The sequence below is a fragment of the Netta rufina genome (genome assembly GCF_964035555.1).
Source record: "Netta rufina genome assembly, chromosome: 2".
NCBI classification, from domain to species: Eukaryota; Metazoa; Chordata; class Aves; order Anseriformes; family Anatidae; genus Netta; species Netta rufina.
Window position 1 is genome coordinate 25,007,786 of NC_140124.1, and position 61,835 is coordinate 25,069,620.

At 38.8% G+C, this 61,835-nt stretch overlaps 2 protein-coding genes across 2 annotated transcripts; both read right to left on the reverse strand.

Moving 5' to 3' along the window:
- Positions 1-17,972: 17,972 nt before the first annotated feature.
- On the reverse strand, positions 17,973-25,283 carry LOC311206541 (sterile alpha motif domain-containing protein 9-like). Its single transcript, XM_084281914.1, has 2 exons — positions 25,196-25,283; positions 17,973-23,228 (listed from the first exon to the last, which is right to left on the reverse strand). The coding sequence occupies exon 2, from the start codon at positions 23,225-23,227 to the stop codon at positions 18,458-18,460; it is 4,770 nt and encodes a 1,589-aa protein (XP_084138040.1). The 5' UTR covers position 23,228; positions 25,196-25,283; the 3' UTR covers positions 17,973-18,457.
- A 12,397-nt stretch (positions 25,284-37,680) lies between these two features.
- On the reverse strand, positions 37,681-58,959 carry HEPACAM2 (HEPACAM family member 2; the record flags this gene model as incomplete). Its single annotated transcript, XM_084281910.1, has 9 exons — positions 37,681-37,806; positions 40,546-40,619; positions 41,258-41,295; positions 41,419-41,443; positions 41,530-41,655; positions 46,368-46,664; positions 52,126-52,410; positions 53,291-53,641; positions 58,890-58,959. 9 exons carry the CDS (start codon positions 58,957-58,959, stop codon positions 37,681-37,683), a joined length of 1,392 nt encoding a protein of 463 aa, XP_084138036.1.
- Between the last annotated feature and the right edge of the window lie 2,876 nt (positions 58,960-61,835).

The window sequence follows — 61,835 nt, forward strand, 5'->3', positions numbered from 1 at the left end:
AATCTTTTTCTAAAATATGCATTTGATGAAAGAGATAGCCAGAAAATGCCTCCAAAGCAACTTACATTGGCCTCCTTCTTTCACCTTTTTTTCTTAGCCATCAGTGTTCAGCCATCAGCATTTTACTAGTTTGAGTAAGCCAACTTTTGGTTCATTCTGTTCCCCTTCAGACCATGCTAGTCTCCTTCGCAGCTATGCCATTTAGAGTTTTTCTTTATGTGCATGACCATGGCTGTACTCAGCATCTCCAATACTAAAAGGTTGCCAAATGGAGACCCAATTGTGGATACTATAGAGCTCACTAGGTAGGGTGGATGCTGGACACTATGCAAATGCCCTAAGCAAGAGAAGTTTTTCTTCAAAGAGCTGATGATAAACAATACAGCTGAGATGGACAAAAGATATGATGTGATATGGAAGATCTTCACTAGGGTGAGGAAAGGAGCTGAGGGCTAATATTCAAAACCACTGCAGGGTCTCAAGTAGATTTGTTGTAAGAATTTCAAACATGCTGAAGCTGACCAGGCACTTAAATTTTCTGATACTCTAGAAGCTGGGTTTCTCATCCGCCAATTGCCAATACACAGCTTCTGATTAGAAGCAACCCAGAAAGTCTCTGAGGAGGCAGTATGAGGAGATGGGTTCCTCACAGTTTCTACTAGCTGCTTTGTTCAACTAGCGTGGGGACAACAGTGCTACACATTATAAACTAAAGATAAGTGTAATGCCACCTGAATTGACTCCTTAAAACACTAGCTCCTCTGCCAGGGAAACCATCTCCTGAAAGTCACTATGTCCTGTTGTGATGGTGTAAATAGGTGGCAAACAGCTAGGTTCCAGGCTAGCTAGTTTATTTCCTAGGCATGTTTCTCTAGAGAGATATCAACATTCCCTCTTTTGATAGGGCCAGCAGCTATTAGCTCTAGTATTGTTAGTTTTAAAAACTTGTACAAAACATCACTAGCTCACCAGGGCCAGGGTACTGATCCTGAATTTTCAGGAAAAATTGCTGTGATATCTGTCATTTCCATTCCCACCTTCAGCTGGATATATATATGGAGTAGCTAAAGCATCTTGAAAGGTGGTGGTGTTGGTGGAGATATGACACTCCATACAGTGCTAAGAATGTTAAAATGAGTGAGCCTGCCAATTGTTAATGCAAAATTAGCAAATCTCTTTGCAGGTTTTATCCAAGCTGTAGCCTCATCCAACTAGTGAAAATGCTGTAACCTCCCATACAAACATGCCCCTCTAACCCTTACTAATTCCTACATTTTTCTCATTCCGCTGCTGCAATGTTAGTTTGCTTACTAAAGTGTGGGTACCTAACTTGAGGTCCAGCTGCTACTGCTTGTGAGCCAATCCATAGGACTGTGCATATTTTTGAAACACTGAGGCTGCTGTTTCCTCATAGAAAGTAAATGTGTTACCCTGATAATGAACGACCAGCTGGCTGACCAGTTTTTGCATATATACAGTCAATGTCTATTGTTCTTCATTTTGCACTGCTCTGAAAGATTCACCACTGATTATTGTCCTGAAGGAAAACTTGCCACCTCTCAATCCAGAACTCCCAGGAACTCAGATTCTTCATTCTCATTGGATCTTAAAAGAAAACAATAGCAAAGGATGTACTACCATCTGACCTAAAGGAATTTATTAGATACTTTATGCAGGATTTAGCTGTTTAGAAAGCAAGACAAACTTTAAAACCAGTAGCTTTTTACGTTACTACATATAGCTACAGATATGCACATAATCAAAAATCAATGCAGTGAACTATGTCATGAAATACGCTACCTTTTGTTTAAGCTGGGTTTTAATGTCTTAAAAAGACATTTATGTTGTGGTATGTTTCCTGGACTGAATATCTATGTTATGTAAAGGCCACTGAAGTGCTCCCTTCCCCCTTCCATTTATAGCGTCTTTAAGTTTACATCGGTTGTCATCCATCTAAACACAAAAAGCTACTTCTGATATTTTTCACTCAGTGTTTTCTCTATCTGCATAAGTCAATAAAAGAAACGAAAAAGTATAAAAAGAAGTCTATGAAATTTTATCAAGCATGAAATGGTGTTTTAACAAAACAGGGGGATTTGCTGAAGTAATGTTTCAGTAAGGAAGGAAATACCATTGACTTTATTACAGCTGCCTAATGTTTTCCACGAACTGCAGAAAATAATTCATTGTATCTTAGTGACCTACAATAACAGCTGACTGCTTGCACTTGATGGAAATGTGATTTGTGCCTACTAAAAATTAACTATTTAACTTCTCCATATTCTTCTCTCTGGAGACACATTAGCTTCCTTTGCGTTCTGTTTTGAACTGCTTCCTGAGATGTGAACTCCAGTAAACACAAATATCAATTGCTACGCAATGTTCTACCACGAGAGAAGAAAAACATGGCCAGAAACATGCATGTTGGCTCTAAAAGACTGCACTTAGATGAGGCCCCTTCTTTTTAAGTTATTTTACTTTAAAGGTTCTTAACGTAAATGTGAATGTAAATATATAAATATAAATATACATAATATAAATGAACATTTCGGCGTGTTGTATGTGTTGTATATTGTATGCATACACGTGCATGCTCAGCAGAAAGTTCCAGGGTGAGATGGTGGGAGATGACGCTGAAACAGTGAAGGTTTGGAGCTAGATTGGATAAAGTGAGAGTACAAAAGGAAAATAATTTGTCTAGGTAGCATGGAGAAAAATGAGTGGGGCTGAGGCAGGAAGAATTGGAACAAAGTCTTTTGAGACCGGTCAGAAGATTTACTGCCACTCTTGTTGCTGCCTCTGAGAAACAGGAGACGGATGCAAGCTGTCTCGCTGCAACTGACTTTGCTGGAACAGACTTCATGTTCCCTATGCAATATTACCTCTTCATCACACAGTTTATAGAATATGTTTTTCCCCAGTCACTAACAGCATTAAGTAATTGTATATACATCCAAGAAGGTAACACTGTAAAATTGTGTATGTAGGTTCCTCATATATACAATATCTATGAACATATGCATCTACACTGTATGTATATACAACCACTAATGGATAGCAGTGCTGTTTAGCAGGGAAAGAGAATTTGGCCAGGGAACTCCTGCAAATTTCATTTAATAGAAGATGACCTGGGATCTTTCATGCTCATTCAGATTAAACATGAACGAACATTTCACCTTCAAATTTGACCAGCAGTGTATGCCCCTGTAATTTGTGTGAAAAATAGAAAATATAAATAAATAAAATAGAAAATATGCACCTACTTTGATTTTAGCTATATATAGTACATAAAGAGAACCATTTTTTTCCACACTTGAAAAACAGCTGTGTACATTTGAAGTGTGCTGCCTGTTTTTTCTAGTCTTACTATTTCAAATTAAGATAACTGGCATGAATTCAGGTTTACTTCCACTGAATTAATGCAACTACACAGAGGTAAAATTAGTGCAAGGAGACTCTGGAGCCTTTATTCTACCATTCTCTACTGTTGGGATTTATTTTTTATTCTTTCAAACGTGTGAATAGAAGGACTACTTCATGTTACTGAAATGAAACAAAACTGCAAGCCACAAAATGTTAAAAGGTTACTGAAAATGGAGAATAGACATTTTAAACTGGTTGAACCACTGTATTGTTAAAATTGCTTTAGAAGTCCAGACCTCCACTTCATGTGATAGTCAGAAAAACACACAGTGAACACCGGAGTTGCTCTGCAGCAAAGAACCTGGCTTCTAAGTCACCCAAGACATGATGGCATGGATGCCAGGGTACCTCTAACTGCAACATGAAAATTGGTTCCTCAGAGAGACATGTTTTAAATACGAACTAGGTCTGCTTATGAGATGAGCTCTCTTAGTATCTGAAGCCAAGAGAACATGCCTGTGATTTAACCCTGCTCATTCACTTCTCTACCTACATCTTCATTTTTCTAACTCATTGTCCATCTGCTGCATCAAGTACTGAATTCATCTATTAGTTGCCTTTATGCACACCACTTTGAAAATAGGCTCAAAAAATGGCTGAAATATCAAAGCAAGAAGGAACCTGCAGTTGTCAAACCATAACAAGCTTATACACTTATACACTAAGCTTGACAATTCTGACACTGGGAGGACATCCAATAAAATTTCTTAAGATCATTACGTACTTTGTTGGCCTTTTCATTTCATTTATTTTTTTAAATTCTTGTTTGCTATCAAAGGAAAATGATTGGCATGGGCTGCAAGCAGACTTAATATCTCCAAGCGTCTCTTTATGTTGAATTCACTTTTAACTTGTGAAAAGGATCTTTTATTCATATAGAACTACATTTTTCCTTTTCAGACATTTAAATGAATGAGAAGAAAATGTAAAAATGTCCTGACAAACAGGTTTAGAATGATGGCTGTATATTTATAGTGAAAATTCTATAGAAGGGGAACACTCATCATTGAGACCTGGGTCACAACAAGCCTTTCGGATGAATATGTCCCATGGTTATCTTATGTGGTTCTTACAAACTGGAGGTCAATATGGCTGACTGATAGACTTTTTCTTGCTTAACCTCATAGAAAACATCTATATGATGCAAACAAACGCCTGAATCATTTTATAAATAATTTTACAAATGATTTGCAATATAAGAAACAAAATGCAGACAATAAATGACTTTTTCTACACCATCATTTTCTACATTTTACCTTTGCTTCTAAAATCCCTTCTCCCTAAACTAAACTGCCTTGAAATGTTTAGTCCCCCTTTGCATTGAATATTCTCTCTGCCCTATTAAGAATTAGACAGAGAATAGTAAAAGTATATTGGCCGTATTGTCTTTGACTTTGTGTAACCCTAACTGTCAGGTTGGAGAGGTATAACTGTTTCTATGGGGCATTAAAATGTTTACAGTATTGTTCCCAATGCTTTTCCTAAAGTGATTTAATTTGTTGCTTGCTTTTCAGGGATAAAAATGGAGCAGAGTTTTTGAGTTTATAGTAACACATAGGATAGGTTTTCATGGTTAATTTATAACACCTCAACATAAATAGTTTCCTTGAGTTAATTACACTGTACTTTTACGGATTTAAATGACTTTCTCTCTCTCTCTCTCTCTTTTTTTTTTTTTTTTTTTTTTTTTTTTTCCCCACACAGTTTAGGTATTAGGATAGGAACTGAGAAAAAGATTTCAGAGGGTCCCAACCAAATAATACCCTACTGTATATTTCGTACTTTAATATTATTACAAAAATGCCTAACTATAAATAAATAAATAAATAAATAAAGTGCAGAGAAATCTGCACAACGATTAGGAATGGTCAAACATTATAACACCAGGAGATAATGAATTTGACTATTTGACAGACCATACATGGGAATACATGGACAGAGAGAGCTAATTGTATTTCTCAGTCATATTTTTGTATTTTCTATTCCGAGCCTGTTCTGATTCAGAATGAAAGCCAAAAGTGCCAAATGAAAGTGAATGAAGCTGTGACCAAAACAAGCCTCTGAATGGGCAACTTCACATCCATCTACATCTCATCCAAGATATGCCAGAGCTCTGCTACACAACAGACTGCTGGAGGACTGATGAACAGATGGGAGACTGGGGTAAGGATCCACAGACTTATACAGTGCTTCAGCCAAACCTTGGTGTCTCCAGGAGCAGTGCAAGTTGGATGAAGCAGTTAATTCTAGACAAAACAGTGAAATTTCTTCAACATGTAGATAAATTGATAAATTCTCTTCACTCACATGTAGTTGCAGAGGTGCAATTGGAAGAGTTTAGAGATGGCACATGGAGGCAGTGTGGCTCCCATTCTTGCATAAATCCCTTACATCTGCTTCTGACCATAATATGATTTAATTCTACTCCCAGTGGCACCAAGATAGCACTGAAGTAAATATCACCACAAGGCTTAACTATATCAGTGCTATGGCAGAAAGGAATCCATTCCATGACCTTCTGCTATAAGTTTGTGAAGTATTACTTAAGGAATATAGCATAAATTCATATATATATATATACATATATATATTTTTTTTTCCTAAATGACATCTTCAAACTGAGCAGGTAGTATAATCTTGCACACTTTCTTGTGTGTGTACACATTGTCCAAAAGTGCATGTAGTAGACATGTTCTCTTTACTGTCAACGTAATTGTTCTCAAGCACAATTCAGAAGATGAGGTAGTTAACCAAGTGTGTACTTTTTCAGATTATGGACATTCTTAAATATAACCTGGGAAGCTGAGAGATTACCCTTCAATGAATTTACCCTTGTGTGCACCAAAGCAAGTACAAGCAAGGGGTGTAAAATTAATCCCTGTAGGATACTGGACGCTTAAGGAATTTAATCAATTGTTGCAATTCAGTTTCAATTTAGCGCATGTTTCAGTATCTGATATATCAATATTTTCTTCTTGCAGCTTCTTAGCAGATGCTAGATATGTTTTCCTAGTAGAGTTAGATGCACGTAACTGCAGCTATGTCAATTACTGTATCATGGGTGTGTAGCAAAACCTCCAGTGTTCTGCGTGGCATGTCTTCAGTGAGCTCTCCAGCCAAATACAGAAATCTAGAGAGAGAGTACTGGAGCAGAGAAACCACAGTGGAATGCTCCAATGAAAGAGTTAAGATTGGGAACCCTACAAAATATAAAACCATTAAAAATGAGACAGTTTGCTTGCAGGTGGCTTTCTTCTTCTTCTTCGTCTTCTTCTTCTTCTTTCTTCTTCTTCTTTTTTAATTTTTATTGTTTAATCTTACTGAACAGTAGAAATAAATACATATAGTTCACCACGCTAACTGCTGAGTGATGCAAGCCTTCGTAAGTGGAATATCTAGTGCTGAGCTGATATTGTGCTCTTAAGGCCTAAGCTAGAAGGAATTTGAAATAGGCAACTGATAGAGAAACTGGATACTCTCACGGGGTTGCCTCTCTCAGGGGTTCAGTGGACTGTGGCTTCCATGTCTGACATCACCAAGTACCTTTCAGTGGTATCTGTCAGGTTACTACGGATGTACTGCCATTTCGGTCCCCTCTCAGTCCATGCACTTGCTTCTCCACAGAATGCATACAGGCAAGTGGGACATCTCTTCCTCACATGTTAAAAGGGCTCAGTGTATGTATCTTGCTGGGAGCTGGTGTAGGCAAGCAGTTCCTGGAATGGTGAGACAGCTTGTCTGTAACTTGCTTTTGCTTCAGTCCCACAGCTGCAACAGCAGCAAGCACTGGAGCCAGATGAGTCCAGAGAAGAGACTTTGCTAAAGGCTGGCCAGGAAGCCAAGCCACAGGCAGAGACACTGGTACATAAAATACATTCCAGTGGTTGGCATCTGGGCCCTGCAGCTGCCAAGCACACCCAGTGTGTGGCCATGGGTGTTGGCTTCAATACTAGAACATTTTGAGGAGGAGGCCAACAACAGTAACCAGAGAAGACAGTGCCAAGTTACTACAGAAATGACATTCATGTGCCAATGTGCTTGCTATTTCAAAAGACAAAATTTTATCTCCTAAGTATTGTTTTGAACATACCCACATGACAGTTAACAGAAATATGCTGATATTCGCTGTGGGGGGAGGGATAAAATACTTACATAAGTGAAACGATGTTTCTTAGGGCACTGGTTAACAAAACAAAACCATACCCATTATACTATTCCTTAATTAATGCACGAGTTTCCTTAGAGACCACAGCTTTGTTGGGGGACACAAGTCTGGTGTGTTTCTTTCCGAAAGACAGTGTAGGGAGTGTTATATAAAACAAAGATAGAGGTAAAATGAAAGATATGCAACAAGGCTGAGCGAGTTTCAGCTCTAAGGGCGTGCTTCGTACATTATTAATATATATGAAGGTCAGAGCATCATGTAAAAATAGAAAGGTTGCATGAAACCTTTAGAACACAATAAAATTTAACATACCGCTTAGAGTATCTAAAGGGACACATGCCACACAGTCACAGACTGTATCAGACTGTATATCCATCTCTCTTCATTGCAGATGATGTCGCAACAGGTAATTGCATTTAATAATCTGTTAGGAGTATATGGGGTCAATCTATATACAGAATCTTTGCCTCGCTCCTGGCAGAGTCACCTTAAAAAATAAAAAGCCTTGAAGTACTGAGCTGTGGTATGAAAAAAATACAGGGTAATTTACCAATCGTATTACATGTTAATTTGCCAAAGGATTTATTGTTTTAAGCACAGCGTTCATTTGCTTTGAACAGGGTTTGTGCTCCTGCACAACCCTGCAGTCTCAGTTTCCCAAAGCCCACAAGCAATGACGGACTGCAGCGATTCTCTGAAGGAGAGTTCTCTAAAAATGTTATAGCAAGATCCTATCTCAATGCCTCTCACAGACCTCCCACCAGATCTTCTCACTTCACAGCATCTGCAAATTCAGCGAAGAATCTGAATGTCAATCAAGGGTTTTCTCTGGCTCAGTAATCATTCACAATAATGATTTTGTTATTGAAACTTCAGCACCAGTTCTGTTGAAGATTTACAGGCCAGAATGGAATCTAGTTCTCTGGCCATTAATTATCTTAGCTCTATAGTGCTAAAAAACATAGGAAAGCTAGCAAAGCCACTGAATTAAGCAGATATAGCTTTACAAGCTCTTGGGACATAATAATCAAGAAAGAAAACATGACCATTTGCAATAAAAAAATCTGGTTTGTATCATATATGAAATTAAATAAAAACAAAAGAAGAAACCTCATATTGCACCAGAACACGGCTCAACAGTCAGCTCATAATTTTCTTCTGAGTTCTTGGTTCTTAAATGTCTATCTCATTCAAGACTATAAATTAGTGGTGATCTCTCCAGCAGCTGAAATTGTGATATAATAGCCATTTTTGATAATAGACATGTTTTCTTGACCCCATTAAAAACTGCAAAGTTAGAAGCAACTACCTTAAATCCTAGCTTAATTCAATAATTATTTTGCCTCTGAACATGGTTGTTGCATATTAAGTGTTTGATTTTCATTCCTTTCTTATAAACAAGAATTTACTCCCCAAATTACCATGTTCACATCAATATCACACATATTGTGTGTTTTTTACAAGAAGGCCTGTGAATTCAAATGGTAATGAGATCTCCTTTTCTTTCCTTTCCTTTTTCCTTTCCTCTTCCCTTCCCTTCCCTTCCCTTCCCTTCCCTTCCCTTCCCTTCCCTTCCCTTCCCTTCCCTTCCCTTCCCTTCCCTTCCCTTCCCTTCCCTTCCCTTCCCTTCCCTTCCCTTCCCTTCCCTTCCCTTCCCTTCCCTTCCCTTCCCCCTTATTTCTTTTTTCTTATTTCTTTTTATTTTCCTTTTATTCTCTATTTTTATTTTCTCTTTTATTTTTCTTTTCTTATTTCCATGTTACTGGACTAGATTGTCTTGTACTGGGGCTACTTAACAGTTTGATGCCTGTGGAGCAGATGGCTGAACAGAATTAGTTACTGATGCAGATGCAAAGTTGACACAGGACCATCTCCAGGCAAAGATAATAGAGATGTAAAGCTCTGGAACAGAAAATTCACACACCAGTGTGTCTTATTAGCACACTATAGACCATAATTTATTGACATTTGAGCTCATTCTCGAGAAGGGTGATATCTCTTTGCTACTGTGTTCCTTTTGTTTCTTGTGATACTTGCTTTTCAAGATGACTGCAGAATGAAGAAATTTAACCATAAACATTAGTTGTATTTTCTTGTTCTTCTGCAGAAACCATACTTGCAAGACTTGTTACAAGTAGTTTAACTAGCCTGGACTTTAAAACTGCATTTTGTTTCTTCTTTTAACAAGATTCTCATTACTACCCTATCTTTGTATTCTACTTGGCCTTTTGGGAGAGCATGTCCATATACCAACAGGTAACTCCCAAATGATCTGTGTGGCCACAATGACCATAATTATCTTGAAAATTCGTATAGGCTGATCCCTATAGGAATTTGACCAAGGATCTCAGCTGTTGGTTTCTTATGTTCCACTGATCTGTTTGTCATGAGGTGATATAATTCATGCAACATTGCACTCATAGCATTGACTATGTCTATGGTATTTTTTGTGACTCTTTCTGTTTTGTTTCTTTGCAGCATGCACAGAAATGCATAAACTGAATCCATCTTGATTGAATTTATAAAGTCAGTATGTGCTCTTATTCTCATTTCCCTAAATTTAACTTAAAATACAGGAGTCACCATTGAAGAAGGCAGGAAACTAGCAAGATGAAAGTTGTTTTATTTTTTTTATTTATTTTTTTTCTTCTTCTTTCTCACTCCTATTATTATTATTAATTCATAACTCTTGCTGTATTCCTTGCTACAGTAACTTGCTAGCTTTCAGTCCCATACCTGCTGTGAAGCCAGACCTTTTCAAAGGCAGTCATAGTTGCACTGAAGTTAGTGCTGCTGTTTGGCTCAGTCTCTGTTGAGACACAGCATCTGAAGCATAAGGTCTGCAAGAAATGGTAGAGCCCTAAACTTGTCTTAGGGAACACAGATGCTGAGTAGGAAAGAGCACGTTCTTCATCTTGAGCTCTTAAGAAAGAGCAAGGAACAAGTAAATGCCAATGAAGAGGAAGTCTGAAGTTGTCTTGTGACAGGTTACACAAACTGAAGGTCTGTGGTTCCAATAGGCAAAGGGAAACCAGAAATAACTTTCTGCAGCACAGAGCCCTTAAGTTTAAATAATACGAATGTGTTGGTCATGACCCTCACTGGATGGTGGCTGGGCTTCTAGTTAGAATCAACCCAAACCAAGAAACTGCCCATGTTGCTGGTTCTCCTCAGCAAGGGTAAGGCCTCACGGCAAGTCCAGCCCCACTCCTGCCATTGCTGGCAGAGGAAACACAGCTTTTTAACTCAGGATGCATTAGCTCTTCCATCATGGCCTCATGGACCTGAGGCCCTGTGTAAAGTATCTCAGTGTGGGGGCACCCCACTGGGCTCTGGTCCTTCTTCTGGTCGTCTAAGGTGGCAGTGGTGACAGGAGAGCACTTGATGCCTGCACTGGTGCTGCCATACCCTCGGACAGGTTCCTCTCCAGCCTCCACTTGTGACATATCATGAGGATATGGCCACATGAGGTGACGGCAGGGGAATTCCCTGTCCCGTTCAGGCTGGGCTTTGCTGGTCGGAGTCACTTTGTTTCTGGCGTGACATCCCTATGGCTATAGGACGTTCCCCTGAGCTGCTCCCCAGGCACGTCTGGGCGGCATTTTCCTCATTCCCCTCACGCGGGAGGAGAGGTGTCTGCAGAGCGACCGCGGCGACCAAAGCGCCTTTCCTCTCGCCCCCCCGGCGGCAGCAGCCCTTCCCCTCGGTCTCCGTGGGCCCCACGGGACACGCGTGGCCTCGATGGAGGAGCGAGACCCCGCCGAGGCCGGCGGCCCGGGGTGCGCGGAGCCGGAGCGCCGCCTGCTGCCCGCCCCGAGGCCGCGCTGCCCGCGGCTCCCCCCGCCTGCCATTTTGTGGCCGTGCCTCACGCAGACTGCCCGCGGAGGTTTCAGTTCCCTTTTATATTCTGTGGCGGATAGGTGCTAAGAAACCAATGTTTGGCCTTTTTATTTTTAGTTCTTTTTCTTTTTTTTTTTCTTTTTCTTTCTTTTCTGCAACCGTAGTTATCATATGAGCAGTCCTCTTCCTCCAACCCGATTCCTCTCACTGCCTTCCTCGGACTGGAGCCCGCTTCCACCTGCCCAGCATGGGGCTCTCCACAGAGTTTCACTACTGCTGTGTTTTTATCTGAACCATCTTGGTTGCTTCTGCCACAAGGACTGCATCAGTGCCTGCCTCATCGACACTAGATCAGCCCAGCTCCCATTTGTGATAAAATTTGTCCTCCTTTATTTTCCTGTCCTGCAGATGTTTTAGTTTATTTCAGCCTTAAACTTTTAAGTCTCATACACATCTGTGTGAGAAAACAAAGAAAATGAAAACACACACACACAAATAAAAAAAATAGCCCAAAGCATATTTGTTCTGTAGAAGTCCTTGGGCCATACAGGTTTGGTTTGAAATAAGTCAATGAAGTGTGAATAGCAGTGCTATTGCTCCTTTCACCAGCCAGAGGTGGGCGTAGGGCTGAAGATGACTCCTTCCAAGCAGCAGCGCAGCTCCTCCATTGGGTCTGAGAAGAGGGCATAACAGTCCTGTGCTTGGAGCCTTACTGGGCTGCAGTGTCGGTATTGCAGCAATTACTGAAAGAGGTGGATTTAATGTGGACAGCTGGTTGAATAAATGCACCACTATAAGTTACAAGACGTGCAAAAGAAGGGTAGTGTGAAGGAAGAGCATTCTAGGTTTAGATACACTGTTGCCATGTATTTCATCACTGCATTTAGTAGTGATCCAATAGATTTGTTAGGTGTCGCTGAATTATTTATATATTGTGTATGGTGAAAAGAGACTCATTCTTAACAGACTCATTCTTTACATAGGTAAAGGAGGTGAGTGTGGTGATGAAGCTAGCTAATCTTTGTCTTTGACTGTCTAGGGATGGAACTATAACAACAGCAGGAGGTGGTGCAACTGCAGAGGAGGCAGAATCACAACAATAATTTTGATCTCTTCCTCTAACAGAGATGACTGGAATCTCCTCTGATATCAAGAATCTAGGAGATTCCTGTGAAAGCATCCCTGTGGATGCTTTTCCCAAAGAATACAGTTAAGATGGCTTGATGCTAAAGTTGTCTTTGCCCTGGGTCTGGGATCTGAGGATCAAGGAAGCTCTGTGACCAGTTAAGCATGTTTGTTACTGTCATGGGATCTCTGTGTCTGCAACCTTGCATGGGTGGTTAGACACACTCAGTTCTCCAACTCTTGTCCTTCATAATGGGCCACTTAAAGGTGGCAAGCAGGCAGGAGGTTTGCACAGATCCAAGTTTTTAGAGGCATGAATGGGAAGAAAAAGACTGGTTATTTCACTGTCAGAGATGCCCCAGAAGAAAGGCCAGGAAGAGGAGAATAAAGGAGAAGAGATGAAGGTAGTCCTTGCTGAACCAGTGGCCCAGCTTTGTGTGCTTCTCAAGCTACCTCTTCCATGGCATAATCTCCCCAAAGAAAGTACCTGTCCAACAGTACAGAAGCCATGTCACACCTTAAGTACAAGTATGCAGGGTATGGTCACTCCATTTTGTTGCATCTTTAGTCATGGAGAGGGTAGCTACATTTGTGGGGGGCTGGTCCCTGGTTGGTAGCTCCTTCGGAAAAGATGTGAATGCAACATTATATGAATACAGCTAAACTACTGCCCAGTCACAGGTGGCTCAGCATCTTCACACTATATTCCCCAACACTCCTGGTTCTTGATTGTGCAAGAGAAAAGTTAATTCAGAGCTGCCAGCATGGTGAGGAAAATTACAAAGATAGTGTCAATCTCCACATGAAATCTAAACCCGGAAGGGAAACTGGGATGTGTAACACAGTATGTGTACTATATATATATGTACGGTATATGCATATATACACCAGTATAAGCACTGCAAATTATATTGGTTCACCTGCAAAGTTCAATTTAAACATTTCAGAAACAAACAAAAAACAGCTGTGCACTTTATACCCAATTGATTTGTTTGAGCAGTCTTACATACATTTTAAAGGAAATGCTATGTGAAGGTCATGTTTCCAATATGGAGAAAGGATCGCTCAAACGCTCAGACTGTAAGAAATGGGCTTGCCCTTTTCATCTGGCCATGCAATGGGTATTTGAGCAGTTACCTGAGCACCATGACATGTCTTTGCTACCTTTGCTGCCTGAGCCTTCACTTCTGTTTGAAACTAGGTGGAAGAAAAGAGTGCAGACCAAAAAAAAAAAAAAAAAAAAAAAAAAAGAAACGGAAAGAATATGGACTGATTTCTAGGAAGAAATTATACTCTCGTGCAACAGTGGAAGAGATGTAATTTAGAAAATAATAATTTTTGGCTATCTGCATTACATTTACTTTCTGATGTTATACATAATTACATGTACATGTATTGTGTTTTATGATCTCTGGAGCTCACATTAATCTTTATTGAGAAATAACAAGAAAATCTGATACATAAAGAAGTTGCTTTGTGATTCTCGGATGCTCACTTCCCACTTGTGTTTTATAGCCTTAGCACAGCAGGGAAATACAAAAATCAGATGAGAAAGTGCAAGGGAAAAGGGTTAACACAGTAATAGGAGATGTAAAGCTTACACTCTCTTAGAAGATGCAGCTGTACTTCTTTCTTACACCTGTGCAGACACTAAGTGGAATCTCCATTCATATGGGCAGAGGGAAGCACAGTCTTTTTTGTTTTAGTTAACTTTAATCTGAAATTTTCACATGTTGACAAAAGAATACAGAGTAGTTTCAAGCCAAAAGGCTGTGTAAAAATCCTCACATATTTATAAATCTCATGGTTTCCGATGGAAATCTCAGGCTTTTGGAGATCTTATTTGTGATATTTTTTTTTCAGCAAAAAGGTGTTTGTAATGATACAACCACATCACAGCAATAGTCTCAGCTGTAATCAAACATACAAGCTGTGCAGAATTTAGCTAATTCTTATCATCTGTAGCTGATTGCTCTGTGCCCCCACAACCCCTCTGTCCATATCAGTTGGGATTCTCAGGAGGAAATGAGACCTTTTGTTATGTCTCCTTAAATTCAGATGTAATCCATGTGTTTTAGCAATGGGGAAGATTTGAGGTATGCAGGCCTTTGCTCTGATGTCTTCAGAGCTACAGAAAATTTACGTGAGACTTGGTATGAAACATTTAAGGAAGGGTAGTCCTATGCAGTGGTATTTGATCCTAACAGGGTTTTCTTATCTAAGTTATGGAAAAGTAGGTGTGAAACAAAGCTTAAGAGATCTTCTGGAGTGCTCTACAGCATATAAACTCACTTAGAACAATTGAATTAATCTCAAATGTTTGTCTTTTAATTTTTCACGATCTGCAGAGAGATTCCATGACATACCAGTCTATCCCTGTGCTTCATTACTTTTACCGATATACTATTATTTATTTATTTATTTATTTTGCTGGGATATAGCTTGGATCTTTTTTACTGTACGTTTTTATCTTTACTCCATGCCCACTTGGAGCCTTCAGAACATTTTACTACCTTCCTTTTTGCTACATTCCTTGCCTATTAACTATGAGAAGACATTGCATCATCCTCCACTTTCTCATTTCTAGAGAACCTCCATTTGTTTTGTCTTACCTCCTAAGTCCTACGGCCTCTGCTGTGGCAGTGTAAGTTGGAAGTCTTCAGCCCAGGAAGTATTCCTGCATGAAATACAATCCTCTACAGACTTACAGCCAAGGAATACCCTGTGCACATACCTTTTTCTTTGGCTCAGTCAGCTCATATTATTGCTAGTGTGCGTACCAGTACCTGTACTTGTTCCTTGGCCTTGCCTTGCTTTCCATTTTGCCTTGCCTTACTTTCCCTTCCCTTGTTCCCTCTTACCTATTGTAGTCCCTGCCACTGTTCTCATCCTCAGTCCTTGCAGCCATGCTCTAGGCAGTTTCCCTTATGCTCACCTTAATGGAAATTTTCCTTTTTGTCACCAGTTGTGAAGCCCCTTCCGTGTTGTGTGGTTCTGGCTGTGATTTTAGAGAAGAATCCTCAGTGCTCTTAAACTCCACATCCTAAACTGATGTTTGCAGGACTTGCACTCCTCCAGAAGTGGATTCCTAAACTTGTGATCCTCCACAGGACTTCACACTCCACAACGGTGCTTGGGCGCAGCGAAGACCTTGGCTGCTCCAACATCTGGGCCACACAGCAGAGGGAGCTGCTGAGATAACATTGCCACGGCCTGTGACAGTCAAAAGGCTTCTCCTGCCTCTCCTTGCTGGACTAGCTTTGGCCTCTGTGCAACCCGGCTGAATCGGGTTGCCTCCCCCAGGTTTCTGGGCTCAGCACTGACAGCTTAGGCTTGGCCCATGACAGCCCGGACCTGCAACTTCTGGGACTGTCGATTGCATAAAGACTCTACTGTTAAAACCTAACTTTGCATGTGCCCATATATAAACGGGCCTTTTCAGGCCTTGCAACTTAGTAAAATTGTATTCACTCAGTCATATTTCCCTTCCCCTCTACCTCTCTAACATGCTAAAAACTGTTTTAAAAATGACTCCAAATAATTCCTGAGCATACTGGAAAAAGTTGGAAGAGTTATTTAGCAAGGGCAATACAACATTTTATTTTATTTTATTTTTATTTTTATTTTTTTTCTTGACCTCACTCTTGTAAGATACCAAACTGTTGGCTTTAATTGACACAAGATAAGTATGAGGCAGATATTTGGCATGGGAGAGCTTAGTTTTCAAAGATTAAAAAGAACTATGAGCCATAAAGAAGTTGGTCTTACAAAGTAATAGAAAATAGGAAATACTTTTAAAGTAGGATATACTTTTTCTGTCAATTTCTGTATAAGTTATGTATCATAAAATACAGTTCAACAGTGCACAGTTAAGGATATTATAAAATATCTGTATTAATGAATTACTGGTGATAAAAATACAATTTTATAACAAGCAGACCAATACATAAAAATAATAAAATCTGTATTTCTGTAAACTCACACAGACATCTAGTGTGGTGCCTAGCATGTAATCACTATGCCAGATCACAAGGGTTGTTAGTAAACATGCACGTTATGAGAAAAAGAACCTCAAACTGAGAAATTTAATTTATTGCCAATTAACAAAAACTCCTAATTATTAATTGGGCCATAGAGAAACCAAAAAGACAGCTAAGTAAACACGTAGAATCATCAAATCATACAATGGTTTGGGTTGAAAGGGACCAAAACCATTATTAGTGAAATGCTTTTCTTCTCCTTTCCATAGGCAAACAGTGCAACACCTCTCCTCTCCATGTCCTACTTTGTTTTCACCAGGTGTTATTCTCAGCCCTTCCCAATCCTTCCGGCAAGGTGAGGGGCAGCAGAGAAGGTTGGCATCGATGTGTAGTGGCTTCTTTGTGCTGCTTCTTACGCTTTTCTCCTCCGTCTATGCAGTGCGGCTCCTCCCTTCTAACTTGTTTCCTCTGCCCAAGCGTGGGTAATGTCTCAGTCCCTCAAAGGTGTCTCAGGCTCAGTATGGGTTGCCATTTTCCAGGAGCACGTCTCTAGCCGCACCCCCAACAATGTCCTCTTCCGTGCATATCCAACATTGTCTCCTCCACATCACCTCCATTTCTCCTGCCCCTCACAGCTATTGCTTGTTCTCAGACATGTCTTAAACTTGCATTTTTTTAGACATGACTGACTGAGATGAAGTCTTCAGTTGCCATGAAGACACGGCAAATTATTTGCTGTAAATCTTTATTTGGAAGGGTAAACAATCATTGTTAAATTGTACAGCAATCTCCTGAGAAACAATTAGAGCAAATAACAAATTGCTATGAAAATTGATTCTATAGTATCCTACATGACATAAAAGCAAAAACAATTAAATTATTAGAAACAATTAGAGCAAATAACAAATTGCTATGAAAATTGATTCTATAGTATCCTACATGACATAAAAGCAAAAACAATTAAACTATTAAAAACAAAACAAAACTAAGCATGCAATAAGTGGGAGATGGTCACTGCAATAGGAAGTTGCCAACAGAAATATATTTGGGCTATAGTCTGAATTATATAATAAAGTTACTTTTGCATATTTGCAACTGAAAGAAGAGCTGCACTACATTGGAATGACATGCTGCTTTCTTCTTTTGTTGTTGTCATTGATTTATTTTTATTAATCTTCTGCTGAGAAGTCACTTATTTTTGCTTACCTGACACTAACAGCAAAGAGGACTTATAGGCTGATAAAAGATCAATCCTTCAGACATTTCTCAAGCTGTTAATTTTATCAAACTCCTCTAGTTGTCATGAATCACATACACATAGGTTAATATGCAACACTTTGCACACCCTCCTCTCACCCAGGTAGCAGTAACTTGTTGTTTCTGGTGTTTCACACCAGTATATTTTACTTTTTTGGAACATCATTGCTGAACATTACAGGCAGTTTTATACACGTGAGGAAGTCAATGCAGTCAATGACCATTTAGAGTATTTAAATTGCATGGTTTTGCAAGGATCAAACCTAATAAGATATGTATCCATCCATCACTGGAAGGAGCTCATGGAATTTATAATGAAAATAAAGACCAAACGGGATCAATTTTATATAAAGCAGAAGTATGCCACCACAAAAGAAGAAAATCTATTTGACACTGCCTTCAAATGACAACTAGGGTGTTTTTACAGTAGAGAAGAAAGTAGTAGTGTATCTTTAACAATCACACATTTAGAAATGCTATGAGAGAGTAGAAATGCTTCTGTCCTTTCACAATATGTACAGCTTGGTTATTAGCCAAGCACAAAGACTGGCATACTGAGGAGGGAAGCATGCTGGACAGCTAATTCTTTTTCATTTACAGTTATTGGAAAAAAATGTTAAGGATAATTTTGCCTGAAAACACAAACCTGCAATCCCTATTGTTTTAATTATAAACTGTGTACATTGTATGCCAGGAGACCAGCAATGGAAAAACCAAGGTAAAAAGACACTCTTTGTATGTTTGGGCCTTTGTTCAGTAGGAATGAAGGAACAGGCTTCACTGGTATCCTAAAGGGTTCGTTGATGCCATAGTTTATGTAAATAACTGTACCCTCAGCTCTTCCATCCAAAGGAAGCAAAAGATCATGAACAACCTTTTCCTTCCAGATATTTTCATTCTGCCAGAGGTCATTCAGTTCCTGTTCTGAAAGTGAGCTAAAAAGCTGATCTATCTTTCTTTTGTGAACAAATCTGTTTAGGCCGCTGCCTTTTGCAAGATAGAAATGAGCCACAGGTTGCTTGGAACAACCTATGGCTCCATAGAGCTCTTTGAAAGACTCACATAGGCGTCTAACATACTTGTCCATTTTCCTAGAATCTTCATTTAGTTGTTTTCTATTTTCAGGCCAGAACAACAAAGAGGCAAGGAAGAAAGGCTCTACACAGTATGAATTCAGTTCCACTTTCTCTAGAATACTTACAAGTTGACTTCTCAGTCCCTCAAAATGGTATAACTCAGTGGATTCAGGTTTAATGCAGTTCAGAACAACATTTGCCAAAATAAAATTCTGTTTTTCCTTCAGAGTTGCCTGTGAGTTCGCCTCACACAGAAATGCGTATGCATATACTATGTCTTCTATCTCTCTGACAGCATTTCTCTGGTTTTTGTAAAGGTATGCCAAAACTCCAGAAAATGAGTCTGCTTTGGAAGCCTCCACAGCCTTTCTGTATGCTTCTATTTTCTGAGACAAGGGCCACCCTAAGACCTGTTGACTTCTCAGTTGCTCAACACTGGAATCACAAAATATTTTTGTGTATTTTTTAAAACATTCTCGAACTGTCTCAGCCATTCTTGCCTCTACAAATTCTCTTTCATTTGTCTGTGTTTTGAAAAACACAAAGTAGTCTTCAAGGAAGTCAAATGCCCTTTTTAATTGTGATCGCAAATTTTTTAAAAAGCTGGAATAACGTTTAAGAACCTCACTCTCTGTGCTAGAGCTATCTAAATTCAAAGCACTATTTCCTGATAGATACATTATCATTCTTTTCCTACACTGTGAGTCTTTGCTGAAAAAGGGAATGTGCTGGAGGACATCAATAATATAAAGACCAGTTTCTATCTCTCCCTGATAACCCAAAGTATTGTAATTTTGAAACTTTCTTTTACGTTTTTGATGCTGCAAATTTTGTTCAATGGCTGCATTCTTAGCTTGATGCTGAGATGTTCTGAAAGCCCATGAAGCATTTTGAGCAAGATCTAGCAAACAATCCAGTTCCTGAGCTGTTAGGACTGCACTCTTTATTTTGTGCTCTACCTGGTATCTTAGCTTGTGTTTAAAGACTTGACCTAATGTATCTGATATGTATGAACTGTGTGGTGCTCGATCTTTGGCTTCTTTGGCCCAGAATAATGCTGAGTCATATTCATTTTCTTTAATGTAGCAGTATCTTGCTAAGGCTTGGCAAATGTGACTGTTTTTCTTAAACCTAGTAGATGCTTGTTTTAACACACGTTCCACATTAAAATATTTTTCTTCTTTATGAATGGCTTCAATTAATGGGGAGAACCATGTGTCTGACTCATAGCCACGTTCTCTGCGCTGTCTAGTAATCAGTAGGGTTATTATATCACGAGTAAGTTTGTCTTGTTGTAATGAATTCTCATAAAGCAAATCCTCCTTCAATAATCGCAATGTAATTTCACTTTTAGGCAAGTTATAGGTTAGTTTAAATTCTGTTAGGCACCACTGTGCTATCAATGTGTGAATGATGCGTAGACCTCGGTATGTCATGTGTTCTTGTACTCGAGTATACATTAGAATATTGGAACAAATTCCCATTTTTTCTATCAGTTTATCTTTGTTGCCTGTCTCTCGAGAATTAATTCCCAAGAATTCTTCACATAGTGATATTGAAAGTGTAGATGTTCTTACATAAGCGTTTAAGAGTGTGAGATAGTAAACAAGTTGTGCTGATTTAGAATTTATATTCAAGTCACGCAAGGTATTTTTAACCAATTTTTCTATGTACTTTGGATCAAAGTTTTTCTTCATAATCATAAAAGAATAGAAATTATCTGGATTTGGGTGCATCTTTTCAATATCTTTTAGTTTCTGTTCAAAGGCCCTTTGCTCTTTTTCAGAAAGGGTCTGTTTTAAAGAAATACTGTTCAAGCAATTGATTGTTGCATTTTCATCAGGATTCTGAGATCTCATACAATTTAAAACAATCACTAAAGGATTTACATACGGAATACATTTTTCTGTTATAGCTGCCTGAATTTCGTTTTGCAGAAGATAGACATTTTCTTGGTCTTCAAAATCATCCACAAGAAGTAACACTGCTAAATAGCCACTGTCCTTGTTTGCTCCATAGGTGATTAAAGTTGCCACTTGTGTTCCAAAATCACTTGTTTTGTTTTTGAGAACAGCACATCTGAATTGCTTCCGGAGATTCCAGAGGATATGCATAGCTAATGTTGTCCCACCACAGCCAGGATGGTGGTAAAGGTTGATAATTTTTACAGGCGACTGATTAGCGCTGTTAGCTGAAGACACAATTAGTTGTTCAAGGTTTTCATAACGATCCCTTTTGACAAAAACCGATGTGTAATTTTCAGAAGAAAAATAAAAATTCCACCATGTCACTCTACCACCTCGATAAAAATCTTTTTCCCGTTCTTTCATGAATTTTTTAAATCGTTCTTCATCCTTCTCTATCTCTGTGTCCTTGCATTCATTTTCACATAAGATTTCCAATGCTGCTATGAAATCTTCTTCTTTCTTTAGAAGAATGGTAGAACCGCCAATGGAGGGCAGAAGTCTTTTAGATGACTGTGTCACTGATTTCGCTTTTATGATGGTACCATTTACCATTTCCAGGGTTAAATTAGAAACACATTTATTTGAAAGTGCTTCCTCTCTTATGCCTCTAGCATGAAGAAGATCTTTCCATCGCTGGTCTGTACCTGCACCAATGCAAATGCAGGCCATGTCTTCTAGTCCCTTTAATTCTTGGTAAAATGTAACAAATGTCTCAGCAAGAGGATCCAATGGATCTTCCACTCGGGAAAGCAAAAGAAACACTATTAAAAACTTCCCACTCTGCTTTACATCTTTGTGTGAAAGAAATGAAATCATCTTTCTGACTTCAGCAGCCCTATCTCGTTGCCATGAAGCATGATCTAATGGTAGTTCTTTATTGCCTTTGAAGTCTGATCCACTTTCTGCAATGATTCCATTGCAGAAAATCCAGTTTGTCTCCTGATGCAAATTCAGCTTCTCAGCTTGTTCAGAAACTGAACCCACCTTGTTTTCATAATGATATGGGAAGCAAAGTTTGGCATTTCGAGTTTTTTGGTAAGTCTTAAATACACCATTTTTTTCTGATTCAGGGTCAAAATCAAGCACAGCAAACCATTTAATTTCCTGTAAAAAGTCTAAGTGTGAAGTTTGACTTGGATGGCATTTGTTTGTTACCAAAATGTAGTAGTCATAATAACAGTCATCTAGCATGTCTCTGTTGCCAGTGAGCAGACTAATTAGCTTTAGTCCTTCATTCATTGTCTTCTTTTGCTTTAAGTTATATTCTTCCTCTGCTCTTTTACGAGAATCTGCTAACAATGTCAAGTTACATTTAAACTTTTCAAATTCATCTGTATTTTTAATATTTTTAGAACTAGCTCCATCGCGGATGAAGACAGCTTTTCTGGAACACTTGCTCTTAAAATCATATATGTTGGTACAGAAATATTTTGTATTACAGATGGAGTGTCTGGGAACCACATCTATTTCAATGACAAATGTATCTGATGGAGTTTCATTTGGTAACAATACTTCCACAAATCTAGGTTCTCTAATGCAAGCTTTTGCATCTCCAATGTATTGCTTATCAAAGTACTTTTCAATGTATCTATTAAAATGGTCGATGTAGGCTTCTTTCTTGGTAACTTTTATTCCTTCGATTTCCCCATGTGGATTGTCACGTATTCCAAAATGAATAGTGCCATTTGTGCGAGAGTTCATGCAGGCTGCAGCAAACCTAAAGACTTCATTGCTAAATTTCATTCTAATGTCTTCTTCTAGTGCATTCTCTGTGTTGGAAAGTAATTTGAATTCATGTGCTGGATCAATGAGGTTAAGTGGCCCTGTTTCAGCGACATTAAGAATATGATGTTGTATGTATCGAGTACCATCACTGAAATTATCAAAAGGATGTGGCATACATATGTTTCTAGTTGGGTGCTGGCTGCTTGATGGTGACTTCTCCGATACACTCTCCTCGTCAGCTGACTTTATTGCTGTTTTATTTTCTACAGACTCCAGTTCAGAATCCTGCAGTATACTGGAATTAAATGACCTGTATTTCTTCTTGCACTCGTTCTTTACAATTTCTTCATCATCTTCTCCATCAATACTCTGTTCACTGCCTTCTTGTCCCTCAACCTGGTTTGAACTTTCAGTCAGAATGCCATGCTTTTTCAGGAAATGAATGATTTGAATAGCAGGCCCATGAGGTATGCCCATCTCCACCAGATCTTTTTTAGTCAACAGTTTCAAAGTAGAACCAGTTACATCTTGGTCATACAAGATTTCTGCATATTTCTGGTCAATCTTAAGAATTTCAGTTAAGAATTGTTTGACTTCTTCTTTTGTCCACGTTTCAGCATGTTGATAAAAATGTAATTTCTCTTTTTTTTCAGTGTTTGCATTTTCCATTCTTTAAGGAAAAAAAATACAATGTTACTAAACAAGTGATTTATAATAGCTTATTAACTGAATAATGCATATTTTCTTGATGCTGTCTACGATTTATTTCATAATTTCTGTAATCTGACCCATGGAATATAACAGTTCAATTAGGGAACATCAGGGGAATGTGAAGTCAGATCATATATAAGACATTATCTGCTTCTAATAGGAAGATTACTTTTTCTTACAGAGCAGCTTTATGTGAGTCCTGTTTTTAAACCACTTCCACAGCTGACGCTACATAAAAATGATGGCTGATTGTTGTCATTTGGACACCCAACTTGCAGTTGTATGGGCCATCAAATACAAATCATGGTCACAAATGGCTCTCATAAAGGCTATAATTTGGTGGAGAAGGAAAAATTCCAAGCTTTTTTCATCCTAAAATGCGGTTAGGTACTCAATTTGTTCGAATAACATTGCAAAGAGACTTTTGGGTGGAAATATACTGCTGTAATTACTCAACTGCTACTACTGAAAATGAAAGGATATTCTTTACCATTTTACTTTTTCAGTACATTTTATATTCATTGAGCTTTCTCAAATAAAATCAAGCAGTTCCGCAGCATTTGCAGCGTTTGTGGAGATGAGTGACAGGGAGGAGAGCATCTTACAATCCACTTGATCCTATTGAATTTGGACTTTTGGCATAAACTTTCAATAAAGAAGCACAGGGAAAATTAGGGAAAGAAAGGGAAGGGAAAATTTCACTTCGTAGTGTCCAATTTTACTTCATCCCCTCAATTCCTTTAAGAGAATATTTATTCCTCTGAAATTTATATTTTGTTATGGAATTACACCCAGCTACAGTCATCACACTAGTGGAAATATTCTTTTCTTGTTGGTACCTGATAATTCCTGAGACAAAATAAATTCATAGATTTTTTTTTTTTTCCATAGAAGAAATTTTTGTTTCTTGAAAGAATACTTTGTTATCTAACCCATCCTAGCAACTTGTTTTCCTTGATCTATTACATGATTTCCTAAAACATGAACTTTAATAAGAAGCAACAATAGGGATTTCTTATAGCTAGTGCTGGAGTACTGCTTTCTTCCTAGTTTCGGTCAAGCTGCCTCCTGATTTAACTAATGAACTGCCAGGGCACAGAGCAAAGGTGGGGAGCAGGCTGGGGAAGCCTGCAGTTGGCTTTACGCTCAACAGACTGTTCCCTCTCGTCACAAAAAAAGAAGGAAAACTAGTTTCTAGTTCTTTAGAATAGCACTATGGGAAGCACATATTATTAAAAATTGGTGGTGCAGAGGGAAACAGACTCGCTGTTTTTATGACAAAACTGATCTGGCTATCATCCTCACCAGTAACTCCACCCAGGGTATCTGAAGTCCGAGAAAAGAAACTGAAACTAAAGCTCTTCTCTGGCTCAGAGACTATTCAAGCCAGCAGTGTAAAACTATGACTTTAAATCCCATCAAATTTACAGTTCGCAATAGAGGCACAATTTACTCCTAACATAGAAGCAAACATGTTTATGACCTTTAAAACAGTGACTCTGTGTTTTAAAATTTGTAATCCCTCCCCCCCCCCCCCCCCCCATGAGACAAAGCTCTAGAATGGTATACTTTCATTTCCTCGTTTTGATGTAGTGTTTCTAGGTTTCATGTTATCGGCTAGTAAATGATTCTGACCCACTGAACTATTTCATAGATGTTCTTTTCCAGCAGAGAATCACTCTACTGTATTTTTTCTGCGGAATAATTTCTTTCAGGACATGTTCCTTGGGATTAATTCACTGCAATCTCCTAACAGCTACCTTTCACGTGCAAAAAATTTTACAGAAGATTCAGAAAAGTTTATCTTAATAGATTATAGATCATCATATGTATAAAATTAATGTCTCAGAAACAAGAAATGGTATCAGACTAAGACATCACATCTTCATAAAATATTCCAGACTAGAATTAAATGTGTGCACTTACTGTAACTGTTCTGTTCTGCAGTTTTCTTCCTATAGTTGTCCAGTAAGTGTATTTTGTTCAAGCAGGATACACAACAGCTAAAATGCAGCTGAATTACTCTTCTAAGCTATTAACGAAAAACAGAACAAAACAAACCACCCTAAAATTAGTTTATAAACTTTGAAGAAGTCTGAGATCAGAAATAGTAGGAGGAAAAGTGCATTGATAGACATACAGTCACTTTTTCCTAGTGGCAAACACACATCTTTGGAGGAGACAGATAGCAGTCTGCTACAGAATATTTATTTCTCCTTACCTTTTTCTTGCATGTTTCTGGTTTACACTTCCATATCTGTGACTAAGATGCTCTAAACTGTGCAACTTTGAAGGTGGGTGTTGCAAAGAAGCTGGAGGAAGTAGTTAACAGGAGATTCTAGTTCCCTCCTCCCCTTTTGCTTTCTCTTTTGCAAGGCAGAGTTCCTTGTGCTCTACCTCTTCATAGCTGGGAAAGCACTGTGGTTCCCTTATGGGGGGGAAATGCAATGAAAAGAAGCTCATGGAGCTTCTTTGAGATAAGGACAGGGACATCACTCACCAGTTACCATCACAGCTGAGACAGATTCGGCATAAGGGAGATTAATGTGATATATTGCCCACTAATAACAGATTAGTGCAGTGAGAACTAGCAGTGAAGTAAAGACACCTTCCCCTTATCCACCCTCTTCTATGTCCTCCCCCTGAGCATCTCAGGAGAATGGGGAATGGGGGCTGCTGTCAGTCCCTGAGGCTTCATCTCCACTGTTCCTTCACCATCACTCTCTGCCCCTGCTCCACGTGGGGTCCCTCCCATGGGATGCCATCCTTCCCGAATGGATCCTGCAGGGGCTGCCCTCAGGCAGCAGCTCTTCAAGAACTGCTCCCACATGGCTTCGTACCATGGGGTCCATTTCCCAGGAGCAAACTGCTCCAGCACGGGTCCCCCACAGGCGGCAGCCCCCCCCAGACCCCCTGCTCCTGCATGGGCTCCTCTCCATGGGCTGCAGCTCTGGCCCGGGGCCTGCTCCTGTAGAGGCTCTCCATGGGCTGCAGCCTCCTCCAGGCCACATCCACCTGCTCCACTGGGGGCTCCTCCACCCATGGGGGGGCTGCAGCATGGAGATCTGCTCCATGTGGGACCCATGGGCTGCAGGGGGACAGCCTGCTCCACCAGGGGCCTCTCCACAGGCCGCAGGGGAACTGCTGCTGCGTGCCTGGAGCACCTCCTGCCCTCCTGCTGCACTGACCTGGGGGCTGCAGGGCTGCTTCTCTCACATTTTCTCACTCCTCTCCCAGCTGCTGTCACACTTTTTTCCCCTTTCTTAAATTTGCTCTCACAGAGGTGCAACCAGCATCTCTCACCATGGACGGGTCCTTTTTGCAGCCAGCTGGAGCTGTTCCCAACATCTTTCTGACATGGGGCAGCTTCTGGATTCCTCACAGAAGGAATCCCTGCAGTCCCCTTGCTACCAAAACCTTGCCACATAAATCCAGTACAATTGGTACCTGTAATGTGTGATAAAGTGATCTGATAAAGTACTATGTGACTGTTGTAAATGTTGAACACTGTGCATCCTTTGAGCCTCAGATTCATAGCTCTTTGTGCAGACTTTACACTTGCTGTTATTGATTTTTTTCCAAATGAGGACTTGATATGAAGTACTTTATTGATATAAAAACTTGCCAAAATATGCTGTGAATTATCCATTTAGATCAGTTCTATAAATCCTACAATGACCAAAGTACAACTTGTAGACCACTGCATTACATCTCAATGATACAGAGCAACCTGGTTGCAAAACACGTTTGTAGTTTTGCACTAACAGGAAATAGCTTTTTTTTTATTTTATTTTTTTTTATTTTTTATTTTCTTCTGTTTGTTTGTGTGTTTGTTTTTCCCTTTTGTTTCAAAATTGTGTCAGATATGATCAAAGATTTAATAAATGGGATGTGGTTTTCAGCATTTTCCTTCCTGCAATATCCTCAGCCACAGACATTTGCTAAATAATTTTATCTTTATTCTTTCTCCCATGCCTATTATAACATAGACATCAATAGAGGTATTTTATTAGATATTGAGAGCTCTGTAACTACTGTTATGGAAGCATATAGCATACTACTTGTGCCTAATGTTTTTTTTTTTTTTTTTGTCTTCCACAGTGATATGTTTTACCCAAGAGACCATTTTCATAAAAGTCTTAAGGCTTTTCTTAAGTTCATTTCTCTGGCATTACTGTTTTCTTTGACAGTCCCATGGAAACTCCATCTCTTGCCAGCAGCTGCTCCTGGCCCAACCCAAGAGCAATTCTATCAAAAAATTACAAAAGGATGAAAAAATGAGGAGCCCAATCTTGCTGAACTTGCTTCTCTTGCTTACATTTGCATTCAGCGGTCACCATTATCAGTTTCTTAAAGAAGGCAGCAAAGGAAGACTGCTCCCTGCCACAGCTCCACACTAAGATATAGTCCTTGTCTTTTCCTTAAATTCTCAGTTGCTGAATAGGGAAAGTGTAGGGAACTGCAAGTGATCCTTTTCCCTGGGAATAAGTCTCATGAGCACTGTAATGCTAAGTAGCCAGACCAGAGACAGCAGGACCTGCTAGTCTTCTAGGAGCAGCAGGCAGGTTGCTATAGGCTGCTTCCATGTAGTTCGTGGTTTGTCAGGCAGTAGGACTGATGTTGAGTGCCACCCATCCCACCCTCACTCCAGTGTGCTCTCTGGTCAGATCACAGCCTGAGGGAACCTCTGCAGGCATAAACCTGTGGCTGCATGCTCTTAGTGCTTGTGAAAAGAGCAGCTATGCTTCTTCTGCTATTTCGGGTCAGTTGAGAAGCTATGTGGGTGTTTGTTTCGTTTTCTCAATTTGCTGGCTATTTCCTGATTGTATTGCTTTGGACTGAGTTTCCCTAAGCTGTGTTTGTACAGGATGATGTTGCAACCGTTCTTCTCCTGCATGAACATTTAACAGATGATCTTACACTGACCTTCCACAGCAGCTTCTGTTGATCCACACTGCCTCTGAAGAACTACCACGCTTCCCCAGGTCCTGGCCTATTCTCTTGCACCGTATACTTGTGCAGTGAGCTGGCCCACAGAGCCAAATCACTCTCTCACATTAGTCTATGTACAGCTCAGGTCTGGGCAGGTTTCTGTGAGGTTGTTTGCCCTCCTTATAGCATAGGGCAGACCGTACTGCTGCGAATATTGTAAGGTGCTGTAAAGCTACACACTTGTACGGGCCTCTACATTTTCAGGTTACCAAAATCAATGCAAGCAACAGCTGCAATCATTGTGCATGTTCTTTGCGTTCTGCCATCTGAGGCCTAGTACAGGAAGGCCATGACCAGTAACTTGGTAGCTTGTTTTGCGTTATTTTTCACAAGGTAGCTGCCTGCTTAAAAGCCTTGGGCATCGTGTTCTGAAACACTGCCTCTCTAGGAAACACACAGCTCACAGCTCCTTTTCCACCCTCACAAGTTCCCTCCTACTGTGATGAGGATCCTCTCATGACCCTCATTCCTTGTGATGGAAATCCCACATATATCATAAGCCTAATTTCTGAGGATAGGGAAAAGATAGAATTGAGCAATCATTTCTTCTCAAGAATGAACCTGCAGAACAAGAGTTACGATCTGAGCTATTCAATCTATCAGAACTAGACTTCTTTCTCCATTTGTTCTGTAAACCTCTGATAAGGAATAGTGTGGATTTTCCTAGGGAGCCTATTTGCTGCCATCTGGCTTGAGTTTTCTGAATAGGTCTTTCCTCTTCCTCCTCTTATTGAATATGGAGAAAAAGTGATCAGCCAACCCTCCCCTCCCCCCCCCCCCCCCCCACCCCTTTTTTGAATAGCTTCTTATAAGATTTATTTTAATTCTATTTTTTTTTTCCATCAGGATAAAACATTTCCCTGTTTGATACATTTTCTAAACCAAATTATTTAGAATTCTTATTTATGCTGTTTCTCAAAGGCTTTCCTCATTTGACTCTATCTTCACACTTGAAAGGAATTTAAAATGGAATCCAGTCTTCTAACTGTCCTAGCTTTCTGTTTGGAATAGTGACCCATAATAATTGAATATAATTGTAACATTTGATACTTGTATATTCAACGTGTGGATGGGACTAAGCATGTCGGGCTGAAAGGACTTGGAAAGGATTTGAAAGACAGATTTAGAACTGAATAGGGTTTGAAAAATATCAGAACTAAGCAAGGTGAACTTAAGCAGGAAAGTGTAGTTCTAAGGAAAATAAATGAATGATTCCCAACACCTTTTTAAAAAAAAATAAAAAAATTATAAGGTGAGCTTTTTAAATTTTATAAGGTTTTAACTTAGTAAAACAACCTTATTCATTTCCTATTGAGAAGAAAAAAAAAAACCAACAATATAGAAAGTATAGAAAGTACTTTTTAGAACTGCGGGAAATGCAAAAAATGAACCATGATGAAAATCTGAGTTAACAATAGAAAATGTATCTTTAAAGAAGAACATGTCTTTATTTTTGGTCAGGGTGTGCTGTTGCATGAGGCGCACTAGTTCAGAAGGCATGCACTATCTCTATATTAAAATGCATCTGAGTTATCAGACCCACTGTGACCAAGAGCTTTGTACCTCACCCTGGAACACAGCACATAGCCTGAAGAGATGTATGCATATTATCTTTTTAGGTGGAGCAGGATTTCCATCAACACACTGGTGTTTGCATTGCAAGTTTAACTGAACCATGATGTAAACTTTGACTTGAATGGGATCCTTAGATGTTTAATCTTTTGTTTGTCTTTCGGACTCCTTGTCTATTGTTTATATACCACAGATTCTAATGAAGAAATGATCCCTTGTTTTCCTTTTTTTTTTTTTTTTTTTTTTTTCTCTCTTCTCAAATTCTTTTATAACTAGCACTGCAATACTGCCCCTTTCCATCCCAAGTGTGCATCAGTTTTGTTGTTTATGATGTGATCGCTTTAAGTCCATCTGCAAAGTGTTTGGAGGCCCTTGTTCTGTTGCTCTCTAGAAAAGTCTTGCAGCCTCTGCAGAAAGGCAGTGAGGGAGCAGGACATCTACTCCGTAGGAGTTGGGCTCCTTGCACACACTCAGGAGCCTTATGAAGAGCAACTTTTTGAACAAACATTTCTGTATAGACTGTCATGGGCTTTTAAGTTGTCAGTCAGTGACAAAAATTGTACCCTGCACTTTGATGTTTTTAAGAGATGGGTATGAACATCATTTTGCAGATTTTCATGTGTGACTAGAGAATATACTGAAAAAAACACAGCATGACATACCATACAAGGGCATTCTAAGACAGTGGCATTAAAAAAGGTTTGGTTTGCTGCAAAAATATTCTCAACACAGCCATATACCTCAAAAGCAGCTGTTATAAATCAGGAAAACTCTTGTGGGAGGCAGGAATCAATGCCCAATTACCTGTTGTATTGAAGTCACCCTGGACATTCTAATTTCCCACTTCTATCAAGAAAAAAATTTAGTGTTTGCTAGTATTATCTCCCTTCCTTTTCTCTTGCTCTCTGTCTCAAGCGTAGTTAACCAGAGCTTCCTTCCATCTTCTGTGGGAAACCATTGCCATCTAGCTCCCAGAAAGCTGTATGATGCAGATACATAGGAGTGTGGTAAGTGACGGATTTCCGAAGGAATTATGCTAACTCTGAAGGAAGGCCATAGAAAAATGCTTGCATTTTATCTGAGTAAAACAAAAAGAGAAAAAAAAAAAAAAAAAAAAGAAACATCCTTTAATATTGTTATGAATCATCTTGAAGCTATGTAATGCTATATAAGAAAAGACAAAGTATTACACACTACCTTGCAATTATATGGGTATAAAAGCCTAGAACCGCTCTGGCTGACATTGCTGCTTCTATATTCTGCTTTCAGTTATAGCTCATCTTCCTCACTTTTGATCTCAAGTCCATCACCCTACTTCATCAAAGAAAGCCATTATTCACACTTATCAGTGGTTAAATGAAATGGCAAAAGCCTCCACCAAAATAAATGAGGAAAATACTTCTATTTTTTTCCCCCACATTTCAAGTTTTGAACAGATTCTGCATTCTCATAATCCTCAGCTCACATATGAACTCACAGATGTGTACTTCATCAATGGACAAACACTCCGCTGGATTTGGAATAGATCTTACAGCAATAAATAGAAGTTTAGCACTCTTCTCAATGTGATAGCATCAGTAAAAAGAGGTCTGGAACCTGATATGAAAAGGCTTTATTTTCCATCCATGAAAAGCCTGTGATATTTCAGAGCTCTTTTTTTTTTTTTTTTTTAATTTCTTTTTTTTTTTTTTTTCTCCCAACATTTTTTTAAATATCTTCAATGAAAGGATCTCCCCACAAAAGTAGTTAAATTGGCTATGTAAATTTTGGAAGAATAGCAAAGAATAAGCATTGTTTGAACTGGGATTTAAACCACTAGTGTGCTTTTGTTTAACGGCCACTAATATACAAAACACAGCAAAACTAAAATAGATGAGAACAATATAATATAAGCAGAAGACAACTTGCCTATGTTTGCTCTCTGTCCATTGGAATAACATACTTTATTTGCAGAGCTAGTTCTGCTGTCACAGATAGAAGAATTATTTAACCAAATGATTATTTTTTTTTCCTTTCTGGAGTAAAATAAGATTCCTTACCTTTTTTTTTTTCTTTCTTTCTTTTTTTTTTTTTTTTGGCCTTGCTTGTAAGAGGGGAATGGGAAGTTGGCTGCAATGACCTGCCAGCACACTCACATTTTTACTCAGAGTCTGCAGCTAGATCCAGAGAGAAAAACCCCATAGCAGCAGTGGGGCTGTAGGGTATGGCACAAATGGGTGGGAGAGATTTTATTTGACCCTCCCCATGGCAACAGGTGCATTTTTGTTCCATATTTATAATCCTAATGATATATATCCTTTCCAGTGAAAATGTGTATCCATACATGCACCCACAGAACTTAACAGATGAAATAATTTTATTAAAATGTTGTAGAGGTATTTTGCAAATGTTTAAAAGACTGTTAGGGTAGACTTTTGTGTTAGATTACTAAGGCCATCTTGTATTATTGACAGATGGGTTAATTTGAAATGGCTTGCTGATCTATTATCAAAAGACATTAGCACAGGTTCTGAAATCAAATGTTTAGGGAACCCTGTAGGGCACCTAGGCATGAGCCAAATGTGCCTGAAGTCATCTTAAAAAAAATGAAGAATGAAACTGGCATTGAACTCATTTGTCTTTGTCAAGAAAATACGTCGAACAATGTACAGTGTTGTCAGTACAGAGGCTACAGAGGTGGAGAAACAATTATTTCTGTAAATATATCTGCATTTTTTTGCTCCATAGCCCTGCAATGACATCAAATGTGGTAAAACGGAATGGTAATGAGCCCTTCAAACATCTGCATGCTTATTTTAGAGCAATTAAAATATTCTATCCTCTCCAGTGAGAAGAGGACCAGGAAAGAGGGTGAAATTCAGAGTTTGTACACTCTAAATGTCTGCCCTAATTTGAAGGATGCAAATGCAGTCAGCTGTGAATGAATGAAGAAGGAATCCGGAGGAATGGCCCTTAGCTCCCCACTCATTTGGGACAACTCCAGTACTTTGAACAGTTCTGCACAAATATTTTTGCTTACAGCCCCTGCCTGACACCTTTGTGTCAGAGGGTTATTTCTTAGGGAGCAAATCTAGAAGGCACATTTACTCTGAGATCACCTCAGTGATTCCCTTCCCTCAAATCTGGGAAGTACCACTGCCACCGGGGAGTGCTCAGTGCTCTCTTCCTCCTTTCCCCACCCCCCCACCTCCCACTTTTTTTTTTGGCATCATGAAATCAGAGTATTTACAGAAAAGCTTGTTCTTTTTCCTCTTCTTTGAAAGAAGGAGAGAGGAAGAATGTTTAGTAAACATGGATTAGGGAAGTGATTATAAAAATGCAAATTATTTTTCATAATACCAAATCATTTAAATAACCCCATACAGCCTCTCTTCAAGGGTGGGCACATTGTGTACTTCTTATTACTCATTACTCAGCCTGATGATTTGCCTCAGGATTAGCTGATACTAAAGTGCACTTTTTTTTCTTTTTTTTTTTTTTTTTTCCCCTGGGTCTGATAACTCAGATGCATTTTTTCTAATTCATTTCATAATTTCCTTTTTCTCTGGCTGAAGCTAACTGAAGCCACATAATAGCTGACCCTATGGAGATAATACTGAATTTTCCTGCAGGATTCAGACACCTGCTAATAGGATCTTCTGAAGGAGGCTTATTGTATTTGCAAAGGGGCTTGTAGCACATTGTCTGTTTAAAATTGGTTTCATTTGCACTGGAGAATTGTGATGTATAAATAGTCTAAACATTCTGTAGCTTGCAGAAATGATCCGAATGCTTCTTGCTCCTCTAGTCAATGAAAACCAGGCTCTTTGGCAGCAAGTAGAGAACCACTTCAAATGGAAATGAAACAGAATTTAATAAGAACACATTATTTGGAATAATATACATATGTACATTTTTATACTGTAACTGCTTTACAGATCAGTTTCTAAGCTGGTAGATTAAAAGATACTGTTACATTGAAAGAGTTAAAAGAATGACTTTATTTTAAACTTTGAATGTCTTTTGCAATCTGACATATTGCATCTATTACTTTTCATGGAGACCTTCTCTTGTAAAAATCTAGCCCAGTGAAAATCTTCCTTGCGCTTTTTTTTTTTTTTTCTTTCAATTTTTTAAAATAAAACAAGCATGGGAGGCATTGTGGGCCTCTATGTCTCTCTGTGGGTCCTCTATGTCTCTCCCACCCACTATTATAATAAAATGTATAGGCTTTATACTACGATTTTTAAGCTGTTTGACTTTTTGTATCCATAAATAAGGAAGAAAAAAAAAAAAGAATGAAAAAGAGACATGCTTTTCAAGAAACTATGACTTAAGCAGAAGTAAAAAAAAAAAAAAAAAAAAGACAGTTCAGAGCACCCAAAGTCTGAAGATAAGCTGCTATTTCAAGAAAAGCTGGTGTAAGCCTTTGGTATTTTTAGAGTTGTGGGCACTTCTTTTCAATATATAACAAAGAAAATTAAGTCCATTTTGTATTTTCAGATGCTTTGGTTTCCTGTTCCTGCATCTTCATATACATCTAGGAAAGAACAGATATAATAGTGGTTGTACACAATGCTTCCTTTTTTTTTTTTTTTTTTTTTTTTTGTTAAAAAAGAACACTGTTGCAAAGATATACATAAACCAGCAATGCTAGACACAAAATAAAAAACACTTCTTTAGCATGAAAGATAGCTCCAAGGGCATATCTGTAACACACTGATATTTGGCTGAATTTTTAGTATGCATAAGATCTCCAGTTTTGAAAGATATAATTAGTGGCAAGACAGGTCTGAGACATACATAAATGATGCCTTCCTGGCTAATATGGCACACCAGAATGCTGCCTTTTCAGTACAAATATTTCAAGCTGTTTGTATGTTATCAACAATTTTGCACTGAGCACCTGCTAAAGAGTAACAGTAATGATAGGCTGTCGGTGTACACAGCACAAACCCCATGCCAAAATGTCTGGCGAAGGTTTACATCCTCATTGGTCTTCAGCAGATGGCAGAGCAGAAATCTGTGCCATGGCAATGCTTGATCTGAGAGAAATAGTGCATATGAGAGGAGAGGGAGATGATGCAGATTTATCTTCATTTGAAGTGAAAATGCTACCTAAGTTACAATTTCCTCTGTCAGAAGAGTTTTGAGCTGTCAATGCTTATGAACAAGAACTGGATAAACTTCTTGCTCATTAGCTTTTGTAGCCATTTTCTAATTTATTTTTATTTTTTTTTAATATGTGAAAAAAGTCAATTGTCCTCTTTGACAAAGGATTTATATTTAGTTTAAAAAACGTGCAAGGATGATAAAAAAAATATCAGTTTAGAGGAGTGTTTTTAATGAAATGATTGAATGTGCTACAGCCTTGTAACATCCTATGACAGTCTATCACAGAGATGGGGCATGGGAGTTTCCTCAAATACATATCTGATGTTTCCACTGGGATTCCTTGAGGAAGGAGGCAAATCTGCAAAAGACTGGTGCACTCAACAGCTAGTATCACCATAAGAACATAAAAATGCCAACCCAGCTATCATCCCAGGTCTATTCTTTTGACCGCAATTAGATTTTCAGTCCCTCAGTTCAACCCCAGGGGAGTTTAAGGTTTTATTACTTTTCAGCAGTATTCTTACCTTTGAAGAGCTGGGGCATGGCTGAACTTTTTGCAGTTATTTAGAGCTCATTAGAGCTCAGAGGCATAGGTGCATGTGTGTGTGACTGAATGAAAAGGCTGATAAAAGCATAACAAAAAGTGTTAGGGAAAAGCTGTTCGCAGAGTGTTATGCGTTGGTTAGTCTGAGAATTTGCCAGTACTGTAACTGGGATTTATATAAAAAGAGATAGAAAATCAACTGACACTGCAGATTTTAGGTTCAAAGAGAGGATTTGAAAGATTCTCAGACAGTAAATCTGGGCATGAAACTACGAAATAATGTGTTTTCTACTTATTTTTCCTTGCCTTTTAGTTCTAATAAATTTTAGAGCACTTCTAGTCAGGACCGCAGGGAATATGAGCAGAATGATCACTTTCCCAGCAAACCAATTTGGCTGCCTTAACTTCTATTCTTTTGTTTTTCACAAAGAGAAATTCCTGTCACAGGCAAAGTGCAGGCAAATCCTGTATCACGCTTCCCATGAGCATTGCTGGTTACTGTACAGAAGCCTGCATACTGAGTTCATGGAACCCATCAATAGGCAAATCACTAATTTGCCCTACAGGAGTCTGAAATTACTTCCCCAGCTCCGTTTCCAGTTTTGTGATGTTTTACTTTTCATCATACTCAGTGCTGAAGCATCCTGCTGCAAATACAAGTATTAATTGTTCCAATTTATTCACTACTAAGAGTGCTCCTTCACTGCAGGTCAGGAATTGGAAAATTCGTCTTTCTAATACAGTCTTTCTAAGCTGAGTCATTTACCCTTTATCATATTTAGCAGGACCTATCCTGGTCTTTTTAGTGGAAATGTTGCTCCTATGTTTCTTTTTAAAAATATTGGTAAATGAAGAGAGCAGCAAAATGTGGTTATGCAAACGCGTCCTTTACAGCTACAGAATTCGTTTTGTGAAGCTTGAGTTGGAATCTGAACTGTCACAAAGTTTAAGTTACCTTTACTTTGAACGCATTCTTTTAGTAGAGTCATACATCAGCGAGAAAGCCGAGAAGGAAGACATACAAGAGTAAGAAGAAAATGTACTTTGTGATTGCTATTTCTTACATCTGGTCTAAAAAATCATCTTGATTCAAAGCGAGTAACTCCAAACAAAGTATAAACGTCATTAGTAATTCATTATTCTCACTAATCAGCTTGCTTTTACAAGCACGGTTGCATGTTTGCATACATAATTTGGATGCACAGTTGAAATTGTAACCTGCACAAAATTTTTAGTAGTGCAAGTACTGAATGGTAATGCAGCCACACAAGCATTGTGATTACTCAGCCAACTGATTAGTATATTTGCAAGAATGAGTATTTTCCATTTCAAGAATAAAAGAAATGGAACACAGTAAAAAACATGGAAAATGTGATAAAATAGGCTTGTTACCAAATAAAGTCTTGTGAGCTGTTCTTAATTTGTAAGACTGCCAATATTCAGAGCAGATTTATGGTAGCTACACTGCCATGACAAAAACTTTACAGTGTATTCACTACTCTTATGCCAAGAGGTACGATGCAGTAGGTTTGAATAAAAACAGGACTAGCATCCCCTAGCTGGTAATTAACTCAGCAAAGGCATTTTCCTGGACTTCCAGGCCATGGTACTGCAGAACAATACTTATTTTGCTCTAAAACATTAGTTAAAATCAGTTAATTAGTTAAGACATCAGCTACTCAGATAATGGAGCATTGCCTGTCAGTACTTCAGTGATGATTGCAAACAACCCTTGGTCATTGACCACCTGGCCAGTTTCAACAGTGCAAAAATACCCTAACTCTTCTTGGCACATGACTGGCATGTCTGGAAGCTGGGCTGCCAATTAAACTGCCTCAATTAAAGATGTAACCTGCTCGGTGGGAAGTGCTGAGATCTCAGTGCTGTCAAACTGTAGCTACCCTCTTAAAGCATTTTGGAATTTCCCCTTGAAATTGTGTTTAAAGGTCTTAGCTTTTGTTCTTCATGCTTCGATAAATGTGGCATGATGAAATGGAAGGTTGGAGTCTGGAGGTAAAGTGGAAGTTGTATAGGAATTGTATAGGATTGTATAGGAAATGGTGGAAGAACTGATGTAGCTCACATCTTTTTGTTTCCTTACCCCTTTCACTGGAATCAAACACCAGCCACCAATATGTGAATTGGTCTGTCTCAAACATATGCAGAAATCCTTGTCTTTGAGCTACCACGAGTGCACACAGGCTTTAACTTACTGTTGATGGTCCTGCTGCTGCTGCTGCTGCTGCTCGGGAATATGCTGAATAACTTCATAAACTGTACTAAGCATATCCTGGCCTGGGACAGTGGCAGGGCCAGGAAGAGATTGACTTGAAACCTAAAAGTAGCAAAGAGTGTTTCTGCTGTAATTACAAATGAGAAAAGGTTCAACAGAAATGAAACGGTAGTGTAACTTCTCTCTCTCTCACACTTTAACAACAGATCATCCCTTCTCCATCAAAATTTTGGGCATGGATTTAACAATTTATTAGTTCACATTTCATTCTGGGTAAATTTTCATCATGTTTATAGTAATGCAAACAAAAGTCAGTTAGGATCTAAGAAGATTTAGAATGCAGCTTTTGCATTTAATATAACAACTATTTTATATTATTATTCCACAAGTCAAGGAAGGAAAATTTAATAACAGAAGATGGAAGTAGGAGAATAGATAGTAAAAAATTAGAAAATATTTAGGGAAAAGGCTCAGTATAGTACTCCCACCATCATGTTAAAGTGAGAGAAATTCTCTCTAACTGTGAGAAATTTTCATTAAAAAAGTAAAACAAAATTTTCCAACATGTTATGTATATAAATCACTTCTTATGCCAACACACCTAGACTCATAATCCATAAGGATTTCTTTCCATATCCAACCTCCAGTTCTTCATTATTTCCAATTTCTTATTTTTCCATTTTTTGCTGACTAAAATGAATCAGTGGATCAAATGCTGACTATATCTGCAATGTCACAAATCTGAGTAGCTAAACCAGCGGAGCTTCTCCTGTTTCCTGAAATTGTGCTGCATATTAGAATGGATATAAGTACTTGTAAATCCACTCTGCTGTGGTCACCTCTCCTCCCTGACTTACTAAGGCTCTGATTCTGCAAGATACTTAAGCAGTGATCTGACTTTGTGATACGATCAGCCCTAGGGATATCAGAGGCTTCTCAGGGCTGGTATGATTTAGGTTCTGAATTCTGAATTCTGTGTTTGCTAAGCCTCTTATTGTCACAAGCATTCACAGACCCAGTTTGGCCCCTCCATTTTCTAAAAGCTTTCTATTGCTGGTGCTGTAAAATTCTGTTCTTACACTGACTTTTACTATAGCAGTCTAGCTCTTGAGTGCCTATGTCAATCGTCTAACCCCAACAGAGAAAAGGGTTTATTACCTGTGGTTGTTTTTGTAATACATCATGTATGGAGAGAAATAATTATAAAAACAAAATAGCCTTGACTATCGATGAGCCCCTACATGATCATGTTTAAGAGCTGTCCCTTACCTGACCATCCTGATGCTTTCCAAATGCACAAGACTACTGCCAGAAATTTTCCCCAACAAAGGGAAAGTTCTTGTACTTCCTTCAAGTTTCAGACTGTTGTCCCTAAATTCTGTAGGCTGATTTCTTCGTTTTCTTTGTCATTTTGCTAGAATCACTGAACCACAGGATCATAGAATGGCTTGGGTTGGAAGGGATGTTAAAGATCATCCAGTTCCAGCCCCCTGCCATGGGCAGGGACACCTCCCACCAGACCAGGTTGCTCAAAGCCCCATCCAGCCTGGCCTTGAACACTTCCAGGGATGGGGCATCCACAACATCTCTGGGCTGCCTGTGCCAGTGCCTCACCACCCTCAGAGTAAAGAATGTCCTCCTAGTATCTAATCTAAATCTCCCCTCATTTAGTTTAAAAGCATTCCCTCTTGTCCCATCATTATCTGCTCAAGTAAAAGCTTGTTCATCTTTTTTATAAGCCTGCTTTAAGTAAAGAAAAGCTGCAATAAGTTTACCCTGGAACTTTCTCTTCTTCAGGCTGAACAGCCCCAGCTCTCTCAGGCTGTCTTCATAGGAGAGATGCTCCAGCCCTCTGATCATCTTCATGACCCTTTTCTGGTCCCCCTTTAACAGCCCCACACCCTTCTTGTTCTGGGGGTCCCAGACCTGGATGCAGCACTCCATGTGAGGTCTCACAAGGGCAGAGCAGAGGGGGACAATCACCTCTGTCTTCTGCTGGCCACTCCTCTCTTCATGCAGCCCAGCGCACAGTTGGCCTTCTGGGCTGCAAGCACACACTGCTGGCTCATGTTGAGCTTCTCGTCCACCAGAACCCCCAAGTCCTTCTCTGTAGGGCTGCTCTCAATGAGTTCTTCTCCCAGCCTCCTCATTCACTTGGGATTGCCCCAACCCAGGTACAGCACCTTGTACTTGGTCTTGTTGAACTTCAGCAGGTTCACTTGGGCCTATTTTTCTAGCTTATCCATCTTACACCACAGCAGAATAATGGTCAATGCACAGACACAGTGCAAAGAAATAGCATACGTAGTAGAGATTTTTTCTGCCAGCAAAATGCCTGTGCTTAAGTCCTCCCTTGCAATACATGAAACTACCAAAAGAATTCTTAAAACATGTAACTGAGATTTATTTTGTATATATTTACAAACAATACTTTAAATATCTCTTGAGGCTTTTCTGCACTGTCAAAGTTGTATGTTGTGTGAGCAACAGTACAGAGACAAGGGAGAATGGTTCACTGTTACTCATCTACGCAACACTGGTTCACTGTTACTCATCTACCCAACACTAGTGATATTCTTTTACCATAGGGTAACTGAACTGACATTGTTCCATGTAGAGTTTGGTTAGTTCCCTCCTGCACCATGATGATACATGTACTGAACTGAAAACTTAGTAAAGAGAAAGAGAAAGCACTGAGTAAGCAATAGTTATGAACAGGGTGTCATAAAAACAACTATGAAAACCAACAGAAATGAACTGGCAAAAGGATTTTAGTGCTGACATTTAGTACTCCTAAAGAAATAGAAAAAAAATATCAGTTTGCAACATAAAGTCACATACCCTAGAACCACTGGCATGATCAGGAATAGCAACAAATTCATAGATCCCAAAATCATCCAATGCACTTTCATGTCCTGAAGTTAAAATGAACAAACATGAAAAACATGTCAAGATGTAATATGAATCCGGAATAGACAGTTTAAATATGGATGGGAAAACTCATTTGGCCTAATTTCAAAATAAAACCAAAACAACAAACAGCTGAATATTGGATATTTGGTCTACTTTAAACCACTTTAAACCACTGAGCTGGCATGGAGCCAGGCAGGGCAGCTGCACCACCGGTGTGCACACTGCTTGGTGATCCCCAGGGCCTCGGACCAAGAGCAGAGCCTCCAGCTGAGCTCAGGTATCTGCCTGAGCATGGCTCTTGTGCAGTGGAGTTCTATGATACAAGCCCAATTATATTTCATTATGATCTCAAGATTGTGGTATTGCTTGGTGCCATCAGCATTCAGAAGTTTAGCTTTAATTTACCTGAACAGCTTGAGTTCAAGCCAGCAGGATGCATACTGGTGTGAACTCTACATGAGTTAAACCCATGCTGACCTGTTCTCCTTTTGCTTTTATCCTAAGAAAGCTAAAACAGAGGTGTACAGCCCAAGCTAAATGTAGATCCCTTCCTTTCCTTGTTTCTTTTTGTATGTAGAGATGCTATTTTTCAGTAAGAATGGATTTGACCTTATGCTCACACTTCTTTCATTAGCGTTACCTGAAAATGTCTGTGCCTTTCTGTAATCAGCCTCTGGCCTAAAAAACATAAACACGCTTTTTAATTTGATGTCACAAGCCAAGGAGAGAAAATTAATATGAAAAAGTGTAATTCTTGTAATGGAGTGGATTTCAAAACCAAAAAAAATATTCTTTTTGTACCTGCTCTGCAGCTTCTGTCGTATCACTGAAAAGAAGAGAAAACAGAAAAAATCATTCTTTATGTTCTAATATTTCAGAAGAATAGCCAGAACATGCTTAACTTTTACATACCTTTATGTGGCTGATACCTTTTCCATATGAACAGAAAGACCATAACTAGGATCAAAAATAATGAAATTCCAGTTATTACTGCAAGAGATGACAAAGATTTTCCTTTCTGGGCCAGCTTTTCCAATCCTGTATCAAAGAAGATGTGTACCACATTTAGTCTCCTGTTCTGTCCAAAGTGATATTCCAACAATGAAAAATGCATCTTTATAAATTCATAAAAAGCTAGTATATAGGTATGAAATAGATATAAATGTTAGGTTCCTGTGAATTGGTAACGATTCCCCACAAATCACCTAAACTGGGAAAGGAATTACATGCATACCAGAAAAGAGTCCAGAAAAGAATGGTACCTAGAGCTAAATGAAGGTCAGTCAACATAATCCAGGAATTAGAGCATCACAAAAAGTAAATGAATGTATTCTGGTCTTAGCAACAGAGACTCTGAACTGCAAAGAAAACAGGTGACAGAACCTGTAGGTACTCAGGAAATCACGGGTGAACCAGGAGCAAGGATGAGGTCTCCACAGTGATTCCATCACTGTGGATTAACAGCAAACCCTCTCCTCTGCAGGTTGTTGTTATAGGGTATGGATTTCCACTCTGCCAGGCCAACAGACATGTCAAACAAATCACGAGGTAGATAGTTTTTTCTTCTTCTAATAAAAATGCAGTCAGCTGGTTGTGTTTGTGTCAGACTGTGTTAGGAAACAGCAGGAGACTATCATGCTTTCAAAGCACTCTATTTGCAAGCCAAGACTGGAAAGTGGTAGCTTCCAAAACTGGCTTTCCAAAATGCAATGAACGCCATCCTGTCCCACACGGGAGTCCTGCAGGGTGTGTTTAGAGTCAGCAGAGCTGCGACAATTTCACATACACACAATTATATGCCTCCCTGGTATATTTTACTCTCTGATAGAGCAGCACGCATTTGGCTGGATGGTAGGGCAGATCCTCCCTCCTGGCACTGCAACAGACAGAAGGCAAAAAGCTGACATATTTCTAGAGCTAAGGGGTGAGGTATCTGACTGTGCATGGCTCTTGGGCAGGGGAGCTCTATGATAAAATTGTGCACACCTCAGAAATTTGTAAGGTAGCTGTGGGCTGCACAGCATTTGAGTTGGCATTCAGACATCTGTGTCAGAGCCACCTCAATGGCATGTGGTGTGTCAGATGCGTTGCATCTTCTCATGGGGACCATAAATGAGTATCTTTCCCTCTGCTTCAGTGTTTGGCTTTCAGTGGATCAGCACAGGTTCCTGTTCATATCAAAGTGCCTACAGATGAAGCTGCTGTTCCTCTCCCTGTAGGTTATTAGGTCTTTGTGAATGGCTGGAGCCAGCACCTTGTATCTAACCAGCAGTCCTTGTGTTGTGTACATTTTCTACTTCATGCATGAAAAGATAATATGCTGGTCACCAGCACAACTGCTATTCATCTCTCAGGTTGTCTGCCCTTACTTAAATAAATAAAATGAAATGTCTCCTAAAGTGTAAATATCACAAAGGTAGTGGTGTGCAGGCAACAACACTGCAGAAACCATGTTTGATAGTGCCAAAGTTTGATTGGCTTTGCTAATAGAATAAAGAATTATAATTACAGTGATCAAGCAAGCAATTCCTAGACTGAAAACTATCAGGTGAATACAGAGCAGCTGGGGAAAAAACAAACCAGTGAAGATTATGTATAGCTGGAGTAGCACAGACTCAATGCTTTATGACAACTGATGGCTTCATCCATCCCACACTTGAGGTTGTTCAATATGCAGGAGACTGTGGGATAATTTTTGCTAATATGGCATTGCTAGCTCATTGAAGGAAGAAGACAAAATTGTCCAGGGGGCTTGCTGTGGGACCAAAGGTTAAGACAACAATATCTGTAACTCAACACAACCGCCCTCCTATCGTAGGGCTGCATACACCTCTCTTTTCCTCTGTTTATTCTTCATCTGCAACCCCTCAATATAGATACTTCTTTCAAGTAGTTTGTGCTGGATGGGAGGGAAATCATCCCAGCTGTAGGAGCTGCATAGTAGGAGGGACTAACTGAACTACTGGAGCTTTTTCTAAAGGTTTTTACATCACTGACAGTCTGGTTATTTATCAAATCCCCTCAGAATCTAATAAATTATGTTTGCTTGTATTCATGCCCATATAGATAAATGGGATTTCTTTCCTTTTTCGGAGATACACATTAGCAGAACTTTTCCAGCAATATTTACTGATACAGCACAAGCAGAATATATACAATTAAATACACAAAAATATGTTGAAAACACCTACATAGAACTTGCAAAGACAGGAATTTGAAAGTTTGGAAATGCCAAGCATAGTTGCTTGTGCAGTCATAATTCCCACCTCTTGCTCTGAATGGTGTAGAATTTGTTAAATTAGAAGCCATGCCACAGTCCATACATGTGAATTAATGCTGTGTATTTGCCAGTGCCAGCTTTATTAACACAATTCAAATGTGCATTATTTAGCTGTATGTATTTCCACCTATGAACTCCTGTACAGAGCCAGCATCTACTCACGTTACATAACTCACTGCCATTGTGCTGGCTTTGGGTGCACTGAGACGTTTTGGCTATTGCATGGATGAAATGTGTGGATTTCCAACAAGATGCATCCCAAATGTTCAGGAAAATAAATCTCTGCAAATTCACCATTTTTTTTAATTATTATTCTTTCAATATACCTCTTTCATCAAGAAAGAAACAAACAAACAAACAAAAAAGAACTTGAAAAGACAGATGAGTCCTTAAAATCCTTTTTCAAAATAATTATTTTAAATTTAGACTCAATAAATCTCATATCCACAAGCACATTTGTGCAGAAAACAAAGAAGTGGTCTTTGCATGCATTTAACACTCAAACTGACTCAGTTTGAGGAGTGAGAAATGACTTGTGTATGTAATGAGATAGATCCTACTATTTTAAAACCTAACTAGTCTTGGCCAAAACCAGACTGTGGTTAGTGCACTTTTTTGATATAATTGTAATTTATTAATAAAATTGTTAATGATTTTTTGCATTAATTAGGCAGCTGTTACTAGTGCCGTAGAGGTGAGTTTCAATCTGAAACTAAGGTTGGACTGCAAGCTCTTCCAAGCCATTGATGTTCCTATTGCTGCTTAAATGGCATTTCCAGTGTTTTGAAAGGCACAGTCCAGGCTCTGTACCTAGGATTATAGGAAGAGGGAAAAGGCACATGGAAGAGAATTCATAGTATTTGTTTAATCCTATAAAATTTCTGTTAGTTCTGTAAATTCTGTTAAGCAGAATTTAGCCTGAGCAGGGTCACTGAGGTTTAGTCTGGTGGGTGAATTCATACCTTTTATGTTCAATCAGTGCTGCACTGCAACAGGTGGGCTCAACATCTGGATTTAGTGCTATCTGAATAAATATTTTTCAAGAAGAAATATCTGTAGAGGGGGGATTTTTTCCCCCAAATACACAGGATAAAATAGTTTTGAAAACTTTGTTTATGTAAAATATTTGTCAGTTAGGAAATGTATGTTTTTAAGTGCAACTAAACATTAAGTTCTGGATTTTTCCTTTCTTTTGGGGCTATAAAAGGAAATCTCAGCTGAATTTCTTATTTCTTACTGATGAATATACCATACAGCTTACATGAACTTCCTGGGGAAATGTCTTTCTTATTTCTAATGACACATAGGTCTGTTCACATTTTCTTTCTCCACTAACTGTAACATTTAAAATGCAGCATTCTCATTGCAAAATTGCAACCTGTCTTCCTTTCAGCATACTTAACCCCAAGGATTTGTGATGATTACATACCAGCTTGAATAATGGACATCTGCTCACCTTGTTTACCTTACTAACAAATGGCTGAGCTCTTTGTTCTGCACAAGCAAAATTGCTCTGTTAAATTTTCTAAACTGCAATTGATTACATCTTTTTTGAACAGTAATAGCACATGGTCCTTATCTGAAAACACTTGTATTGATCCTTATTAATAAGAGTTATCAGAGTTCCTCAGTATCTTATTCTTAGCTGTGTGCTTCTGGAGTTTTCCTTAAAATATGCTTTGTTGCTCTTTAAAACAATCTGATGCAGGAACTGAAGTTATAAATTACAGGAAACAAAGGGGATGTGCTCAGCGGAACATAGTAGACAGTTCATAGATTGTTAAATACAAAAGCAAAATGTTTTTTACAAGCAGATTGTAATTCATTCATCATCACAGCTTGCATTATCACCATATGCTAAACTGAGGTTCTTATAATACCTATCTCCTCACACTGGGAAGATATTAAAGACCCTCACTGCTATTAGTCTGTGACTGATCACTTTAGCCTGTGAGGTGATTGAGACTCTCCCATGTACTGACCACCACGGGTCCCCAGGGCTCAAAACTCCTGAAAGGCAGAGAATGAGACAGTGAGCTTTGGACAAAATCTGCCCTTGGCAGGAAAGGCCAACCCTGGCACCCAGCAGATTTTTGCAATATTTTCTCCATTTATTGTTATCATTTTTAAAAGCACAAAGTAAGAAACATAGTAAGAAACATATAATTCTGACATGGTAGTTGGTCATGATGAGGTTTGCCTACTAAGGAAGTTTTTCTACTCATGGGATAAAGCTCCAAATGTATTTGGAGTATCAAACTGCCACAAAACTTCAGTATCTCAGGGGGTCTTGTCCCATGCTCTGACACACTGTGAGTAAAACCTTGATCCCATTGAATGGCCCAAATCCCTTTAACTACATTGTTAGAAAGACCTCCCTTCACATGTATATTCTCTCTGTAAGAACTTTTTCCTCATGTTGACACTCTCTTCAGATGCTATAGTTACAGCAAGGAACCAATGTTCTTACCTGCAGAAGTAATGATCACCGTGAAGTGAGTTTCATCTCGTCTTCCAGTCGCGTTGTTGAAAGCACGGCACATGTAATCTATTGTCTTCTGGGACACTTTATCAGATACCACTTCCAGGTGAGGTCCGTATTTGATTACTTGAGTGGTGTTGTCATCCCTTTGAATCCATGAGTAAGTATTTGGTGGATTTGAATCTGCTGAGCAGTCAAACAGGATAGCTTCCCCTATGTCAACTGTGAACACTGCCCCTACATTCAGACCTTTGTCTGACTTAACTCTGAGTCCGTAAGGTCCATCTGCATTGAAAAAGAAAAAAGAAAACATTGTGGAAAAATTAAAATAGAAGTACACATTTAAACTTTAGGTAAAAGCATATCTTTAAACTTGGAATCTTTAAACTGGACTAGTCTTTAGGATGGCTGTCATTAGATTAAATTATTTCAATTAAAAGGCTTTCAGTTCAATAATTTGATCTTTACCAGGTTTATCTCAGACTACACCCGCTTAATGCTGATCTAATCACTGTTCAGGGAAACAGCGCAGGTCTATGCCTTGTTCAGTACCACAAAAATAATGAGAACTGATCACAGTTGGAAAAGTTGTGAAGTAAAGGAGCAATTTTTCATGTGCATGCTAGACCTTTTCTACTCAAATGCCAAAGTTATTGGTATTTGTAATCTCTCTGCATATCTAAAGGTGAATAAAATAGCTTTGAAATACATAAATAGTCACTGTAATACTCAGCAGTATAATAATTATTTGCACAACTATCTTAAAGGTATACTTTAGAGTGGGGTGTGCCCTAGATAACTTCATAAAATGTTTTCAATAAATGACTGCTAAAATAAATGTTAACCTTCCCCTATTTTAGTATGTTTCTAGTGCTTTGACATTTAGGTTTCTTTCGAGAGCAAACCCTTGCACCTTACAAGACAGATAGATTTCTGAATATAGTTAGAAGAGACATATTGTCCAGCTGACATGTGCTTATTACGTAATTGAGCAGCTAAGTATTTTTAGGGTAATCTTCAGAAGAAAATGGGAAAGTAAACAATATATTTAAATATCGTAAGTATAATTCCCAGGCTATTTTTAATAGATCATTTAGGAACTTTTTTTTTTTTTTTTCCCCATCTTTACATGTTAAAACCTATTTTTACAAGGATCTGGGTGTAGAAAATAATGTAGAGGATAAAAAATAAATTTAGTTAAATTACTTATTAAATTAATTTTTCCAGTCAAAAGAACTAATTATTTTAATGTTGATAATTCCTGAAGGGCTTCCATGTGCAATCAAAACATACAGACCTACTACTGACAGATGCTAAAAGAAGCCAAAAGACATTATGCAGTATCATAGAAAAGTTCACCGAGGACAGCATAGCAAGAAGACAGGTAAGTCAATATTATGTCCATTTTAATGTAATCAAGTAATACTTCCACGTTCCTATGGTTGTCTGGAAGTATTAAATAATGTAGCTGGTTTTGAATGTGAAACTTGTTGTCATATGAAGATGAACGCTGGCTTCTTTCAGACTCTATTTCTTATCAGGAAATTCAGGCTAATGTTAGATTTACTGGTAACATGTATCACAGAATCACAGAATCACAGAATTGTCTAGGTTGGAAGAGACCTCCAAGATCACCGAGTCCAACCTCTGACCTAACACGAACAAGTCCTTCACTAAACCATATCACTAAGCTCTACATCTAAACGTCTTTTAAAGACCTCCAGGGATGGTGACTCAACCACTTCCCCAGGCAGCCCACTTCAATGCCTAACATCCCTTTCGGTAAAGAAGTTCTTCCTAATATCCAACCTCAACCTCCCCTGGCGCAACTTTAGCCCATTCCCCCTTGTCCTGTATGCTTCTATTTATTCTCTGTCTTGTTTTATGAGAGTGGCCTCTTCAAGAGCACATAGCAAGCTGCACACAGGCTGTTTCAGGTGTGCTTTTGTGGTTTTCTTTCCCTATTTGTGGAGGTTTTGGAAAGAGAATGGACACTATGACAACACAACCTGAATTTTTTCAAATTTTAACTATATCTTCATATTTTACAACTTACAGTTGTCAAGATCTCTATTTTTTCTACTTATGTCTTAGTGGTAAGATTTTTGCAGTCTCATTTTAAGGAAGACCCAGCATCGTGTGATATTTTGTTGGGCCACATAATACAGATCCACATCAGAATGAATTAGCTCTGCTCTTACCTACACCACAGGTGCCACAGAGAAGAACCAAGGCATTTCAAAAAACCTAGCATCTGAGATGAAGGGCTCCTTGTTCACAGGCTCCATAACTCCCGAATCATTTGCTTTACTGTACCCAAGCATCACTTCAAGCTATGATAAATACTTCTGGGAATTGCAAACCTGTCACCATTACTTTAGTGTGGCTGAGTGCACCCCGACTGAAGATTTCTGTGTGTGCGGTGCCCAGTCACCACACTGGGCACCACACACCGGGACTTGCCCCTTGCTTTTTTGTATGGGAAAGGAGAGGGACATAAAGAACTTTAACTTTTTTATAAACAAAACTAAAATCCCTCACATTATTTATAGGAAAGAGTATGCTTTTTTTTTTTTTTTTTTTTACTTTTCAGAGTGATTCAGTGATTTCTCCTATCCAACCATTCTTTCTGCTATTAGCTTTTATTTTCACTGATAATATAACCTCTGGCATATGTAAACAGAGATTAATGGTAAGAATAGCTGACAGGCCTCTCTGCTCCCTCCTTATAGTGGGAGACTGCTGCAGTCTGCAAAAGAATCAGGACTGAGTTCTGCTTTTGTACCAGTGCCATAGCAGTGCAGCGCACACAGCTGGCACTAACGCAGGACCACACTTTGGTATGAAAGCTGCAAATCAAAAGAAACAATGATTAAAAACTCTGACAACTGCTGTTGCAAAACAAACAAACAAACAAACAAACAAAATGAAATAGTCAAATATTGTCAAGGTCTGAAAAGCAGCTTCACCTCAGTGAAGTCCATCCTTGAAGAAGTTACCATCAGATAATCCTTCAGAGTTTGGATCAGACGGTTGCCTCTCCTGGACTTTGCATACATCACTGTGATTCCTAAAGACTAGGCAGCTGAGGGGCATATGCAGCTTCAACTATGATTCTGATAAGCAAATAATCAGCATTCTCCTTTCTGAGACTAAATATAGTCTGGCTTCTGGAAGTCCAAAGGAATGAAATCCCAGTTGCTCTATTAACTTCAACTCTATCACAGCAATACAGCTGTTCCTGTTGCAGCCTCCATGACAACAGTTTCTTCTTCTTCTCTTGAAATAACTTTTTTTTTTTTTTCTGGATCAAGCTACTGCAATTGCAATTGTTCTGTGGTGCATTATCATAACAGAGAAGTGGGAAAATATTAATGAGCAATGAAGAACGAAAACAACTTTTGATTCTCAGTAAAAACAAAACAAAGCAAACCAAACCAAACCATAATGCCTGCCTTCATGGATCACCCAGTTCTACTTCTTTCCTGTTTCATTCTCAACAGAAACAAGCCTCTCATCTCAGTGCAGCTAGTTAACTAAATGACTTGTAAAATAATAAATCACCTGTTCTGGGCAACAATTTACTGCTCTGTGGGAATATTTCCAATTGCTCCTATCTCCACGAGACTGTTGTAGTTTCTAAGCAGATGGCAGGTATTTACTGTGAGTGACCTTTTTTTTTTATCACTTACAGTAACTCCCCCGCAGCAATGACATATGGCACATGGGGATCCTGGGGCCTATCCCAGAGTGTTATTGACAACTGCTGGGTGGAAGACAAACCACCTCTGCAGGCAGAGGTTGGACAGGATTACGGGATTTGGTATAGCTCAGGAAGGAAGGCCCCAATTCCCATCACAAATTTGGATGTAGATAGTAGTGCAAGCATTGCAGCCTTTCAGTATTGCATTATTTTCTCTTTATATATATATATATTTCATATTTTAAGTTACACACAAAGAAAACCCTTGATTCTGATGAAACAAAAAGTATATTCTGAAAACATTACTACTTATATGATAAGAATGGAATGAACAGACAGTGCCACAGATTAACACAGCAGTCAGAAAAGTGGCAACAGTGCATTTGCAGCTTGCTTAGAGGTCATTTAAATAAACATCTTAAAGGAACACCATTACAAACCCTTAAAAATATTTCATAGCAGTGTCCTGCAAGCAATGATGGCCAAACGTGAGGCTATCATAGCCTGCTCTTCATGGCCTATTACAACTTTTATTTTGTGATGTTATTCATCTATTTTAGATCCTGATGTCTGTGTACATAGCCACAGACACTTAAATGATAACTTTTGACTGAAGAGGTTACTCACATGACTAGCTAAGCAGTTGAGTATTGACAGGATCATGAAATTGGGTTACCAGATCTTCAGAACAGGAATGTCCAAGTGGGCAGTGGTCTTATCATCACAACTATGGTCTACAATTAACTTGTTGAAAAGTTACCTTTCACAGAGATGAGGTGCACTGAAGAATAAGGTATATTTGCAAAGAGACTTATTTTCTTTATCAAGCTAATATGGCTGAAAAAATTATAGCTGGGTTTCCGGTACAGAAATATCTCATTGTATAAAACAGACAGTTTCAAAATATGCAGAAGATGGGCACTCTTTCTGGGCTTCAGATTTTCCTTAATTGTAGACTAATTGTAGAGACTGCCTAAAAATCTCATTTCACTTACAGTAAACCATTACAGTTTCCACAGCTGCTGCTTCTTGGAGAACCTATGCAAATCAACAGTAACAGCAACAAAATAATAAATGGATTTGAACTGAAACCTAAAGTGTCTCCGAACTTTGTAAGGATCAGTATGGGATCTTAAATGACACAAAAGAAACCTTGGGACTGTAGGACTGAAAGGGATGTTTTGTACCACTGAGGTCAGCCTTCCACTACAGTAAACTCTCACAGTACAGAATCCCATTCATTCATTTGTCAATCCACGGCAATAGCAATGTGCACAGCTCTTGCAGAACCTCCTTACTACAACAGCTAGAAAACATCTATCTTCCAGTCAAAATATAAGGTTACACAAGTAAACTTCATTGATATACTCCCAGTCTTTATGCTGACATCATTAATGAAAGTGTTAAACAGGACTGGGCTTAAAATTATCTTGAGGAAATATTGAATCATAGAATGGTTTGGGTTGGGAGGGACCTGAAAGATCACCCAGTTCCAACTCCCTGCCATGAGCAGGGACACCTCCCACCAGACCAGTTTGCCCAGGGCCTCATTCAGCCTGGCCTTGGAAACCTCCTGGGGCATCCACAGATTCTCTGGGCAGCCTGTGCCAGCGCCTCACCACCCTCATTGTGGAGAATTTCCTCCTAACTTCTAAACTAAATCTCCCCTCTTTTAGTTTAAAACCATTCTAACTTATTCTATCACCACACCCCCTGACAAAGAGTCCCTCCCCAGCTTTTGTGTTGGTCCCCTTTAGGTACTGGCAGGCCACCATAAGGTCTCTCTGAAGCTTTCTCTTCTCCAGGCTGAACATTCCCAACTCCCTCAGCCTGTCTTCATAGGAGAGGTGCTCCAGCCCCCTGGTTACCCTTGTGGCCCTCCTCTAGACTCTTTCTAATAGGTCCTACAAACAAGCTTATTTTGAATGCAAGCTCACATATAATGTTGACTCAATAGTTTTCTGCCTCTCTTCCACAGTTAGAGGCACTCTTTCCAGCCAGATCTTTTATACAAAGGTAATTATGAATATTTCATATACTCACAATATATGGTCGGCGCAATTTGCTCACTTTCCATTGCACTGACAGGGTTGGATACCAAACAGCTGTAATTCCCAATGTCCTCTTTTACAACAGGAACAATTAAAAGTGTAGCATTGTTTGATGAAAAGATATAGTTAGGGCCAGCATGGAGAGGCTTCCCATTTTTCATCCACTGGTAAACTACCCTCGTGCCTTTTCCCACGGTACATTTTAATGTGATATTCCCCACGTACTCCACTACCCCAGAAGATGGCTCAGTCTGCACAATCGGCTGCGTGACAGGAACTATAAAATAAAGAGATATGAAGAGTTATAAAAGTGACTAGCCAGTACATTATAGTCCTCACTGCTAAGACAACGCAAACACCAGCCATCATCCTCGCCGGAAAGTATTGATATTTCAAATTGTATTTGTTAAATATGGTTAAAGGTTGAAAAAAGAATGTCATACTCTCAACTGGTGACTGTAAGAATTGTTCCAGTACTTAAACAAAACTGGACTGTTTATATTAATTGTTATGTGACAAAGGCTGCAGTTGGGTATACTGGTGTCTCCAGCTCTGGTCCCATAAGCAAATCCCTGTGGCCACAGAAAAGAAAAGAGCGCAAAGGATGACATTGCCCACAGTAAGTGACTTCCCCAACAGTGCTGCCTGCAGCTTGGCTGACACCAGGACCCACTGAAACACACTGGCAGCCCAGTGGTGAGGATGACTGCAAACTGGCATGGGCGTGGGAGTGAAATGGCAGCTGCAACTTTATCATGTTAACGTCTCATTCATTTAATTGTTTCAAGCCAAACAGCTACAGTGCTCCCTCCGTATAATCCATAAACTGCAGTTCATTGAAAATCGATATGTCCTTATCACTGATAGCATAATGGAGCCTTATTTCATATATTTGTCATATTATTTATTGGTTTCTAGATTCCTTAAATGTTTTACTTGTGATCAAGAAATATTAGTCAGTACATTAGCTTGTTTAAAGATGACTTATTGCAGCATTCTCTCCAGCAGAAGTGGAAAATAACATAACAATAATTGGCATTTATTCATGCACAGTTGGATTGAATAATGCACTATCATAACTGGATTCCAAGAACAAGTACTTGAACACTACAGAAATTTTACTTTCAAAATGAAGTTGTTACGTTTTATGAACTTACCATCAACAGCTACTTGAATCTTTTCACTGGCAGCTATTGTTCCATTTCCACGGACATTGACTTTTACAATATAGTTGCCCTCATCACTGATGCGTAATGGATTGATCATCAAAGATGCATTAGGTGGTATGAGAGTAAATTTGTGCTGATATTCCAGGTCTGGTACTACTGTCTGGTTTACAGAGCCAAGCAAGTATTTTGGGTTACTTTGAGGCCTCTCAAACAGCCAAATTATTTGAATTTCACAAGCTGTAGTGTTGAAATTGTAGTCAACAGTAAGCTGGAGAGGTTGCCCCTCAATACCATGGATAGTATGAGATGGTACTGTCAGCTTCAAGGCAGAACAAATACCTGCATAAAAATAAAAACCAAACAAATAAACAAACCCAAAACACAAATGGGAACACTGGAAGAAACAAATGAAGAATTCTCACAGAGAAAAGATTCTCAGAGTTGAAAACCTTTTTTTTTTTTTTTTTTTTTTTTTTCTTTATGGTTATGATTCAGATTTCAAGTAAGAAATGGGAAAACTCTCCTTCACTTCAGTGGAGTAGGATCTTGTTGTAGAGCTCCAGCTTTGAAATATAGGAAAAGCCAAAGCTAGAAGGATATTTATGATTTCTGGTTAATTTATTTTTTTCAGTTTTTGCAAGTTTGACGAAAATGGAGAAAGGTGAATTTACCTTAATGTTTAAAATCCTTTTACTTCCTTATACTTTCAATTTGCAGAGCTCCTATTGTCTAATAGTCTTCAACTGCAAACTCAATTTAGAGGATTTTTTTTGTGTGTGTGTTTATTCAGGGAGAACTTTATTACTGTTACTTTGCCAGTTATACTGAGAAATCAATGAAAAATCTAAGAAGGCCCTCTTTCACAGATTAGTGTGATTAAAATGACAGCAATTAGTCATCACTGTTGTCTGTACTGTACCCTTCAGACTAAATTCAAGAAAGATTACTAATCTTGTAAGAAAAAGCAAGAATTAAGGTTTTCTGTTGATATGCACAAAAGCAAAATTTCCAGTCCCCTGATGTCCTCCAAGAGTACTGCCTCCTTCAGGGTGCAAAACAGCCACCCACCCTTCAGTTAATCACCAGCTTTCCCAGACTTTATTTTAGAACCATTTTTCATCGTGTCATTCTCAGGCAGATTTACAGAACATTATTAAAACTTTGCCCTTAGGACTGTGTGATCAATTTCCATGCGAACTTTTCCACGGTACTTTCAAGCACAACAACGATGTGAAGCATTGCCATTAACGAATTGATTTCCCAACACCATTATAATTGATAAGACTTCACAGATGAGGAATTGAAGCACCGAGAAAAATAGCAGCAAAAATGTCCACTAATTTCGGATCATCAATTTGAAATATTAATGACTGTGTTTTTCAAAGCACATACAAACAGCTTTTAATATGTTTGAGATGTAACTCCTATTGACTTCAGTTGCAGCTTTGAGAGTATTAGTAATAACACGTTGATAAATCTGGTTTAAGTTATCTGTCCACCACTGTGTAGGAATGTGCTGGAAAGAGAAAGAATGTGCTTCCCAAGGACATATGTTGTGCTCACACTGTGCACCAGTTATTCTGAATATCTGTAACCAGGTAACTCTCCTGCTGCAGTACAAGTACCCTCCACCTGGACGGTATCATTGATATAATTTCCTCAGTTAGATAACAGGAAAATATAAAAATATCAATTCAGGTGAACAACATGACATTTGTATATCTTCTGGGACGAGAATCTCCAGATTTCACTGCATGGCTGTTTATGACAAGCTAATAGAGAAAACCAAAGCTGTGTATCAGGGCAGGGACATGAAAAGAGGTTGGGGGCTATAGCTGCAGCTGGGGAGTGTGTAATGCCAGTAATTAATGCTAGAGACCCTCTGGAAGGGCATGACAAGCAGCGGAGTGGGGATGTGTAGGAGAGGACTGGCTGGGGGTAGCTGGCAATGTTGTCCCTGTGGCCGAAGGTGCTGCAAAAAAACCACCTCTGAGATACTGACTGTATTGCAGGAAAAACACACATTTGCTAAGAAACCTCTGGTTGTATACCCTCTGTTCAGCAGCTACTGAGTTTTATAGTCAATGAAAAAGAGGGCTACAAAGTCTACAAAAAAAAAAAAAATGACTCATTGTGTAGCTGGCTCCCCTTTTCAGAAAGCTGAACTCAACTTCACTCAGCTTCAGAAGATGGCTTACAGCATTTCTGAAGGTATGGCAGGGAAACCAAAGGAAAACAGCTTGGTGCAGATACAGGGTAGAAAGCTATGGGGTAGAAAGCTAGGGGGTAGAAAGCATATTGCTACATGCAGATGTTGAAATCCCTTAGTAAGAAGACTCGCAAACCCACTTTCTCAGGGGCTAAAGAGAAAGCAGGCAGAGGATTTCGAGTTGCACAAACACTGAGGTGGAAAGTACATTAGAGGGTCAGCTGAGACGGGAGGAGAATGGGACAAAAAGGGAGGAAAAGTGTAGAAAACATGCAGAGAAACTTAAGTGGAGGATGCACAGGAGCATGTTAAGCACATGCTTAGCTTTTTCCAGATCATAAACCTTAAGGAGCTGAAGTACAGGAATTGAAGCCTCATGTACTACTTCTTTTAAATATATCTGTGGCCTGATTTTTTTTTTTTTTTTAATGTTGCTCAGCTCTTAGGACTAGCTAGATTCTAGTTAATGGGAGATGAGTTTTGCTGGTTATTGTAATATTTAACAGAAGTGAATTCCCTCCCTGCAAACCTTACAATGCAAATCAAACTGCTGCTGTCCATTTAAGAGAATAATTCCTCAATAATAATATCCTTCACAAAATATTTAATGTTGAAAATACATTTCATATAACCAACTAATACACTTTTTTTTTTTTTTTTTTTTTTTTTTTTATCTCTTTGAATGAAATAAGAAAGATCTCTCACAGATACCGGGAAATCTGTAAATGGTCAATTAAGAGATCTGGCCATACCCTTTCTCACTAAATGCATGACACTGCTCACTTTTGGGGTTGATTTAGCTGCCAGTAAGTGATCGTGCTGTAGGATAAGAAGCCAGTAACAGCTGCAGTAGTAATCATAAAATATATATTACCATTGATACTTCTCACAGATCTGTGCAGAAAAGGAGCAAGAAACAAACAGGTCCAGTGAGCAGGATAACTGGGGACACCAGTACAAAAGCTATCACCATCACAGAAGAAAATACAGAGAACTGTGGCTAGAAATTTTTATTTCTTCTTGGTTAAAAAATGTGGGAATAGAAACCTTAAAAAGTGTTCAGCCTGGATGCATGTAATTCATGGGGAAAAGCAGCTCCATTTAACACTATGAGCTCAGTTAGGAAATTCTTTTAGCAAAGATGGGTGAAGGTGAGGGAAGAAGCCCTGTTTCCCCCTTGCCAGCTATCCTGTCATTCATCAGGGAGTGGTTTTGGGTGATTTCAGGCTTTGCTGTCCCCTCTGGCTCTGCTGGGGTGGCTTCACAGGGAGCCATGGGCAGGTGGGAGCTCCCCACGGCCGGCAAGCTGAGCCTGAGGCTCAGAGGTGTCACTGGGCAATGGCCTTCTGTCAAAGGGCCTTACGGGAGCACTGCTGGGGGCTCCTGCTTTAACGAAGATCAAATCTTTTGCAGTCTGGAATACTGGACTAATTTTCTATGTTTTCATTTTTAGTTAAATTTATGCTGAAGACTTATGACTAAACCTTGAATTAATGTTAATAGTGAAAACAAGTTGATGTCCTTTTATGTCTTTCTCACCAAGCACAAATTCCATGTAACTCAAACTTATTCCTATAGTTTTCTAAATATACTACAATACACATCTTTCAGAGAGGATGGAATTCCCCAAAACAGGTTTTGTATAATGCCCATAAGCCAAGTGGATTGTACAAAAATGACCTCCATTTGGAGCCCAGTGTTTTGCTTCCATCTCACCCTGCTGTCATCAGTATTAGCAAGCACAACAGTATCATTATTGACACAAAACAAGGACTGCAGCTTTAGTTTAAATAAAAAACTATGACATAACTTTTGAGTTTACTGCGTAAACTGAAACCTGCTTAGCGAGGTTTTATTATTCTCTGAATTTAACATGCCCATCTCCTTGTCACAGTGAGTTTGGATTCTCAACTAAGTTTTACTTAAGTGTTCATTTAGCTCCCAAGCTCTCCAAAAACCCTCAGGTTGGTGTAAGATGTCATTCGTTATGTGGCAATAGTTTTCACACTTTTTGCAAATAAGTTCATTTGTGGAAAAAAAAAAAAAGAGTGAGAGAAATATAATGGACCAGGAAATCTGCTACTTCTCTACCCCTTATTTCTCAGGTATGCTCTTCCCAAGGTTGGCATTTTTGTCCAAGAACAAGTTCTACTGAGCTTCATTACTTGACTTGATTCTGCCCTCTGAGGTCAATGTCTTCGGTGGTCTTTGTGTCGTGCCCCCAGTGCATCGGATTTTTGTCATGACTAAAAGTACAAGGCACCCATTTCCCATAGGAGGAGAGGTTTATACCCGAGTAAGACTATCAGAAGAAACTTGCTAGTGAACAACAATGTACTCCAAAGCATTCTGTTTGCATGCCAATATCTCTCGTAGAATTTTAATCAGAAATGTCCAACAAAGTAATAATGTAGATAAAGAAGTGAATATTCACCATATTCTTATTGAAAGGGTTTTTCAGTTTTAAAGAAGTCTGATACTCTTCATAAGAAAGTGCAATTGTTATGAAGCCAAAGCTCTTGACAAAGTGTTTAGCTCAAAATCAAGGAAACTAGGTGACTGTATATGAACATAGTGAAAAAAAGAAAAAAAAAGAAAAAAGAAAAAAATTGCCCGTATTAGTAAATTAGTAAAGGACGTACTACATTTGTAATGTTATATATTACCTCTGGCGATATTTACAAAAACAATTAAATACAGAGATTTAAACTACAAGATTTTGCAGAAATACAACTTTATCTAACATTTGATCACAGGATCTTCCTGTAAAAGGGCACAGAACATCCGTTTTTTATCAAGTGCACAGATAGCAAATGTACCATTATGAAAACTGCATCCAAATATTGAATAAATGTAATGCAATGAATGTCTTGAATAAATGCAAGACATTCTTCAGTTGACTGAAAGCTTAATTTAGTTTTAGTACCAAATATGTTTAAATATTATATATAAATTTTAGGTATTAACTACAAGTCATCATAATAAACAGGAAAATACCATATCAGCTCTGTCTGAATATTATACAGTTTTAAACAGATGTGTAACATCTTCTCTGTAAAATTTGGTTCAGAACCTGTCAAGCCTTACTTGTTAAAAAGAATGCACTTTGTATATCTTACTTAATAAAACATGACAATATATTTTTCATCAGTGTGCATGTTTTATTTACATATTATGGATAGCACTATTTTTTGTCAGTTTCTAAAAGTTTTAGCTTAATTCATAAAACAGAGTAACACAATCTGATTAAAAGCTTTTAGGCTACATTCTTAAAATAATACATCTGACAATATAACAGAAATATCTTCAAATTTACGAGTATAAAAGCAAGCCACATTTCCACAATGAAAATCAAATATAATTCATACGGTCTCTTACCTACAAGCAGAAAATATATTTTGCACTGTAAGTCACAAAATAAGTTGGCTAAAGGGCTCCATGAAAGCATCCTGCCCCATACAAACACCACCTTCTTCTCAGTGCTAACTCCGAGCTTGGACCAGCAGCTGCTGGTTTATTTGCAAGGAAAATCAGCAATGAGTTAACAGGCCCTATCCTGTCCCCAGCCCTGTGTGATTTGAATATGTGTATACAAAGAACAAAGGGAGTGGAACACCTGTTAGATGAGCACCCATCTTCGTTGCCTCTGACTTTATCATAACCCTTCCCCAGGAGTCACAGTAAATATGACAGAGAATGTAATAAATGAGGTGCAGAATACAAAGTACGCCAAATTAATAAAAGTAAGTGAACGCACTGAATGTACAGGTATTAACATCCTTCAGCTATACTGTTTCATAAAAATATTATGCTGCTAGATAGCTCTTCTTATTTCAAATTAGAATTAGTATTCAGGTCTTTCTTCCTTTCTTTCTTCCTTCCTTTCTTTCTTTCTTTCTTTCTTTCTTTCTTTCTTTCTTTCTTTCTTTCTTTCTTTCTTTCTTTCTTTCTTTCTTTCTTTCTTTCTTTCTTTCTCTCTCTCTCTCTCTCTCTCTCTCTCTCTCTCTCTCTTTCTCTTTCTCTTTCTTTCTCTCTCTCTCTCTCTCTGATAAGATTTTTTTCCAATGATAGCCTCCTCTTTTCTGTTACAAAAAATGCAAAAGAGCGATTGCAAAGCCATGTCTAGCATTTTCTAGCATTTTTAGCATTTCTAGCATTTTCTAGCCCATAGTTTTTTTTTTTTTTTTTTTTTTTTCCTTTAACATAAGTGAAATAGAGTGATGATTTTGTTGCCTTTCTCTGAACGACATGTAATGTGAAGTGCCCATCAGGAGTCTACTAACAGAATCCTGCGGCTAGAGTGGACAACTTACTAAAGTTGTTGAGTTAGCTGCTGATTACTGTTTATTTAGCATGAACCTACATCAGTTTAATATTAATACTAATGTATGACCTGGATTCTGTCCAAGGCTGTCACTCACTGTACAAATCTAATCAGCGGCAAACCTGGAACCCTCCCACAGTTGCATGAGCAGTAATAGTTTGCAACAGCAAATATTTGCATCGACAGAGGTGGTTTATCCATAGAAAAACACACTTTAAGTTTTCCCTATACAGTACTTAGGCTGTTATGGATTAATAAATACTAGGCTTGGCTGTACCCTGCCTCATGCAGGGGATTGCTTCTGCTTCTCAGTGGGTGCCTGTGTTGGTGTTAGGAGCAGGGGGTCTGCAAGCTGCTAAGCCTCCAGCAGCAAGACTGAACACTCAATGTGTATTTCAGTTAAAGGAAGGTGAAAATACCCAGAGCCTTCCAGAATTTTTAGCAGCTCCATATAATAAAATGTAAGAAACGAGAGGGTTATTTCAGGTTAACAGAAGCATAGGTAGAGTGAGTGGTCCCACCAGAAATAATGTCATCACCTGATACAAGCCTGCAGATTAAGAGGATTTTGTGCATATTCCCAAAGGCTTCCGGTGCCCACTGCCCTGCTCCTCCCGAATGCTGTTGTTTGAAACCTGTTTAATCCACTTAACTGTAGTCTAGATATATCAAATTGCAACCTTTTATAAAACTCGAGTTAGAAATGATTATCTGCTTGGTTTCAATATGTAATAAAATATTGGTTGTGTGTTCCAGCTAATTTCTAACCAAAGTGAATGGGAGCTTTCTCACTGGGATAAAATCCGTATTAGTGTTTTAAATGACCTATGTGGGCAAAGAAATTTAAAAACAAACAAACAACCTCCTCCCCCCCCCCACGATTAGCATAGCTATATTTTTCAAGTAAGTGTGCCCCCTTATTCCAGCATTTGGTTATACTCCCAGTGTCACTAATATGCTGAACTTTTTTACACCAAATAATTCACACTAATAAAATGGAAGCCAAAACCATACATTCTTTTTCCCATAAAACTCTGGTTTGTGCTGGTTGTTAAATGTCATTGAGACTTACAGTAAATCAAACCTCACTCATTTCTTTTTAATAAAAGACTATTAAAACTGCATGAAAGCAACTTTATTTGTAGCAGCAACATCCTGAACACTTTGAGTATTTCCGCTAATTTTAGTTATTACTAAGAAATAATTTTTTTGTGGGCTAAGCTTCTCAAGGACCTTCTACAGAAATAATTATGGATGATATTCTGAAAGGTAGCCAGAACTAAAGAATTCTTGCCAGACAAGGCTGGAAAGGGTGGCAAAGTTCACTCCGTGGCTCTGTCAGTTCTGGCAGAGCAGCACGCCTGCTGTTACCTGACATACTCTGCAGTTGGACAGGTGGGGGGGTAAATACGGGGCGTAAGAAATGTATGCTGAGCTAGTCTGTGTGCGGACTCCAGTCATCCCCAAAAAGATGAGCAGTCTTTTCTGCAGCTATGTCTATATAGCTGCTATGTCTACATAGCTGCTTTCTGCAGCTATTAGCATGTCACAGTGCTTGCACTGGTAGCATAATTATTGAGTATGTCATCTCCAGTTGAGCAAGGATGATAAATTTTACCTTTTTGAATAATGACACAAAATAGATTTATAATGTAATTATTTTTTAATTTGTTCTATGTATCTCAACTAAATACAGAGACACACAGGCCTGTTTTGGTCATGCAAAACTGCATCATCACCGGAGCAGGCCTGATGCACTTGTCTCTGCATAACATCTGAGGCGATCTGAGGCAAACTGAAAGCTGCGTTTCTCTAAGTGGATTTGCCAGCCTGTCCTTTTAGACAGTGCCTCATTTTGTCTTCTCATAGAATGGATTTCAAGGCCTAAATAGGCCGACATTAAGTGTACAGAGGGGCACGTCGGCCGGCAGGTAACCAACACGGCTTCCGAGGAACCGCGCTAGCAGGGCACGGGGGCAAGGGCTCCAGGCACAAATCGC

Excerpts from the sequence above, each read along its gene's own strand:
- LOC311206541 (XM_084281914.1), bottom strand. The coding sequence starts at position 23,227 with ATGGAAAATGCAAACACTGAAAAAAAAGAGAAATTACATTTTTATCAA.